Source organism: Malania oleifera, chromosome 9 (assembly GCF_029873635.1).
Source record: "Malania oleifera isolate guangnan ecotype guangnan chromosome 9, ASM2987363v1, whole genome shotgun sequence".
NCBI classification, from domain to species: Eukaryota; Viridiplantae; Streptophyta; class Magnoliopsida; order Santalales; family Ximeniaceae; genus Malania; species Malania oleifera.
Genome location: NC_080425.1, coordinates 19,734,620 through 19,806,708, shown reverse-complemented (window position 1 = coordinate 19,806,708; position 72,089 = coordinate 19,734,620). Strand labels below are relative to the sequence as shown.

General features: G+C 34.9%; 1 protein-coding gene across 1 annotated transcript; it reads left to right on the top strand.

Annotated features, from left to right (window-relative positions):
• The first annotated feature begins 55,122 nt into the window (after positions 1 to 55,122).
• LOC131163997 (dicarboxylate transporter 2.1, chloroplastic) lies at positions 55,123 to 67,906 on the top strand. Its single transcript, XM_058120872.1, has 4 exons — positions 55,123 to 56,241; positions 62,244 to 62,557; positions 66,508 to 66,956; positions 67,576 to 67,906. The coding sequence occupies exons 1-4, from the start codon at positions 55,387 to 55,389 to the stop codon at positions 67,689 to 67,691; spliced, it is 1,734 nt and encodes a 577-aa protein (XP_057976855.1). The 5' UTR covers positions 55,123 to 55,386; the 3' UTR covers positions 67,692 to 67,906.
• Positions 67,907 to 72,089: the final 4,183 nt, after the last annotated feature.

The following is a 72,089-nucleotide window of genomic DNA, read 5'->3' as shown; positions in this document are numbered from 1 at the left end:
TTTTCAAAAATCAATCTTTTATTAAAAATTATCAAACCAACCAATAATTTATAGTATGCTGATTTTAAATGTTGATAAAAAATAAGATTCCAAAAATCCCCAAAATTCAGCAAGATATAAAGATCATACACACATATAATAGTCTTGCGGAAAATTAAAGAGAGTAAGGAGAAGAGCTAAGAACCAAATTTTTTATAAGGCTCGGTCTACAACCTACGTCCTTGCCCCAAGCAACCACTATGAGGATTCCAACTTTCTTACTTAGGCAAAGTTACAACCTCTCTCCTTCTCAGTTTGAGATCCCTCTCTAACAAGAATACCCCTTATTGTTAGGCAACAATCCAACAACCCTGAATCGTCAAAAAGAACAATACAAAGAAGCAAACTTTGTGTCGTACAATAAACACTCTCAGTTAGAGCAGATTTGTATAAGTTAAAGATCAAAATACTTCAGCAAAATAATAATATAATGAATGAAGCTCAAGAAGATATCACCGGGTTTCTATCTTAGATTTGAGAATCTCAATGAAAGAGTAAGAGCTGTGAGCTTTTAATCGGCATGAACTCAACAAAAACTTTTAGCAAAAGTATTCAGCAAGATAGCTTAGAATATATGCGAATTTGATTGATTGATTCTTGTTGGTATGTTTAATCCTTAGGTTTAATATGTATTTATAGATTGAAAAAGTAAATTTTCGTATTCCCTTAGTTACTTGCAGTGTTTCCCAAATTTTCTCAAAGATTGGGGGACCAAGTAATCAAATTTGAAAACTTTCCCTCACTATTTTAAATTTGAAAATACGAAGGTCAATTGACTGAGATATTGGGATCAACCGCCTATGCCTTTTAATTCGGCCCTTTCTTGAAACATAATATGGGGTCAGTCGCCTGAGCCTATGAGATTTATCGCCTGTCTCTATTCTGTCTGTTCAGATTTTAACAGTGTACTTTGTTAGTTGCCTGATAGTGTTTCATCAGTCACTTGATCTTGTTTTGTGTGTTCACTTTATTTAGCATAAATATGTCAGTTGCTTGATGGTGTCAAGTCAGTCGCCTGATCTTACATTTTTCCAAAAACTTTGATTTTTGTCACTTTAATCTTTAATCTAAGAAAACTTAAATGAGACTTTAAAATATTTTCCAGGGTTTTCAAAAACGGGTCTCTAAGTCAATAATGATTCCTAAGAGTTTCAAATATTTATATCAAAATTTGTGAAGTACTTACGTAAGACTTCTTAATGACTATAACTTTTCTAATCACTAAGTCTTCATGCATTGCTTTCATTCTTCATGTTTATCTTAACTTTAAGCTTCAATAGTCTTTAGCTTCTCTATGTCTTCTATCTTTGAGTTTAAGTTTTCAAAAGACTTGTCAAGCACTTGATCTTGATCTAAAACAATTGAGTCACTTGATCTTGATCTAAAATACTTGAATCACTTGATCTTGATCTAAAACACTTGAATTCTAAATCTTCACTTAACCAAATATGTTAAGTTCCTTTGATTTGTTATCATCAAAATAAGATTTTAAGTCTTATGAGACCAACAATAATCATTTTGTATCTTATTTTTGAAATAAAGCATATTGGTTATCTAGTGAAAAATTTAAGCAAATTGATATATATATTGATTTTTTTGCTATAATAAATGAGCATATTAAGTAAGTTTGACGTGGAAACATGAGAATGCCTAAATTGAATATTTTATGTTGTGGAAGATGATACAAAAATTGAACCTGATTAAATATCTTGTAGTTGATAAAATTTGAGCAAATTGAAGTATCAGAATGGACTTATGGATTTGACTTGTGAGACATATTTCCTTTCTAATTTTTTTTTTTTTTTATATTGATAAAAGGAAGCATGTGTAAGTGAAAATATTTTTAAAAACCTGAGGATGATTATGAATAGTTTTGAAAATAATTATGAATAAATATTTTAAAATCTTGAATGATATAACCATTCTGAACATTGAAACTTTTAACGATCATGGTCCTTGGAAGGAGTGGATTTTTCGATAAATCATTCGTATAGAGAAGGGAACAAAGTAGCAGATGCCTTGATTCGACAAGGTGCTATGGGGAGGAATAGTTTGTTTACAAATAGTAGTCAACTCCCTAAAGTTAGCAATGGTTTGTATAAATTTGAGAAGATGGGTATGGCTTATATGAGGTATGTTTAGCCGATATTCTTTTGGTTTTTGCTCATGCTTTTTGCTATTTTTCTTTTGTTTGTTATGTTGTGTGAATTTCGTTTTGTAGGTCCTAATTTGGTTTGTTTTGTTTGGACTTGTAACCCGGTTTTGGCTGGATGTAACCACGGTATTCCTCCGCCAAAAGTGAGGGGTTATCAATAAATAAATGGAGGTACCGACCTTCTTTTAAAAAAAAAAATGGTCCTTGCTGAATTATTGAAAATCTTTGTTGGCTTGGAAATATTGAAGTTCTTTAATTTTTTCATTGGGTTTCAAACTTGAAAATTGTGTTTCATTGAAGTTTAATTGAGAATCTCTTTTTGTAAAATTCATAGCCCCACCGTTTTCTCTTTGACAATGACAAAGGGGGAAAATTTTTCATGTATAGAAAACTTTTAAGTCAATTGGTATTAATTTTTAAAATAACTTATGGCTGGCAACATTTGGTATATCATCTTCTTGTCGTAATTTTTTATCATATAAATTTTTTGAACTAATATTTAATGTGTGGAGCATTTTGGCTTAATTATATTGAAGATTTATTTGACCTTCTCTAAAAATCTTTTTTTTTTTTTCAAATAAAAAAGGGGTGCAATTTAGAAAATCCTTACTATTGATATCTTCAACCCTCACATATTGGTTTTAATGATGTCAAAAAGGGAGAAAAATGAAAAATAGGAACTAAGTATATAAAATAGGAAATTGTACGTGTGCAAATTGAAAGATATATATTACTTAGTTGAGTTTCACTGAATATCTCATTTTACTTTACAAGTTTATGACAATTTTTAAAAAAAAAAAAAAATAGTTTGTAATCATCCAAATGGAGGAAATTGTAAATTTCAAGGTTTGATTAACCAGGTTTTGATCATAACAAACTATTTTGGGGTAAATTCGACAAGTCCTTTTATCTCCTTTTGAGAATTTACAAAATGCAAATGTACATGAATGAATCAATCAGATCCTCCCATTTCCAGGAATACAAGTTCAACTTTTTAGTACCAAGGATATTTTCAGAACGGTCTGGTTAAAATTAAGGTATCTACGTTTAACATCAAGCTATTATTTTTTATAAAACCCGAATCAACCCCCCTCTTGGGTTGCCAATTGGGCCAATAGATTGGATTTTCAAGGGTTGTCAAATTATTATTTTTGTTTTGAGAAGGGATTATTTTAATTGTAGCACCATTGATGAGCTTAACTCAGAAGAATGTGAAATTTAAGTAGATTGATAGATTTGAGCAAAATTTTCATAAGCTTAATTTGCATATATGATTACCCTTACCTATGGTAGTAGATTCGTGGTTCATAATGATGCTTCTCAAGGATTAAATTGTATATTGATGTCGCATATTTGTGTTTTAATTACATCTTCAATTGAAAAAATGTGAGTTGAATTACGCAGCCAACACATGATTTGGAGTTAATGGCAAGTTTTTGCCTTAAACTTTTGGAGACATTGATTTGCATGGAGACTTGTTATGTCTTCACTAACCATAAGAGAACTTAATCAGCCCGACGGTGGCTGAAGTTTGGCTAGGTTTATGACTACTTCAAAATTATCACATAAATAAGGTTAATGCAGTTGTTAATGCTTCCACAATTGAGTTTTGTTTTCTCCCATCAATAAATCATATTATGACGGAAAAAAATTTCCCCGCTGCCATGGCGGTGTAAGTCCGACATCAACATCATCAGGTTCACGAGGAAGAACCCTAATGCCCCTCCCCTCATGGACAAAATTGACGTCGTATTGGAGTGGGTCGCGAAGCTAAATAACACTGCAGGTGAGATTAACACTGGCCGGCGCGTCGGCGATGTGACGGGATGGGCGCGACCGAAAAACAAGGGAAGGGTGGGTCGTCGTTTCTCGTTTCTACCAAAATTGACCGTCCATTAGTGTGGGTTTATTTTCAATTTCTTAGGAAAGAGTTAGCGCTCGGTTGGTTCTTTCCCAATTCCCACGCCTACGTTTCGGACCTTTGCACGACTTTTGACGGGCAACGTTGGGTTAGTAGTATATTTCTTAATTAATAATTTTCTAGTTAGTATAGTCTTAGAAATATTTCGCAAAACTGCAGGCTAGGCAGGGTGATCATGTAAAAATTTAAATTATCTGAATCTGGTTGGGATAATTGTAAAGAAATATAATACCTAAAAGATGAAGAGTACACTGAGTTTAAAATGATTTTATATACCGTAAAATAGTAATATATGAGTATGAACATTTAACTACAATCTTTATTATCATTTTCATAAGTTTTTATAAGTTTTGAGTTAAAATGTTACAATAGATGAAATGTTTCTATAAGTTTGCTAAGTGTACCGGCTCCATTTAATGAAGCTGGAACTAATGACATTATAAGCATCTCCATGTTTTCGCCCTCCGTAAATGCGAGACCTTCTTTACTAAGTGAATTTCTCTGAGTCCGGAGAAGTTTTTCAAAATTATTTTGACCCTCTGTAAATTTGTAGATAATTTTTTAGCTATTCTCCAATTTTCTTTCAAGTTCAATCATTTTCAAATTATTTTCTTTTTGCCAAGTAGAGTGAATAGATTTTCCCATTTCAAAAAGTTTTGACCAATTTTCACATTTCTTTTTCAAAATATCATTTTCTTTGGTCATTTTATTTAGCAATTTTGACATACGAATGTGTTCATACTGTAATTCTTTATATGTTGGCATGCTATTAGAATCACAATCATTATCATCAAAATAATAAGAGAATAAGGAGTAAGATGATAATACCTCATCATCGTGTGCCATCAAGCACAGGTTAGCAACCTTAGAGTCACTACCGTCAGTGTCTGAATTACTGCTATTTTGTTTGTCCCACGATGTGCTAGCTTTCATTACTTTCTTCTTTTTCTTTGATTCCTTTTTCAGCAACGGGTAGTCTAGTTTGATATGCCCGACTTTGTTGTAGTTGTAGCATGTGGGAGCATTAGATTTTTCTTTTCTTTTGCTTGATTCTCCATTTTCAAATCTGAATCTCTGAACATTCTATATGGTCTGCTATTCTTTTTGAAAAAACCTACTGAAAGCATAGCCATGTCATATCCTGATTCTGGTTCACTGCAATCACTAGACATGTTAGTTGATGTTTTCAAAGTAATCACCTTCTTTATTATATTTTTCTCATTTACTCTCTCATTAATGGCCAACTCGTATGTGATGAGTGACCCTATTAGTCCATTTAGGGACATTGTTTTTAAGCTTCTACTCTCAGTTATAGTAGTATTCTTTGCTTTCCAAACAGGAGGCAATCCCCTAGAATTTTCCTAATCATCTCATATGTGGGATAAGTCTTGCCTAATGCATGTAATGAGTTAATGATATGAGTGAAACGAGTGTACATGCTCTGAATAAATTCACTAGTGTTCATCTTAAATGCTTCATATTCATTAGTCAACATATCAGTTCTACTATCCTTCACATCTCCAGTGTTTTCATAAGTAACCTCTAACTTATCCCAAATTTCCTTGGCAGTAGAGCATGTCATAACCCTATTAAATTCATTCACATCAAATCCACAGTATAAAATATTCATTGCAGTTGCATTTATACTTATTGCTTTCATATCATCATCAGTGTATTCTTCCTCAATCTTAGGTACTCTGACCTCATCTTGAGTTTTCATGGGAACAAAATTTCTTTTAAAGACAACTCTCCACATCTTCCAATCAACATTTTGAAGGTATTTACGCATCCTTTGTTTCCAAAACGTGTAATTCACACCGCTGAAAACAAGAGGACGTGTGGATGAGGGTCCCCCAGGAAAAAGGGTTACAGTATTATAAGTCATTTTGATCTTTTTGCAGAAAAACGATTAAGTCTAAGAAACTAGGCTCTGATACCAATTGTTGACTTTACTGTAATCCCAAGAGGGAGGATGCTATGATAATATCTTTGAAACAATATATATAAATATATCAACCACAAATAGGGTTTCGAAGATTTCAAAAGTAAAATCAAATATCTCAAAAAAAATTCCAGAAAATCAAGCACAAGAGATATTTAGAACACAAGCTTGTTAAAAAATATTTTCTTTAAAAAAAAACACAAAACAAACTCAAAAGTCTTGCAATAAAAATGCAAAGACTCCCAAGTTAATAAAAGTTTCCCCACAAAATGGATTTATGAATTAAATCTATTGTGAAAAACTTTTGTGCTTAACTCTCAATAAAATCGACAAGCAATCACAACAATGAGAGTATAAGCTTGTATAGGAAGTGTACGATATCTCACAATACTCTCACTAAATATGATTTTTCAAGGGAATGAGTAAAGGAAGAGTATTTGAGCTTGTATGTAAAGGAAAAAGCACTAGAAATTTCAGAGAGAAATTTTCTTAATCAAAGCTTTAATTGATTGTTAATCTTTGCAAATGGGAGCATATATATAGCCTTCACCCAAAAAGTAGCCGTTTGGAAACATAGGGGATAATTAAAAAAAATTTAAAATATTTTAAACTTAATTAAACCAAGTTACAGAAGTTAAAAATATGACAACTTGAGAGTTTCGGTCGCCCGGACCTCAAGGTCGGTCGCCCAAACACTCAAAACTGGAAAAGTTGAATTTTCAACTTCGGGTGCCTAAGGATAGGTTTGGGTGGCTGAATTAAAGCGATTTTCCAAACACTCGAGGTTCGGTCGCTTGGTTTATAGTTCGGTTTGCCAAAATTCTCATTTCAGTTGCCCGAGATATATTTGAACGTAAGGTTCGAGTGCCCGAGGAAGGTGAAAAGTTAGTATTTACGGTTCAATCGATCGTGAAAGTTTAGTTCAATTTCGGGTCGGTCGCCCGAGCCAAGTCAACTATTTTGACTTTTCACCCATTCGGTCGACCAAGGCGTTTTCAACACACAAGGTTCGGTCGCCCGAAGTCCTTTCAAACTTAACAACTAGGTCCTGTTTTTGAGAAAAGTTTCCCTTGTTTGCATGATTATGATCTGTAGAATAGACAGAATATTTCCAAGTGATTGTGTAGGGACCTAGGGTCAATCTAAGGTCTTTGAGCTTCTAGTTCTTACCATGCATGTCATGCATTAATTATTACAGACCTTTGATTATAATTACAGACCCGAATGATTAAAAATATAAAATTCAGATGTAAACAATTTTGTCTCATTTTTCTTGAGTCACCATGCGCCACCATATGATATAAGACTTTGTCCAATCATGTAAGACTAATCCTGCACACAAACTCAGGGCATAGATTAGATATACAGATATTTGTCATTATCAAAACGGGATATGACCTATAAGGTCAACATTATTTCTTACCACAATTCCATTTTCATCCTTTTTATTTCTAAATACTCACTTAGTTCCAATGATTGAATGGTTATCTGGTTTGGGAACTAATTTCCATACTTTATTTCTTTCAAATTGATTTAATTCTTCTTGCATTATCCATGAGTCATCACTTAGAGCTTCTTCAACATTCTTAGGTTCATCTTGAGATAAGAAAGCATAATGATTACATAGATTTTTCAAGGAAGATCTTGTAGTTACACCTCGTGATGGTTCTCCTATGATTTGATCTTTCAGATGATTTCTTACATATTTCCATTCTTTGGGTAATTCAGAATTTTCTATAGCATCATCATTTGAATTTAATTCATTTTCTTCTTCTTTTGCTTCTACAATTTCTAAGTCTTCTGGTTTTTGAGTATTTTGAACTTCTGCAACATTTATTGTTTTATTAAATGGATTTTCTTCATCAAATGTTACATGAATTGATTCCACAATTGTAAGAGTTCTTTTTGTTATAGATTCTAAAAGTTTTGTTCTTTAATGCATACCCTAAGAATATACCTTCATCAACTTTTGCGTCAAATTTTCTTAAATCATCTTTATCATTTAATACAAAACATTTACATCCAAAAACATGAGAGTAAGACATGTTAGGTCTTCTACCTTTCCAAAGTTCATAGGGAGTTTTATTTAAATTTGATCTTATTGATACTCTATTTATCACATAGCATGCGGTATTTACTACTTCAGTTCAAAAATATTTTTGTAGCTTACGTTCATTTAGCATTATTTTTGTCATTTCTTGAAGAGTTCTATTTTATTTATTTTTTCCAACAACTCCATTTTGTTGTGGAGTCCTAGGTGTTGAAAAATTATGATTAATTTCATATTCATTACAAAATTTTTCAACTTCTTTGTTGTTGAATTCTCTTCCTTGATCACCCCTTATATTTGAAAAACTATATCCTTCTTCATTTTGAAGTTTCTTGCACAAATGTATTAACATGTTACAAGCTTCATCTTTGGAGACTAAAATATTTTCCCATAGTCATCAACTATGACAAAAGCATATTGCTTACCTCCTATGCTTTGAGTTCTAATAGGACCAAACAAATCTAAATGAATAAGTTCTAAGGGTTTACTAGTAGAAATATGTTTCTTCTTTTTTAAACTTGTTTTAATTTACTTTCCAAGTTAGCAAGCATCACAAATTTTAACTTTTATGAATTTTGTATTTAGTAAACCTTTGACTAACTTCTTTCTAGATAAGTTTGATAATAGATCCATGCTTGCATGTCCTAGTCTTCTATGTCAAAGCCAAATGACTTCATTTATGGCAGCTAACATGTTACATCATGAGAGATTAAGTTTTCAAGGTTTATACAATATACATTATTGACTCTATAAGCTGTAAATAGCACTTCATGATTTCTTGGGTTTTGAACTATGCACTTATCTTGCTTAAAAACTATATCAAACCCTTTTATCACTAAGTTGACTTATGCTTAAAAGGTTATGCTTTAATCCATCCACTAACAAAACATCATCATTTGTAAGGGGGGGTTCTTTACCTATTTTACCAATTCTGATGATTTTACCTTTAGCGTTGTCACCGAAGGTCACATACCCTCCATTTTTTGAACTAGGGTGGTGAACTTTGTTTTATCTTCGGTCATATGTCTTGAACACCCGCTGTCCAAGTACCATTTTTTCTTTGATGGAGTGGTCCTAAAGCATACTTACAAGGAACGATTTACGGTGTTAGTTTTGGAACCCAAATTTTCTTAATTCTTTTTAAGTCATATCTATTTTTAGTGTTCACTTTCCATTCATTTTTTATTTTGACATACTTCTTTTTAAGTGGACAATTAAAATTTATGTGTCCCTTATTCCTACACAAGAAGCAAGTAGTGAGTTCATGAATATTTGTAGAAGATGTACTAGCATAGTATTTTGTTTCTTTTACAAAATATTCCATAAATAAGTTGTTCTTCTTTTTATTTTCAATTCCATTGTAACCAATTCCTTCTTTGTCACTAATCATCCTTTGTTGTCCAACCTTCTTTTCAAAATTCTCTTTTCCGCTAGTAAAATTATAAATAATTTTGTCTTTATCTTCAATTTTACTTTTAAGATTACTTATTTCTAAGTCTTTCTTGCTTTCACCGTTTACTCGTAGTTTCACCAACTCTTAAGGCATGTTGTTTATTTTCTTCATTAGGTCATCAATATGATATTCCTTTCCTTTTTCATCTGATTTAGAGGATTCTAGTTGATTCTTAAGATTTTCATTTTGTTCTTTCAAAGCTATGTTCATTTTAGATACTTTAATGAACTTATTGTGTAGGGCGAATAATTCAGTTTGGATTTCCTTGTATGAAGGCATACTATCACAAAAATCATTACAAAGCTCTCCACTAGATTTTTCCGATGAACTATAGTAAGAGTTTACCTCAGCATTGTGCGCGATAAAGCACATGTTGGCAACTTCTTGTTCACTTGATTCATTCTCCGATTGTTTTGAGCTTGTATCAGCCCATGTAGCTTGCATTGCCTTCTTTTTTTTCTTCTTGTCTTTTTTCAGCTGTGGACAATCAGATTTAATGTGTCTGACCTTTTGCAGTTATAACATGTAGGTAGTTCATTCTTAGTTTCCTTTGTATTTGTTTCTCTTTTTTTAGTTTTTGATCCTTTAAACTTCCGAGTGAATTTCCTATTCTTTCTAAAAAAAAATTTCCGAGTCTTTTAGTAATGAAGGCTAGTTTTTCATCATCTAATTTATTATCTTCATCTTCATTACTAGAACTTTCTTTGACAGCCTTAAGGGCTATTGATTTCTTATATTAATTATTTTTCTTTAAACTTCTTTCGTTTATCGTCATCTCATATGTGAGAAAGGATCCTATTAACTCATTAAGGGAGGTATTTTTCAGGTTTCTTCCTTCCGTGATTGTTATGGCCTTAGGTTCCCATATCAGAGAAAGTTCTATAAGGATTTTTCGGATCATTTCATATGTTGAATAATTTTTCCCTAATGAATTTAAGGAATTTATTATATGAGTAAATCCGGTACACATGCTAGTAATAGTTTCATCTAGATTCATCTTAAATGCCTCATACTTGCTAGTGAGCATGTCGATTCTACTATATTCAACATCTATCGTTCCTTCATAGGTTACCTTTAACTTATCACATATTTTTTTAGTTGACTTACATGTCATGACCCTATTGAATTCATTAACATCCAAAGCACAATATAGTGCATTCATGGCACTTGAATTTACTTGCATCATTTTATAGTCATTATCAATCAAATCTCGTTCTTCTTTAGGCACTTATTTACCATCTACTAATTTAGTAGGAATGTAGTCACCATGTGTGAGAACTTTCCATACTTTCTAATCCATAGTTTGAATATAGATTCTCATTCTTTGTTTCCAAAAGGAGTAGTTTACACTGCCGAAAATAAGGGGTCTAGTTAAGAATTGTCCTTCAGCAAAAGGGGATACGCCTAGGTGTGCCATTTAGATCTTTATATAGCTTCTAATTAAGATTTTCTATAACCCCCCTCTAATACCAATTAAAAAGAAAGGTGTATTCCTAAGAGGGGGAGTGAATTAGGATTTTAAAATTTCTTTGATTGATTCTTTAACTTAATTTAATACAAGCAAAGAAGGTTTTCAATTTTGAGTTCAGAAGAAAATTAACTTTGTTAAAACCTTTATAAATGAATATACTAAGTTTGTAACGACCTACCTAATTTATCATATAGATTTTTTTTTCAACATAATATTAATATCCTTATAAACCATAATCCACCAGGACCCAAGGGTACTAGGGGTAACCTGAAATTCATCACCATTACCTAAGCAGTAAGAAACGTGCAATCATATACAATCAAAATACCATAAAACCCAATACCAGAGTTTACTACAACTATCATATAAATATACACATCTCAAAAACATCCAAAATAGTCCTAGGGTCGCCACCCAAAATTTTGTCCAACCCTAGCAAGTACTTACCCTTTAGGTAAGGTAGGACTATTGAACACTAATGATGCGAAACTTTATCCGCTCTTCTATCTAGGGCTCCTGAAATGTTCATATAATTTGGGGTGAGACATCTCTCAGTAAAGGAAAATAAACTAATACCAGTGTGTGGCAATATGAGTATTTCTGTGTTATATATATAATCGTACATAAACATATTTGGTACAATTATCTATGTCATATCTGGGAAAAACACGTATATAATCATATCATGGTGGAACATACTGAATTTCCATAAACATATTTCATCTTATATAATAATAGAAAACATTCTGGAAGGTTAGCTGGCTAGTATCATGTCTTACCCCCACATGACTGGGTTATGAGCCCGAAGGTGGGATTCGACAATGGCTGGCCGACCACTACCGAATCAAAAGTAAAAGTCTGTAAGTACGATGGGTCTGCCTCTAATGGTCCGTACACTAGGAGCGCCAACACTACAATAAACCACATCGACTGTCATTCTCCTGCTGCCCTGTACGACTAGTGGTAGCACTAACATATCATGATCATTATCATGATCATATAGCTACGATACCGTACTCGTGCAAGCCTAAACCAAACCAACCAGGTTCTGATAATATATAACATATTTTCAAATTGTGATACATGACTATTTCATAATAATAATTGTCGAGTTAATATCATCATATCATTTCATCACATAACATGAAAATCTTCGGCCCTTATGCCGGCATTTCATATTTTATCAATCACGGCCCGTACACCGTATTACATATCATATAAAATTCTCGGCCCGTACGCCATCATAACATATAGAAGCCTTGGCCCGTATACTGGCATATCATATAAGAAAACCCTCGGCTCGTACACCGGTATATCATAGTAAAATATTTTCTCCGAAAATGATAAATCATAATAAATTCTACTCATACCACACAAAAATGGGTATTACACATATTTAAAACATAGCATCATTTAAAGTAGTATTTTCCCAAACATAATGCTAATATATATTTATTTTCCTGAAATTAAATGTTGTAAAATTATACATATATTTTCATGAAAACAACTAACTTAGTTTATCCCCTTACCTGATTCCTGAGGAACCCCTAAAATATACCAATCCTACACTCGCAGGGTTCCCCGTTCAACAACCTGAAATCAACATCTCCCAGAACAAAACTTCAGTATTTTCTTGACTACTACAATTTATACAACTACAGGAAAGTCAAATGCTGAATAAAAAGTCTTATCCTAAACTTGGGATGGAGTCCAAGCTAGCCCCACCGACGATCCACTCTAGTAGACATGTAGAGAACTTGCCCAGGAGTTTTGTGGCGGCTTCGGATTGTCGATCTGGTGAAGAACGGACCCACAAACTTAGAGAGAAGGGTGTGGAACTGAAGAGGAGAGAGAGAGGAATTTTTGTGTGTGAATTTTTAGCCAAAAAATGAAGTTTAGGCTATTTATACACTGGCCTTCGTCGACGAGCCACATCACTTCGTCAACGAGGTCAAGAAGGAAATTCATCAATGAATACTTACCCTCATCAAAAAAATTCAGAATTGAGTTATATCCTCTCGGTATCTTCTCGTCGACAAGACACGTCCCCGTCGACGAGCCCCTCTTGTGTGCTCGTCGACGAATCCCCTGTGTTCATCAACAAGACCCTATTTAAATATTAAACTTATAATTTCCTTTTCCCCTTTCTTTCATTATTTAAATAACATAATTTCTCCGGGTTACTACATTCTCCCCTCCTTATAAAATTTCGCCCTCGAAATTTGCTATTCATATGATTCATCATCCCTTAAAGGCAAAATGGTCTACTTATTTTATTACTTCCCCTCACTTATGGCGGAGGAATACCGTGGTTACATTCCAAGTCCTAGGAGATTACATATATAAAATAAAAATTCCCTCAAAACTAAGAAATTATCGACTAACTAGACTATTACATGTACCTGCAAAAGAAACATTACCCAACTACCTACATTTTACTCGGTTATAACTAAACCTCTTGGAACAATTGTGGGTATTTCTTCCTTATCTGTTCCTCGAGCTCCTAAGAAGCTTTATCTATTGCGTCATTTCTCCACAAAACCTTTACTAGAGGAATCTTCTTATTACGCAATTCCTGCTCCTTCCTGTCCAAAATATGTACTGGTACCTCCTCATAAACTAGTGAATCACTGAGTTCTAATTCGTCATAGCTGATTACATGAGAAGGATCTGGAACGTATTTTCTCAACATAGAAACGTGAAATACGTCGTGTATCCTGGACAATATAGGTGGTAAAGCTAACATGTAGGCAACTAAACCCACTTTCTCTAGAACCTCAAATGGGCCAATGAACCTAGGGCTAAGTTTACCTTTCCTCCCAAATCTCATAACCCTTTTTAACGGAGCTATCTTCAAAAACACATGGTCACCGATATCAAACTCTAACTTCCTGCGACCGTTATTAGCGTAACTCTTCTATTGGCTTTGAGCTGCCCTCATTCTATCTTTGATGAGTCAAACCTTATCACACGCTTGTTATACTAACTTTGGCCCCATAACTCGCCGCTCACCCATTTCATTCCAAAATAAAGGAGAACGACATCTCCTACCATAGAGCGCCTCAAACGGTGTCATGCTAATGCTGGTCTGATAACTATTTATACACAAACTCCACCAGCGGCATAAACTAGGTCCAACTACCCCCAAAATCTAGCACACATACTCGAAGCATATCTTTTAATATATGTATCGTCCTCTCAGTTTGCTCGTCTAACTAAGGATGGAATGTCGTGCTAAAACATAACTGAAACCCTAGGACTTCCTACAAGCTCCTCCAAAATCGTGACGTGAAACGTGAGTCTCGATATGACACTATAGACACTGGCACCCCAAGAGAACGGACTATCTCCTGAATATAAATCTCTGCCAAATGGTTAAGGGAGTGGTTGATCTTAATAGGAAGAAAATGGGTGGTCTTAGTCAAACGATCTACAATCACCCAAATAGCATTCTGGCCATGCGATGCTGACGGCAGCCCTAATACAAAATCCATGGATATATGATCCCATTTCCACTCTGAGATAAAAAGTAACTGCAACTGGCCCGCCGGCCTCTGGTGCTCATATTTTATCTACTGGCACATCAACATTGTGCTACACACTCAACAATTTCTTTCTTCATAACACTCCACCAATAATACTCTCGTAGATCTCCATACATCTTCGTACTGCCAGGATGAACTGTGTACAAAGATCTATGAGCCTCCTTTAAGATGGTATTCCTAATATCAGCATCGGGAGGAACACATAATCTGGAATGGAACCACAAAACTCTGTCAACTGTAATATAGAATTCCTTTCCCTGACCATTCTGCACTCTGACTAATACCTCTGCTAATTCTAGATCGTCTTTCTGAGCAGCTTTAATTCTTTCCTGCAAAGTAGACTACACCATTAAACTAACAATACATACTTGAGAATCACTCTCAACCAACTCTATGCGGAGTCTCTCCAGATCCATCATGATCAGATACTAGATCTCCATAGCTGCCAACGCTGGTCCCACAGACTTCCTGCTCAACGCATCAGCTACCACGTTTGCTTTCCCTGGGTGGTAACTGATGATACAATCAAAATCTTTAATAAGCTCCAATCACCTTCTCTGCCTCATGTTCAGTTCCTTCTGGGTGAAAAAGTACTTTAGACTCTTAATCTACCCATCCCTATCCTTATTGCAACTCAATCCTATACTCTGGTATAAATCATCCCTAACCTAATACTCTAATATTTTCATAACCAGGCGATGTGAATCTAATCACACTTTTGGCTTGACATTGCTCTGATACCATCTGTAATGCCCCAATCCTCTACGTGGGCCCGGAGTGCTACTAATTCATTCATTTACCTGATAATCTACATTCTAATATCATGTACGCAGCGGAAAATATAAATATAATCTCCACAAATATAATACCAAAGTTTAGTAATTATACCCATATTCCATAATAGCCATCCATCACCTGTACTCCCATATATACACATATCTCCAAAAATATTCAGTATTCACAACACTAGTATGTTTCACAACCATTCATAAAATCCAAAAGACATAAAACATAAAACATAAAATATAACTTATATACATACCAAAATATTATCAAAATGTTTATACCCTTTTCTCTTTTTATAAACCCAAAAATGCTATCAACGTCGAGCTTCTCTAAGCTTGTTTACGTGGTGGTCCTGAAAAGGATAAATTTGTAATCGGGTCAGACATATCTCAGTAAGGGAAGAAACAATATATATTAAAACAGTGTGTGATCAACATGAGATTTATAAATAATATATTAACATCATTTGCAAACTATTAACATGAATTCTAAAATCATTTTCTCAACCTAATCATACATATGTAAAATATTTACCCACGAGACTACCCAATGATAGGGGTGATTACCAGTCCATACAAGTAGCACCCCTCTGCTCTGGTACATTAGGCAACCCAAAGGTCACAGTTGAAGCATATCAAGGCACTCATCTTACTCAGTAAGCCCTCAAGTGATAAATTAATCTCGTACTCACACAGTTCATACAAAAGTTTACCAGCGAAGGCTCCCGAGAATATGGAAATCTACCCTCCCATACAAATAGTTTCCCTCTGCCCTAACACGTTATGCAGCCTAGTACCACATCTAATAAAACCAGGGCACTCGCCTTTCTCAGCAAACTCTCAAGCAAAGATTTTGTTCCACCCAAATGTAACATGTTCTACTAGCATAAATACCAATAATACCATTGTACATTATTTTGTCTATTATTTCAGTAATTCACATCCGTTCATGTTCTCAACTTTAACATTGCATAGCATTTCACTTTACGTAATCTTTCACATTTTACATCGTTCAAATTTTACATTTCATATCCATTTCATTCACATTTCCATTTCATTTCATTCATTCGTACTACAGCTCCTTTTACCTATACATCGGTTAATCCACATAGAAATACACTAAAATCTACTAACATAGCTCCTTTTAGCTGTCATCAATTAGTCTACAACTCCTTTTAGCTATCATTGTATACATGGTTTCATTAACAAACACAAGCAGCATAATTCATATTGCATTTTTATCCTTAGTGCATTCCTTACATAACCTGCATCTCATATGTAGAACATATATTTGCATAGAATTTATATTTACTCATGCCACACAATTTAGCAGTAAAATTCATACATTCCCTGTAAAATAAGCCAATCAACTTTTAATGTTTATATACTGAAAATATACATTTCATTTCTTATATAATTATCCTAAAAATAGTATTCACTTTCATTGGTTCATTTTCACATATACATAGCTAAATAAGCAACCATAAGCTCAGAAAACATAATTTACATGATTGACATTTTATACCAACATGAAAACTCATATACATATATAACATAGTCCATGTTTATTTAATTTATAAAAACCTGATTTAATATATATATATATATATATATATATATAATTTCCCCCTTACCAGAATCCTTGAACTACACCTACAGGAATCCCACACAGATGCCCGCGGCGCTCACCCGGACCCTGGTTCAAAAATCCTAGTTCAATTAAATCAACCCTAAATAAAATACTATTTTAATATTTCCTAAACCCTTAAATTCCAAATAAATAATTATATCCTCAAATATAACCAATTTACTTAATTCCTCAAATCTCACTCTCGATTTGGAGTGGTGCCTAGGAAACCCAAATTGAAAATTTACTCATGCCAAAATGATAACGATCGCGACTAGGACCCCGTGGTGGTGCCCGATCATCGATTTAGCAGCAGATTTAAGGAGAAATTAAGAAAATAGGGAAAGGAAGCCTTACCCTAGGAACGGTGTCTACACCACTCCCACAACAAATCCACTCTAGTAAAAATATCGGTGGCGGAGTTAAAAATTCAACAGTACCTTCCGTTTTACGATCAGCCAAATATTCGCGGAAAAATTTTTAGAGAGAGAGAGAGATGGTCGTGAAGAGAGAAAACCACTAGAGAGGCGCAGGGGGTGGGAGGATTTGAGAAGCAGGGAGAAAGGAATTGGTGAAATTGAATTTCAGAAATAAACATTAGATTACATTTGAATTTCACTAAATTTGAAATCAACATTGGATTGCATTTAATGCAATCCATTATGTTATATTAATAATATAATAACATCACACACACACACACACACACATATATATATATATATATATAACTTATATTATATCAATCTTATATATATATATATGTGTGTGTGTGTGTGTGTGTGTGTGTGTGTGTATATATATATATATCTTTATTTTAATTATTATTATTTTTTGTTTTTTTTTCATACTATATATTTATTTAATTAATTAATTGGTTAATAATATCTATTTTTCTTTTCAGGTCTTTACAACTTAGGTGCTTGCCAAAAGAGTGGGAAACTAAGAAAATCGTCATCCAAGAATCAAAAGATATAGAAGCACTTTCATTGGAAGAATTACTTAAGTTTCTTCTAACACATGAGCTGGAGACCAAGAGGATGACAAATACAAAAGAAGAAGACGCCAACACTCACCTCAAAAAAAAAAAAAAAAGGAGAAAAGGAAGATATTCATAAAGAAAATGTGCTCATTATCAAAAAGTTCAAAAGATTTCTCAAGATGAAAAATGATGAAAAGAGTGAAAAGAAAATTATATACTATGAGTGTAACATGCTAGGGCACGTTTGATCCGAATGCCCATATTTCAAGAAAGAAATATTAACAATATGTTATTGTTAATGGGCAAGTTAGAGAGAGAAGCTCTCGCCTCTCTCTAGGGAGAGGTGCTTGTTCGGGTGTGATTGTGGTGTTTTCTTCCTTGATTTGTAACAACCGTGGTGATCTGGGAGGATTTGTAGTATTCTTGCGGTTTGATCTTGCTGTTCTAACTTGATTTGTTGGCTTTAAGGTTGAATCTCAAGCCTCGGGAGTTTTCCCGCCCATGCGGATTTGAAAATGGGGTTGGCAGAATGTTCGAAGAAGAACGATATTGAGAAATGCGATTCTGGCCCTGTTCGAATCCAAATGAATGAAAATAGAAAGATTGATGATGCCCTTGATTTTATCGAAAGAAGGGGTGGTGATATGGCGGTCTAGAGGTCAAGAAAGGAACAGGAAATTTTTGAAGAATATTCGAGACTGCAGAAGGAGGTAAAGATGAAAATGGTTCAAACTGAAGTGAATCAATCCCCTGAAGACTTCATGGATTTGATACAAAGACATCTTGGTCTCACTACATGTGGCTCGAATGGCTCAGATGGGGTGGAATCCAAAGCGGATCTGGGGCTTTCTACCCCGATGGTCCTTAGTGAAAAAATTATGGAAGCGTTGGGACTGAATTCCAGCAGGGATAGGGCTAAGACTTCTAAGGACAAAAGACGTCTCTGTGGAGATGAGGATCGTACTGGATTCGGAAGCTTGAGTCCAGTTAATGCTCAATCGGAGGTTGCAGAGAAGGTAAACCATGGAGAGGGTATGGTAATCAGAAACAATAAAAGGAGGTTGTGGTTTGAACTCTTTGAAAGCAATAGTAAAAAGGATCTTCCAGACCCTGAGGGCTTGAGTCCAGTCAAAGCTTAAGCTGAGGCTACAGAAAAGGAAAATCAAGGGGCGAAAATGGTTACCAGGAACAATAAAAGGGTACCATGGTCTGAACTTTTCGCTAACAATAGAAGGCCAGAATCATGTACCCCTATCCCATCTTTCCCCTCAAATGGTCAAGGGGCTAAGCTGAAATTATCCGATTTATCTAGACCTGAGGATTCATATTTGAAATGTCTAGTGGGATACTTTGTTGATAAGTTCCCTGGTGCAAGTGTATTGAATGCTATTATCAAATCGTGGAATGCTCAGGTTACATATATCAGACATGTTGACGATTGGATTGTCTTCAAGTTTCATAATGAGGAGGATATGGAGAGGGTAATACAGAAAGCTCCATATATTATCAAGGGTAGGTCCCTGTTCATCAAGAAAATGCCAAAGAACTTTCAGTATGGGCTTGAACATCGAACGGTGTTGCCAGTCTGGATTCAATTGAGGAACCTTCCTATAGAGATGTGGACTCCCCTTGCCTTGGGAAAAATTTGCTCTGAAATTGGGAAACCAATGTGTGCAGACAAAATGACAATGTTGAAGGCAAGAGTATCATTTTCCAGGGTGCTTGTGGAATTGGATGTTGCAAAAGAGATTAAACACTCAGTAAAAATCATCCTTCCTGATGATGTGGATTTAAATCAAGAAATAGTGTATGAGAATCCCCTTAAATATTGCACATTCTGTAAATATGTGGGTCACACTGTGAATGTATGTGGGATTAGAAAGGCATTTGGGAGGCAAACGCACCAGAAAGTTTATGTGGCTAAGGCTAGTGTAGCTGTGTGTCCTCCAAAGGAAGCGAAAGATGTGGAGACTCATGAGATGGCTGGGAATGAAAGTGCTCCTCCTAGCTCCTCACGCGGTGAGGATTTCCATACTTCAATGCCAACGGAAATGAATCCTAAAAGGGATGGGATGGAGGTTGTCACTGCTACTACCTGTGGTGGTGACAGCATCCCTTTGAATGTGCCCCAGATGGAAAAACCATCGATTCGTGATCAACAACAAGAAATGGAGTATGAAGGTCAGGATGATACACAGGTTCTTGGAGCCCCTTTACTGGCCTGCAATACAGAGGGGACTATTTGTCCTTATGAACCTGTAACAGAAAATTGCTCAGTTATACCAATAAATCCGGTTATTGAGGAACAAAGAGTGAGGGTGGAAACAACTTGCGGGGAAAACCTTGTGGAGCCAGTACAGAATGGAACCAATACAAAGGAAGTGGTGCGTGTTCTACAGGCTCAGGAAGGTCAAATGAGGAGAGTGGATTCAAAAAAAGGAAAGGAACCAAATGATGTATATAAAACGGTGGGGAACAGGAAAAGCTCAAGGAAGGGGGGAAGCACAGCACAAGCTAAAAGGAAAGGAGGGCCAGGCCCTCATCCTTCATTATGAAGATAGCATCATGGAATATTAAGGGCCTAAATCAACCCCTAAAGCATAATGGGATTTCAAATCTCATTAAGAATAATAAGATAGATGTAATGGGGATATTAGAAACAAAGCTCACGGTTGAGAGGCTGGAAATTATAAGGGAAGGAAAACTCCCTTCCTGGAAGCAGATAAACAATTTTGAGACTCACAGGGCTGGTAGGATTGCTGTTCTTTGGAATCCTCATAAGTCAAATTTACGGGTGCTTAAAAAGACCCCACAGGCCATCCACTGTAATGTTAAATGTAAAGTTTCTTCGAATGAATTCATGGTGAGCTTCATATATGGCTTCAACTCTCTGGTTGGCAGGAGAGAGCTATGGAGCGATATCAGACAGATTGGAGTTTCCCTTTCACCCCCTTGGCTATTGTGTGGGGATTTTAACTGTGTGCTTGATTCAGAGGAAAAGAGGAATGGTATTCCCCCCTCTCATTATGAGATGAAAGACTTCAAGGAGTGTTGCAATGAAATTGGACTGGTTGACCTTAACTCTACTGGATGTAAGCTCACTTGGTCAAATGGTAATGTTTGGTGCAAGCTAGATCGTGTTATGGTTAACTAAGATTGGGTTTTGAAAGGCTGGATTACTCAGGTCCATTTCCAATTCCCTGGCATCCTCTCAGATCACTCTGTGGGTATAACTTCTTTATTTATAGAACAAGATCTGGGCACGTCACACTTTAAATTTTTCAATATGTGGACCATCCATGAAGACTTCCTGAGGATTGTGGAGGATAACTGGAATATCCAGGTTCCTGGTTATGCTCAATTCTGTCTAGAAAAAAAGCTCCATACTCTTAAAAATTCGTTGAAGCTCCTCAATAAACAACACTATTCTCATATATCTTCTAGAGCAGAAAAAGCTAGTTCTGAGCTTGTGGATTTGCAAGAAAAGCTTCAAGACTGTCCTACATGTCCAGATTTGAAAAAGAGATTGATGGATAATAGGATTGAAGTCGAAAGACTTGAGAAGGCAAATTGGCTCTTTTTAGATCAAGTAATTAAAAACAAATATCTAATGTGCAGTGATAGGAGCTCTGCATATTTCCATGCTATTCTAAACAAGAACAAGATAAGAAGGCATATTGCTGCTATTACAAAAGAAAATGGTGAAGTAACCACTTCTTATTCCCAAGTTGCAGAGGAATTTGTAAAATTTTATGAAATGCTGCTGGGGAAAAAGCAGACTTGCTCTTCACTCGATCCTCTTGTAGTCGATACGGGGCCAGTCCTCAGTGAGGCTAGGAGAATCTCCATGAATGTCCCAATTTCAGATCAAGAAATCAGAGATGTAGTATCGAGGATGGCAAATCCCCAGGACCGGATGATTACTCTACTTGTTTTTTCAAATAGGCCTAGTCTGTTGTTGGCTTGGATGTCATAAGTGTAGTCAAAGAATTTTTCAACAATGGAAGGCTATTAAAATAGTTCAATCACACTATCATTGCCCTGGTGCCTAAAGTCAGCAATGCCAGCCATGTTGGTGATTTTAGACCTATATCTTGCTGTAATGTCTTCTATAAGATTATCTCTAAAGTCATTGCAGCTAGAATTAAACCCTGCCTGGAAGAGATAATTGACCCTGCACAAGCGGCTTTTGTACAAAAAAGGAGCATGGTGGAGAATATATACATGTTGCAGGAGCTAATTAGAGGGTATGCAAGGAAAAGGGTCTCTCCAAGATGCCTCCTGAAGGTGGATCTTAGAAAGGCCTATGATACAATTGATTGGTCCTTCATCTCTGACCTGCTGAAGCATTTGAAGTTCCCTCCTATGATGATTAGGTGGATCATGGAATGTATTTCAACTACTGCCTTCTCTGTTAGCCTTAATGGTCGGCTCTTTGGATTCTTTCCTAGAAATCAAGGCTTGAGACAGGGGGATCCTCTTTCCCCTCTACTTTTTGTCTTATGTATGGACTATCTATCAAGACTCCTGAAATCTCTCTCTGGAAATTTATGGTTTAAATTCCACCCGAAATGTGGAGATTTGAGATTAACCCACTTAATATTTGCAGATGATCTAATGTTTTTCTTGAGGGGTGATGTTATCTCTGTAAGAAGCCTAATGGAATGTCTTGATAATTTTTCCAAATGCTCAGGCCTTGCTGTAAACTACAAGAAGTCTAATTTGTTCTATGCAGGAATCAAAGATCAGGAACTGGAGCAGATTCTGAATATTACTGGTATGAGGATAGGGGACTATCCATTTCGTTATTTTGGGGTTCCATTGTTGGCTTCAAGATTAACTTCGGCTCACTATAGTCCCTTAATTAATCGAATCTTAGACCAGCTAAAGGTATGGCCAGGTAACACATTATCATATGCAAGGAAATTGGAAATTCTGAATTCTATCATTCAAGGGGTGGAATGTTTTTGGCTTGCCATTTTTCCTATCCCCTTAAATGTGCTTAGACAGATTATTAAGGTGTGTAGGGTTTTCTTATGGGGTGGCAAGAAGAAACCCCTGGTGGCTTGGCACGACATTTGCCTTCCAAAAGATGAGGGAGGGCTCGGCATTTTTTATCTGGACTCTTGGAACAAAGCTTTACTGTCTAGAACTCTTTGGAATATACATTCCAAGAAGGACTCCCTATGGACTAAATGGATCCACCATAATTACTTAAAGAACAACAATATTTGGGGGATTACAGCAAAGAAGGAGGATTCCCAGCTCTTCAAGAAAATTCTAGAGATTAGAGATCAGCTTCTTGTCAAATTTGGGAGTGTTGGATGTGCCATTGAGCTGATGGAAGGGTGGGATCTATGCTCACACAAATGCTACGAATTCTGGAGAGAAAAAATGCCTAGAGTTCCATGGAGTAAGGAAGTTTGGTTCAACGGATCCCAACCTAAACATGCTTTTTGTTTATGGTTGACTCTGAAAGGAAAACTGCATACTTGTGATAAGCTGGTAGGAGTGGAGACAGAACAGAGATGCACCTACTGCAATACAGAAATAGAATCCATTGACCACCTCTTCTTTAAATGCAAATTTACTGGTGAGGTTTGGAGGATCATTAGGGAATGGTTAGGCTTAAAAAGGAGTATGACCACCATCAAGGCTGCAGTCAAATGGATGCACAAGGAGGCAAAGGGCAGAAACATTCAAGCTGCTAGACGGAAAATTGCCTTGGCTACAACAGTTTATTATATTTGGAACTTTAGGAACAAATTCAGATTTGAGGGACATTCAATCTCTCTTTTGGAGCTAGTCAAAGTAATTCAAAGGCACACCTTCACGGTAGTTTTTAACAAATATGATATGTTTCTAATCAATATGTAATTCAATTGTTAAAAGTTGTCTTGTTTCGGTTATGTAAGGAAGAAATAGTATGATTTCTTCTAGGGATACCTAGACTTGAATGTATTGAGATTGGCTGATTCTCTTTGGATCCTGGGTATGCCCAGGTTTTTGGATGTATTTTCAATTTGGTGTAATACCTTGTTTGATTGGCCTGGGTATGCCCAGAGTATTTGTACATACGTACTTTGATCAATATACACTTTTACCATTTGATCAAAAAAAAGAAAGACAAAAGGGGGCTTTCAAGGCAATATGGGAGGATAGTGACTTCAATTTGGACTCTTGACAAGGAAATAGAAAATCTTTGCTTCATGACCATTGAGGGCAAAGATGAGGTAATTGGATCCTCCTTCTTGAATTAAAATTTTATAAATGATTTATACACCACTTTATGACTGGACCTTAACATCATTTAGCACATTCCTTACAAAAATATTAGATGGTAAAATCAGGATGCCCAATGAAGAAGCCTGGCCCAATTACAAGGGACCTTAGGCCAATCACTGGCAGCGGCCCACCAGGCCCATCACCACCCATTATTTTGTGTTTCAACACCACCAACAGCACATGCAGCAACCAGTGCTGGCCCATCACTGCCAGCGGCCCACCAGGCCCATCCCCACCCATTATTTTGTTCTTCATCACCACCAACAGCCCATGCAGCAACCAGTGCTGCTTCTGCCACTGTCACTGGCACCATCTCTAACCATTATTTATTACAGCTTTTATCATATCATTTTTTCTAACCTTAAGTTCATTCATACTTTAGATATATTGCAATTATTTGTTTAATATCATTTATTTTTCTCAGATATAGTCTTATGTATTTAAGCAATAAATTGCCTATTATGCAAATTTAGGATAGAGTTTATTTAAAGAATTGTTACGATCTTATAAAAATAATTTGGAAACGATTAAAAATAACCTAATAATAATGCATCTTATTTTTGAAATAATTTTTTTCTCGTGCAAATTTACAATAGATTTTTGTCATTGGTAATTATTTTGTAACTTATTTTTGAAATAAAGCATATTTGGTTATCTAGTGAAAAATTTGAGCATATCAATACATATATATATATATATATATATATATATTGTTGAGAATATTTAATATATTAAATTTTTTGCAATAATAATTGAGCATTTTAAGTAAGTTTGATGTGGAAACATGAGGATGCCTCTATTGAATATTTTATGTTGTGGAAGACGATGCAAAAATTGAACTTGATTAAATATTTAATCTTGTAGTTGAGAAAAATTGAGCAAATAAGTATCATTGCAAATGAATTTATGGATTTGACTTGTGAGACATATTTCCTTTTTTTTTTTATATTGATAAAAGGAAGCATGTGTAAATGAAAATATTTTTAAAAACCTGAGTATGATTGTGAATAGTTTTAAAAATAATTATGAATAAATATTTTAAAATCTTAAATGATATAACCGAAGATTGAAACTTTTAACACTCATGGTCCTTGTGAATTATTGAAAATCTTTGATTTTTCATTAAATTTCAAACTTGAAATTTGTGTTTCATTGATGTTTAATTGAGAATGTCTTTTTGTGAGATTCATAGCGCCCCCCCCCCCCCCCCCCAATCCTTTTCTCTTTGTCAATGACAAAGGGGGAAATATTTTCATGTATGGAAATTTTTTAAGTCAATTGATATTAATTTTTAAAATAACTTATGACCGGCAACATTTGGTATATCATCTTCTTGTCGTAATTTTTTATCATATAAATTCTTTGAACTAATTTTTAATGTGTTGAGCATTTTGGCTTAATTATATTGAAGGTTTATTTAACCTTTCCTTACTATTGATAAGTAATGTATATCTTTCAATTTGCACACATGTATATGAAAAATACAAAATTGTACATGTGTGCAAATTGAAAGATATACATTACTTAATTTTCACTGAATGTCTCATTTTACTTTACAAGTTTATTACTATTTCAAAAAAAAATTATTTGTCATCATAAAAAATGAGAAGATTATTAACTTCAAGGTTGATTAACTTGGTTTTGATAATAACAAACTATTTTGGATTATGGTTTCATGTTTAAGTTGTTTTTTTAATAGTATTTCAAGCCATTAAAGTAAAATTTTTCAGAGAAGATTTGAAGACTTTATTTGATTTATTTGTATTCATTTTTTTCAAATTGTAATATGTCTATAAGAATATGAAGGTCTTGGCACTAAGGTACTCAAGTAGGAAAAAATAGAAACAAAATTGGATTGATCCAGGATGAGCTGCTAGGGTCGTAAATTGCTCTGGTGGCAAGTCAACCAGCATAGGTAGAAAGCTTGAGCGATAGAATGGCCTAAGAAATAGGTTGACAAGTCTTGCTTTTTAAGCACTTCAACGGTCAGTCAGTTTTTCTCTCTAATGGCAAGTGGCTGGTTGACTAACCTATGACCTAGGTTGATTGGTTTGAATAGAGAACTGACTCTAATGAGTAAAATATAGCTACTTTGATTATAAATATATTCTTTAAAGCCCAAAGGAACGTTAGAGAAACTATTGATATAAAATTTCTAAGTGCCTAAACTACTTCTTTCTTAAATCATTCTTGTACTTAAAGCTTGCTCATTTTTTAGAGAAACGCTAAAAACTTAAAAGGGAATAGTGGAATCTCAAGGTAGTTGACCTTAATAGAGTAGACGTAGGCAGGGATAACCAAACCACTATAAAGTGTTTGCCTCTCTCTTCCATAACATTTGTACTTTAATTGTTGTATATTTGTAGTGTTACTTGATTTGTTTAATTGCTTTAAAATTAACATCAAGCTATTATTTTTTAACAAACCCAAATCAACCCCACTCTTAGGTTTCCAATTGGGCCAATAGTTTGGATTTTCAAGGGTTGCCAAATTATTATTGTCATTTTGTCAAGGGATTGTTTTAATTGTAGCACCATTGATGAGGTTAGAATGTGAAATTTAAGTGGATTGATAGATTTGGGCAAAATTTTCATTAGCATAATTTGCATTTATGATTACCCTTACCTATGGTGGTAGATTCATGATTTATAGTGATGCTTCTTATCAAGGATTAGGTTGTATGTTGATGCCGCATAATTGTGTTTTACTTACATCTTCAATTGAGGAAATTTGAGTTGAATTACCCAGCCAACGCATGATTTGGAGTTAATTGCAAGTTTTTGCCTTAAAATTTTGGAGACATTGATTTGTATGGAGACTTGTTAGATTTTCACTAACCATAAGAGAGCTTAATCAATCAGAGATGGTGGCTCAAGTTGGTTAGAATTATGACTACACTTCAAATTTATCACTTAAATAGGGTCAATGTTGTGGTTGATGCTTGCACTAGGAAGTCCACGGTGCACTAGAATTTATTCGAGTTCTTTTGTGTCCTTATGGTTGGATTGAGGTCATTAGAGTTCATTTAAATGTAGTTGACTTAGCCATATTTCATAGTACACTAATACTTCTGGACCATATATGTGAGGCAAAACGTCATAATCCTATGTTATAGGAGGTTAAAAGTTATCAATGCACAAACTTTATCCTGAGTAATGATAGATGATGCTTTGGTGTTGACTTTTTGAGTATGATCCCTATTTTAATGCTGACAAAGCATTTGTACCTGTTAACTTTACCGTGATCCTAAGAAGGGGGGTGAATTGGTATTTTTAAACTTTAAACCCTAGGTCAATCTCCTAACACCAGTATATTCACAACTCTATGGTCAATTTAGTACAAGTAAAGTAAATGTATACCAGAATGTAAATAAAGCAATTAAATCAACCACACAAGCACTAGAAAGCAGTAAAGAAAGAATGACACGCGGAGATGTTATCAAGGTTCGGCCAATTGCATATGTCCTCGCCTTGGCTAACAAGCATAAGGATTACCACAATAATTTGCTCACTTAAACGGGTGGAGCGGCACCTCTACAAGTCAGGTCAATTAGCACAGGGTTGACTTCAACCTTTACAACAATTCTTACCGGGCTGGATTACTGCCCTCTCAGGTCATGCCTGGAATCACTCAGATTTTACAATCAAATGGTACACTAAAGTAGTGCTTTCACGTAAAGCAGATTTGTACCCAAATAATACACTCAATCACATACGCATCAAAAACTAAGGATATAGTGTAAGCTCAGTGATGCAAGATGTATTCTACCAACACTCAACTTAGTATAGTCAATATGAAGCTCAAGATTGTTTAACACAATACAATCAGTATGATGCTCAAGAATAATCAACACAAGCAAAGACTTGGAATCTAAATTGAATATCTCAATCAACACAAAAATATTCCAAGTATACTAGATAGATAATCAAACTAATTTCAAAATGATTTTCTTCATGAAAATAAGAGCAGAGCTAGTTTGAAAGGATTATTTTCTTACTTGAAAAATTATTTGCACACCAAAAACGAAGCTCTTGGACACTTGCACTGAAATGCAAATATCCTAAGCTTTCTTGGTTTGATCCCACACAAGATTTATAATGAGCAAATCTGCGGGACAAACCTAAGCTATGCTCCAAAAAATTAAATATCAAGTAAACACAGCAAAGGGAGTATTAGCTCTAAGCAACAATCAAACAAACACGAATGAAACTCTCACAATCTCGGATTTTATCAAGAGGATGCAAGTTTGAGAGTATTAGGGCAAAAAGTGGATTTTCAAAAGAGAGAGAATTTTTACTAATCACTTGTCTAATCATTTCCTAATCTTGCAAATGAAAGTATATTTATAGCCAGGTGAAAAATTATAACCATTTGGGATATAATGGGTATTATTAAAAAGGTCCCAAAGGATCAAAATCCAATTAGCCCAAAATAACCCTGTTCTACCGTGGTTAATTTATTTTAACCAGCTGGAGTTCGGGTGGCTGAACCTAGGTTTGGTCGCCCGAGAAGACACAACAATAAAAGTATTCTAGGTTGATTCATTCACCTGTGTCTTGGTTCAGCAACCCGAATCAAAGTCAGTAGCAAAGCTACGTGATTTTAGGTGCCTGGTCCTATGTTTGGGTGCCCAAACTCAGGTGTTCGGTCGCCCGGGGCTGATTTGAATTAAAATATTCGGTCGCCCGAGGGCTTGGTCAACTTTTTGACTTTCAAAGTTCGGGAGCCTGAGGAGTTTTGTACTCCACAAGTTCGGCCGCCCGACCCCTCCTAGTTTGCTTAGATATATTCAATTTTAGCACAATTATTTCACACTTTAATTTTATGCAATGTGTGTGTGATTGTTGGAGCCTAGGGTCTTGCTATGGTCAAGTTGAGCTTACACTATATCTTATGTGCATGATGTGCAAGTGATAAGCATACATTCACATGCCTAAGTTACTATTACAGACCCTCATTATTACAGACCGATATGAATTACAATACAAATTACAAAACTTCATGCTCTTCTTATTTCTTTAAGTGTCCTTCTTTGGGATATTAATTTAAACCTACACAAGCACTTGACAAACATCAAATATCAATATTTTTCATTATCAAAACCGGGTGCGACCATAAGGTCAACATTCTCCCCCTTTTTGATGATGACAAATATGCAAAAAATAATTGGGTATAGTCTAAAGAGGCTCCCCCTAACAATATACATCATTTATTACACCCTTACCCAATTATTTTTGCCTCTCCATCTCCCCTTTTTGGCAACAGCATAAAGGGCTTTAAAAGTGAAAAGTCCAGGCAATGGGTAGATGTTACATTTATATATAAGAGATTTTGGAATGTTTTTAGAAAAATTTCAGCAAAGTGCCTTTTGTAAATCGGACTTTAAAAAAAATCCTATATAAGTGTAACCTATTTGAGTTTTATATATCCTAACAATTTATCTACAATTATTCAAACAGTTCAGTATGATCCAACAATCAAGTGTAAATTTTAATATCATCATGAAATAGACAAGAAAGTTGTACATGGCAAATGATAATCATTATACATTACATTAATATTATCATGCTATAGAAATAATGCATGTGCACACTGTCAATAATTAACTTTTACAAAGTCTAAAGCAAGAAGATAAGTCAACAGTAATATTAGTTGCTAAGACTTGGAAAGTTCCCATGAGAGAGCTACCCCTAAATTTATGCAAGTTATGAAACATTTAAGTTTAGGAAGCTTCTCTACTATGCATCAAGCCTAACTCACGTCTAATTTGTATAAACCTATCCTTAGTTAGTGGTTTAGTGAATATGTCGGTCCATTGTTCATTGGTGTATACAAACTCAAGTACAACATCTCCTTTTTGCACATGATCATGAAGAAAATGATGTCTAATTTCAATGTGTTTAGTTCATGAATGTGAGATAGGATTTTTAAAGATGTTGATTGCACTAGTATTGTCACATTTAATCGGTATCGTATCATAGTGCAATCCATAATCCATAAGTTTGTTGTTTCATATAGAGAGTTTAGGCACAACAACTTCCAACCACAATATATTATGCTTCGGCTGTGGATAAGGCGACTGAGTTTTGTTTCTTGGAGAACCAAAAAACAAGAGATTGTCCTAAGTAATGACAAGTGCCGCTAGTGCTTTTTCTATCAACCTTACTACCGGCAAAGTCAACATCAATGTAACTAACAATCTCAAAGGTAGTATGCTTAGGATACCACAAGCCTAATTCTATAGTCCCAACTAGATACCTAAGAATTCGTTTAACAGCTTTTAAGTGAGATTCCTTAGGGGCAGCCTGAAATCTAGCACACATACATACACTAAACATAATATCAAACCTACTAGCAGTGAGATATAGGAGACTCCCAATCATGCCACGATACAATTTTACATCAACAGGGATTCCTTGCTCATCCCTATCAAGCTTGATGGAAGAGTTCATAGATGTACCAAGAATTTTGCAATCTTCCATGTTAAATTTCTTTAGCAAGTTCCTAATATATTTAGATTGGCATATGAAAGTTCCATGATTAGCTTGCTTAATTTGTAGCCCTAAGAAGAAACTAAGTTCACCCATCATGCTCATTTCAAATTCACTTTGCATGCATTTGGTAAATTCATTACACAACTCATCATTAGTTGCCCCAAAAATGATATCATCCACATAAATTTGAACAAGGAGCATATCATCATTTTTGAATTTGATGAAAAGTGTAGTGTCAATTTTGCCACGGGTAAACCCATTTTCTAGTAGAAAACCACTAAGCCTCTCATACCAAGCTCTAGGAGCTTGTTTCAATCCATACAAGGCTTTAGACAACCGGTAAACATGATTGGGATGTTTATGATTTTCAAAACCGGGTGGTTGTTCTACGTATACCTCTTCACTAATGTAGCCATTTAGAAAAGCGCTTCCATTTGAAACAATTTAAAATTTTTAAAAGCGGCAAAGGCAAGTAGCATGTGAATGGCTTCTAACCTAACAACAGGAGCATATGTTTCATCAAAGTCGATCCCTTCCTATTGGTTATATCCTTGGGCAACCAGTCTAACTTTATTCCTAGTTACTACCCCATTCTCATCTTTCTTATTTCTATATACCCATTTAATTCCAATGATGGTGTGCTCATTAGGCCTAGGAACCAGAGTCCACACTTTGCTTCTTTCAAATTGATTAAGTTCTTCTTGCATGGACATCACCCAAGAATCATCCTCTATGGCTTCTTTAATATTTTTAGGTTCTTCTTGGGATCAGAAGGCGGAGTGATTTATTATATTTCTCAATGAGGATCGTGTGGCTACTCCACGGGATAGTTCGCCTATGATTTGATCTATAGGATAACTTCTAATGAATTTCCAATCTCTAGGCAACTCCTAATGTTCATTATCTTCAAATGATTTTTTATTTTCTTCTAGGTTTTCACTTGCATTATTTTCGATAAAGAGTTTGTCTAAGCATTTTCCAATATCAATATCATCTTCATCATCTTTCTTAGAAAATGGATTAGCTTCATCAAACACAACATGAATAGATTCAATCACAATCAATGTTCTTTTGTTGAAAACCCTATATGCTTTGCTATTTAATGCATATTCTAGGAAAATACCTTCATCAGATTTAAAGTCAAATTTTCCTAGATGCTCATTATCTCTAAGAACAAAGCATTTACAACCAAACACGTGAGAATAGGAAATATTAGGCTTATGGTTGTTCCACAATTCATAGGGGGTTTTATTAATCGAAGGTCTAATCAATATTCTATTCATAACATAGCATGCAGTATTTATGGCCTTGGCCCAAAAATATTTAGGTAAGTTATGCTCATTCAACATAGTTCTACCCATTTCTTGCAGTGACCTATTCTTTCTTTCTACTACACCATTTTGTTGAGATGTCTTAGGTGCAAAGAAGTTATGTGATATGTCCTCTAAGTCACAATATCTTTCTATGCCTTCATTTTTGAATTTCGTGCCTCTATCACTTCTTATGTGAGTTATTTTATATCCTTTTTCATTCTGAATTCTCCTACAAAGTTTGGTGAACTATTCATATGATTCATTTTTATGTGCAAAAAACAACACCCATGTGAATCTAGAAAAGTCATCCACAATTACAAAGGCATAAAATTTACCATCAAGACTTTGCATAGAATTAGGTCCAAACAAATATAGGTGAAGCATCTCTAAAGGTCTAGTAGTATATATGAATTTCTTTTTCTTAAAACTAGATTTTGTTTGCTTACTCATTTGACATGCATCACAAATTTTATCCTTTACAAAAGACATCTTAGGCAAGCTCTTAACTAATTCTTTTCTAACAAGTTTAAACAATAAATCCATGCTAGCATGTCCTAAGCGTCTATGTCATAACCAACTAGCTTCGTTTATAGCAGAAAAACATGTTACTTGTTGTGAAGCTAAATTATCAAGAGAGGTAGTATAAACATTTTCATGTCTATCGGCAGTAAAAAGTACTTTGTGATCAATTTTATTTTCTACTATGTATTTGTCATTTTCAAAAGATACTTTATATCTTATGTCATACAACTGACTTATGTTAAGTAAATTATGTTTCAGTCCATCAACCAAAAAAACATTATCAATAGTAAGAGAGGAATCCTTACCAGCCTTATCTATCCCGATGATGCGTCCTTTGGCATTGTCACCAAATGTCACATAACCTCCATCCTTGTGAACAATTGATGTGAATTTGCCCTTGTCGCCGGTCATGTGCCGTGAGCACCCACTATCCAAGTACCATCTGTCCTTAGAGGAGGACGATCTTAGGCATACCTGCAAAATAAGCTAAGTGACTAATGCTAGTCCCCAAATTTTGTTGGCTCCATGGGGGTTAGTGGTAGGATCTCCCTTAACTACCTATACCTTCCTAATTTTAGCATGCTTATTCCTAAGTGGACAATCAAATTGAATGTGACCAATCTGTTTACATTTAAAATATCTTAATCTACACTTAGGCTCTTTAGGAGGAATATGAGATTTTGACTCACGTGTAAAGTGTCCTAAGTAAAGATTAGGTCGTCTAACATTTTCAATATCGTTAAAACCAAAACCCTCTTTACTTAAGGAGTTTCTTTGGGCACCAAGTAATTTTTCAAAATTCTCTTTACTCTTAGTGAATTTAAAAATGATTTTAGAACTATCCTCCAATTTCCTCTCGAGCTCAACAATAGTAGCATCCTTTTCTTTTAAAATGGAGGCATGAGAGGTTTTTGCCATATTAAATAATTTTGACCAATTTTCACATTTCTTTTTCAAATCATTATTTTCTTTGGTCATTTTACCTAACAATTTTGAAACACAAATATATTCAAACTGTAATTCTCTAAATGTAGGCATGCAGTCAGAATCACAATCATCAGATGAAGAATAAGAAGATAATGAACTAGAAGACAATACCTCATCCTCGTGTGCCATCAAGCACAGATTAGCGACCTCCGTGTCACTGTGATCTGAATCGGAGTCGCTACTACTGAATTTGTCCTATGAAGTCTCAGCCTTCATGGCTTTCTTCTTTTTCTTAACCTCCTTTTTCAGCAGTGGGCAGTCGAGTTTGATGTGCCCCACCTTATTGCAGTTATAGCACGTAGGAGCATTTGATTTTTCTTTTCTTTTGTTGGACTCTCCTTTCTCATTTGTGGATTCTCTATATTTTTTATGCGGCCTCCTGTTCTTTCTGAAGAACCTATTGAATTTTGTGGTTAGCATAGCCATTTCATCATCAATGTCAAACTCACTGCTAGATGTGTCAATAGATGCTTTCAATGCAGTCACTTTCTTGGTCATATTATGCTCATTAAGTCTCTTATTTATGGACAATTCATAAGTAATCAAGGAACCTATCAATTCATCTAAGGTCATGGCCTTAAAGTCTCTACCCTTAGCAATGGTCGTAGCCTTGGCTTTCCAAATAGGAGGTAAGCCTCTAAGGATCTTCCTAATCATCTCATATGTGGGATAGGTCTTTCCTAATGCATAAAGTGAGTTTATGATGTATGTGAATCTAGTGTACATGCTCTGAATGGACTCACCTACATTCATCCTAAATGCCTCATACTCACTCGTCAATATATCTATCCTACTGTCCTTTACATCCCTAGTACCTTCATATGTGACCTCTAACTTATCCCATATTTCTTTTGCAGTAGAACATGCCATAATCCTATTAAATTCATTTACATCAATACTATAGTATAAAAAATTCATAGCAGTGGCATTATGACTAATAGCTTTCATATCATCATCATCATCATATTCATTCTCAGTCTTAGGAATCCTAGTTGCACCCTTAGTTTTCATAGGGATATAGATTCCCTTAGAGACAATCCTCCACACCTTCCAATTAGTATTCTGAAGATAGATGCGCATCCTCTATTTCCAGAAGGTGTAGTTGACACCACTGAAAACAGGAGGTCGTGTGGAAGATGGTCCCTCAAGGAAAGCGGTCACGGAGCTATGAGTCATAAGTAATCTTTTTAAAAAATAACAGTTAGTCTATGTAACTTAGGCTCTGATACCAATTGTTAGTTTTACCATGATCCCAAGAGAGGGGTGAATTGGTATTTTTAAACTTTGAACCCTAGGTCAATCTCCTAACACTAGTATATTCACAACCCTATGGTCAATCTAGTACAAGTAAAGTAAATGTATACCAGAATGTAAATAAAGCAATTTAATCAATCACACAAGCACCAAAAAGTAGTAAATAAAGAATGACACGCGGAGATATTATCAAGGTTCGTCCAATTGCCTACGTCCCTGCCTTGGCTAACAAGCACAAGGATTACCACAATAACTTGCTCACTTAAACGGGTGGAGCAGAACCTATACAAGTCAAGTCAATTAGCATAGGGCTGACCTCAACCTTTACAACAATCCTTACCAAGCTGGATTACCGCCCCCTCAGGCCACTCCTCAAATCACTCAAATTTTACAATCAAATGGTACACTGAAGTAGTGCTTTCACGTAAAGCATATTTGTACCCAAATAATACGCTCAATCACATATGCAACAAAAACCAAGGATATAGTGTAAGCTCAGTGATGCAAGATGTATTCTACCAACACTCAACTTAGTATAGTCAATATGAAGCTCAAGAGTGTTTAACGCAATACAATCAATATGATGCTCAAGAATAATCCACACAAGCAATGACTTGGAATCTAAACAGAATATCTTAATCAACACAAAAATAGTTCAAGTATACTAGATAGATAATCAAACTAGTTTCAAAATGATTTTCTTCAATGAAATAAGAGCAGAGCTAGTTTGAAAGGATTATTTGCCTGTTTGAAAAATTCTTTGCACACCAAAAATGAAGCTCTTTGACACTTGTAATGAAATGTAAATATCCTAAACTTTCTTGGTTTGATCCCACACAAGATTTATAATGAGCAAATCTACGGGACAAACCTAAGTTATGCTCCTAAAAATTAAATATCAAGAAAACACAGCAAAGAGAGTATTAGCTCTAAGCAACAATCAAACAAACACGAATGAAACTCTCACAATCTCGGATTTTATCAAGAAGATGCATGCAATACCCCAACCCCGAAGGGTCTGGGATATTTACTTTTTACCATTGATTTACAGCGGAAGCAAAATAAACTCAATTATTATTAAATCAGAGCGCTAATTATCCATATTACAATTATTTGTTTCAAAAGAAGAAAAATTACACAAGCATAAATATTTGGCATCATATTAATATTTCTAATCACTATTTATTTTTCTATCCCCACCCGCATGCTTGCTAAGCTTGATTTCCAACATGCTTTTCGGAGTTATCTGAAATAAAAATATGATTGGAGTGAGACGACGCTCAGTAAGTAAATAAGATTATTATTAGTGTGTGGCCAAAATGAGCTTTTAAAAATTTCGTAAAACAATATTTAATACTATAACTTCAAAATTGCTTCTAGAATAAATATAAATTTAAGAATTTCTACATAAAACTTTTACCATCAATTACAACAGTAAAATTTTATAATCATATATTATAACTGTTAAATTAAACTTTTAACTTTAAAACTGTAAAAATATTTAATGATAAACATGCATATACTTTTCCTTATACGTTTTCCTTAGATCATCACGTAAGCACCAGAATGATCATTTTCATGTAAACTTACATTTTTCCTTCAAATCAATAGTAACTTTGTACACGTAATTAAATATGTATAAACATATATTGTAAAAACCACCCTTAAGCCCATTTGTCGTAAGTCATGTTTACCCCTATGACTGGGTTGTGCGGTCCGAAGACTGGACTTAGCTGGCTAGCTGACCAAACTAAATCAACGTACGTAAACATTAAGTGAAATTTTCCTTATTAAGTCCTGGTCCGGAACCAGGTGTGCACTCAAGAGAAATCCACTAACATAAATAACTACTCTGTAAACAGCGTGGGTGCACTCTGATCCGTTTAAACGTTAAGCTGTGGTACCGAGCATCTGTAACTTTGAACTTTCGTTGCTATAAGGGGTTTTAAAATCATCTTATTACAATTTATGCAATTTAAAATAATATCGTAAATTTCTTATCTTTACTCATATTTTCATGACACATGTAACGTGGAAATAAACTTATGCCACACAATTTTTGTGTTAAAAATATTTATTTTTTTTTTAATAGAAAGAAATGTTGAAAAATTACCCGAGGGGATTAGAACATTTCTTAACCCAAAAATATATGCAAGTATATTAAAGATAGAACTGGTATAATTAAATATACGTAAAAATAAACTCCTGAAAATTTTATGGAATTAACTAACATAATTGAAATTTACTTACAAAATAAACTCGGGTGTGAATTTTAAATAAAAAAAAAAAACTAACATAATCAAATTTACTTATCTTCTTCTTTTACCTTGTGCCACGAATACAATAACTATCTCTAAGAAATAAAATCGGAAAGAGTGGGTGAGTGAGAATTTACTCAAAAATTCTCTCTCTACCACAAATTCTTTCACTCACTAATCCTTCTCTTCCATGAAAAAATTGTTGTGAAAAATGAAGGTTGAGAGCTTCCTATTTATAGGAAAATTTTGGGGAAGAAATGAAATTTATAAAAGTGTGGGGAGATAGGTGAAATTATAATTTTAAAAAATTAAAGAATGGGCAAGGGATAAACAAGGTATGGGTTGAGTATGTGATGAAGATGGAAGTCATGTGGGAGTGCTTGCCACCATTCCCATTAAATAAATTTTTAATTAATCACTTACCTAATTAATTAATTAATTATTTTATTATTTTATTATTTTTCTTAATCATTATTATCATTATTATTATCATTGTTATTACTTTTAAACTATTTTTAGTATTTATTTATTTTATTATTTATTTTTGAACAAGAATTAAATTTAAATTTTGAAAACTCATGTGGGCCCCACATGGTCTTGTGGGCCCCACACAACTTTGAGACCCAAATGGATCTTATGTAATTCTAATAATCCTCATACGATTTTATGAGCTCTACATAGCTTCGAGATTCGTGTAAACCTTCACATGGCTTTGGGACTCATATGGGCCCCACACAGTCTTGTGGGCCCCGCATAGGATACCTATATTATCATATATTTCTATAAATTATGTCATTCAAAACATTATTTTATGTACTTATTTACGTATATAAACAGTGTCTATCCTGTTTTATCTTATGAAATTCCATTTTGACCAGGCCGACCTTTAGGGAGCGACTAAGCCGCAATGGTCTCTGAGCACTCGCTTAGACAAGGTCTTTCTTAGGCATCAAATATTTAATCAAGGATCCTAACAGAGAAATACTTTTGTTTTGATACTAACTAAATGACCATTATTATTATTATTATTATTTTTTTTTTTTTTTTTTTTTTGGGGTTATTACAATGCAGTTTTAGAGTATTAGGGCAAAAAGTAGATTTTCAGAAGAGAGAGAATTTTTATTAATCACTTGTCTAATCATTTTCTAATCTTGCAAATGAAAGTATATGTATAGCCAGGTGAAAAATTATAACTGTTTGGGATATAATGGGTATTATTAAAAAGGTCCCAAAGGATTAAAATCTAATTAGCCCAAAATAACCCTGTTTTACCGCGGTTAATTTATTTTAACCGGTTGGAGTTTAGGTGGCTAAACCTAGGTTCGGTCGCCCGAGAAGACACAATAATAAAAGTGTTCTAGGTTGATTCGGTCACCCATGTCTTGGTTCGGCAGTTCGAATCAAAGTCATTAGCAAAGCTATATGATTTCGGGTCCTTGGTCGTGGGTTCGGATGCCCGAACTCAGGTGTTTTGTCGCCTAAGGCTGATTTGAACTGAAATATTTGGTCGCCCGAGTTGATGAGTGGTTCCTTTCAAGGCATTCAGGCGCCTGAAGAAGATGTGTATATTTATAGTTCGGTTGCCCAAGGGCTTGGTCAACTTTTTGACTTTCAAAGTTCAAGCGCCCGAGGAGTTTTTTACTCCACAGGTTTGGTCACCCGACCCCTCTTAGTTTGCTTAGATATATTCAATTTTAGCACAATTATTTCACATTTTTATTTTATGCAATGTGTGTGTGATTGTTGGAGCCTAGGGTCTTGCTATGGTCAAGTTGAGCTTACACTATATCTTATGTGCATGATGTGCAAGTGATAAGCATACATCCACATGCCTAAGTTACTATTACAGACCCCCATTATTACAGATCGATATGAATTACAATACAAATTACAAAACTTCACGCTCTTCTTGTTTCTTCAAGTGTCCTTCTTTGGGACATTAATTTAAACCTGCACAAGCACTTGACAAACATCAAATATCAATATTTGTCATTATCAAAATCGAGTGCGACCTATAAGGTCAACAGTATCTCACATGTGTATTTAGTGTTTGAATAGGTCTATTTCTTAACATACACATGTGATAAAGGGAATGGAAGCCAGAAGGAACGTAAAGAGTACATACTCCTGGCGTATTCCATGGGGATTGTGAAGAGCAAAGAAGAAGATGTGTTCATCTTTATTTGTATTGCATTTAATCTTTGGGTCTGTAATAATTTAAATGGTCTGTAATAATGCTCTACATGCATGATATGGATGAATCCTCAATGAACATAGATTAACCCATAGGAACTAATACCCTTAAGATAAAATGTCACAGCTTATTCACACAAGGTTGAAAAAGTTCAAGGGCCAAAATAGATTTAACAAAGACTTCGGTCGATCGACGCCAGATTTTTTGGACTTAATTTAAAAGTTTAGGTCGTAGACTAACCTTAGGTCCCCAAGCACTTCATGAAAAATCCCCTATAAACTCAAAAGTAATACCTACGTGAACAAGGGTGTCTTTCTAATCAAAATCAAAACCTAACTTAACTTTTAAAGAGCTTCGGACGACCAACTAGAGGGTGTTATAATTACCTCGATCGACCAAACTGGTAAAAGTCAATTCTTTGACTTGGCTTGTGCGACCGACTCATATTTTGAACTAAATGTCCATGATCGAAAAAACCTTAGAGTTGTCTCTTTTTACTAGCCCCGGCCGATCGAACCTCTAGGTCAAAATCACCCTAGACGACCAAATAGCAAGAACCGGCATACCGAATCCTAGACTGGGCGATCGAACTTATGAAGGTTTGGCTTTTCACCTTGGCTTGGCCAACCGATCCTATTCTCAGCCAACCGAACCTAATATGAGTTTTGTGTCTGTTCAGGCGACCAACACTATGAACCGAGCGACTGAACCTTTCGGGTTCATGATAATTAACTGCGGATTGGGGTTAAAATTTTAATTAAACTTTTTCAAAATACCTAATGTAACGACCCAGAGAATTTTAACTATTTAAAATAATAAAAAATAATAAAAAGAAAAAAGGGAAATAGAAGAAAGGAAAAAAATTGTGAAAGGGTAAATAAGCAGGTGCTCGTCGACGAGAGATCTTGTGAGCCTCGTCGCCGAGCATGCATGTCTCATCAACGAGGACTAACCGAGAGGGTTTGTGATGCTCTATAACTCGTTGACGAGTTCACAGCCTTGTTAACGAGTGTTCTTTAGTGGGTCGTTGACGAGTCCACGTGGCAAAGACGATTATAAGAAGGTTTGGGGAAGCTTCCACGTGAAGGAAATCATTTTTCCTTTAGCTTTCTCTCTTTAAAGCGTCTTCTCTCCCTTTTCTCTAACTTTTCGGCCCAAATTCAGCCTGAATCAATGACTGGAGGTTGCTACGGTGTTCTAGGGAAGATTCTCTACACATCCAACGGATCAGTTTTCTAAACTGGGCTTTTCGGAAAACGCTCCTAAGTTGAGGTAAGGGCTAGGATTCCTAGTTTTTGGGTTTTAAAAGGTTTAATTGAAGTTTATAAGTTGAGAAAATGTAAAAATAGTAGTTTATTTGGGATTATTTAATTAAACTAAGGTTTTTGAACCAAGGTTCGGGTGAGCATAACAGGCATTAGTTTGGGATACCTGTTGGTGTAGTTCAAGAATTCAGGTAAGGGGAAATTATATATTAAATCAGGTTTTCATGAATTAATTAAAAATGGACTATGTTATATATATATATATATATATATATATATATATATATATATATGTGTGTGTGTGTGTGTGTGTGTGTGTTTTCATGTGGGTACAAAATGTCAACCATGTAAATTATGTTTTTTGAGCTTAGGGCTGCTTATCTAGTTATGTATATGTGAAAATGAACTGATGAAAGTGAAAAATATTTTCAGGATAATTATGTAAGAAATGAAGGTATATTTTTAGTATATAAATGTTAAATGTTAGTTGACTTATTTTACAGGCAATGTATGAATTTTACTGTAAAATTGTGTGGCATAAGTGGATGGTAATGCAGTATAAACATAAGTTATATATATGAGATGCAAGTTAAGTAAGAAATGCATTGTTAATGAAATGTTATAAGGACTATGTTGCTTGTGTTTGATATTGCAACCATGTATGTAATGATAGCTAAAAGGAACTGTAGACTAATTGATGACAGCTAAAAGGAGCTGTGTTAGCAGATTTTAGCGCATATCTATGTGGACTAACTGATGTACAGCTAAAAGGAGCTGTAGTACGAATAAATGAAATGAAAATGAAATGTAATGGAAATGAGAATGAAATGGATATGAAATGTGAAATGTGAACAATGTAAAAGGTGAAAGGCTACATAAAGTGAAATACTATAAAATGCTAATGTTATGAACATGAACAATTATAGATGGTTGAATAACAACAGACAGAATAATGTATCATGGAATTATCATGTTAGTAGAACATATTACGTTAGGGCGGGGCAAACTCTTCATCCGAGGGCTTGTTGAGAAAGGCGAGTGCACTAGTAGTATCAGATGTAGCAGTAGGTTGCATAATGCGCTAGGGCAGAGGGAAACTATTTGTATGGGCGGGTATATTTCCTATTCTTGGAGGCCTTCACTGGTAAACCTTTGTATGAACTAGGTGAGTACGAGATTAAACTACCACTTGAGGGCTTACTGAGTAAGGTGAGTGACCTAGTATACTTCATTTGTGACCCTTGGGTTGCCTAATGTATCAGAGCAGAGGGATGCCACTTGTATGGGTGGGTAATCACCCCTATCCTTGGGTAGTCTCGTGGGTAAATATTTTGCATGTGTATGATCAGGTTGAGAAAATAATTTCAGAATTATATTAATGGTTTGCAAATGATATTAATTTGTTATCTATGAATCTCATGCTGGCCACACGTTGGTTTAATATATATTATTTCTTCCCTTACTGAGATGTGTCTCACTCGAATAAAAATTTATCTTTCCAGGACCACCATGAGATCGAGCTTAGAGAGCTCGAGTTGGATATAGCAATTTTGGGGTTATAGAAAGAGAAAGGGTCTAAACATTTTGATGATATTTTGGGATGTATATAAGTTATATTTTATGTTTTTATGTTTTAAGTCTTCTATGATATGGGTGGTTGTGGAACATACTGGTGTTGGTGAATACTGAATATTTTGGAGATATGTATATATGAGAATACTAGTGATGAATGATTATTAAGGATTATGGATAGAATAGTAAACTCTGGTATTTATTTTAATGATTGAGAATCATAGTTATGTTTTCCGCTGCGTACATGGTATTTATTTATGGATTTTTAGGACTTAATAAAGTATAACGCACCAGACTGGGTTTAAGGGTTCAGGGTGTTACACCTAATGTGTCCCCAACGACTATTTTTGAAGGTATTCTACATATACCCCTCATTTATTTTGCTTAGCATGGGATTAGCAAATTGATTAACAAAAATTCTCTCAAATTTTTTATACTCTCATTTGCCCATACTCCATTTTTTTTCAAGCCTAATTTTTCATACTCTCTTTCATATTCTTTGCTAAACCATTTTGAAATAGAGAGTGTAGACACCCTATTTTTGCCCTAACCAAACAGAACAAAGGAGTCCCTTATCATTATATTATTTATTATTGTTCATTACTAGTATTATAATTAGTGTTACCTTACTATTATTTTGGGTATATTTTTTAATTTTATTATTATTATTATTATTATTATTATTATTATTTACCTATATTATTAATACTTTACTATTATTTTGCTAGTATTTTTATCATTATTATTATTATTTTTTTTTTTCATTTTTATTATTATTACTAGTACTTTTATTATCTTTATTTTATTTTTACTTTACTATAATTATTTTTCTTTCCATTTATTTTATTGTTATTATTTTTGATATATTATTATTATTATTATTATTATTATTACTACTTTTTGTATTATTACTCTATTATTATTATTATTATTATTATTATTATTATTATTATTATTATTTTACTGATAATATCTTTATTATTTTTATTTTTACCATAATTATTTGTTATTATTTACTATTAATAGTAGTATTATTATTATTATTATTATCTTATGGATACTTATATTATTATGATAATTATTATTATTATTATTTCCTTTTTCATTATTACCATAAGAATAAAAGAATAAAAAAAAAAGAAAAAGAAAAAGAAAAAGAAAATAAAAAAAGGGAAGTTGTTTTAGGGTTTTTGAGATTTTTTTTATATAATGGCAAAGAAGGGACAGCCAAAGGGGGGCACTGCACTGCACAACATAGCCGGGGCAGCGTAGTAGAAAAAAAAAAAACTCTCTTTCTCTCTAAAATCCTTCTCACTCTGCTTCTCTCTAGTTCACACGCACAGCCTCACGCATCATCCTCACCATCCTCCATCTTCCCCTGCCTCCATCTTCACCCTCACAGCCTTAGCAGCACATAGCCTCCCTCCACCGGACCTCCATAAAGCAGCCCCCAAACCTCCATCCGAGCAATCCTCTGAACAACCAGCAGATCTCTCGGCATCCTCCACACAAGCAGGTCACACAGCCACCCGAAGACCTCTCAGCATCCTCCACACCAGCAAGCCACACAGCCACCCGAAGACCCGAGCACCGCTGCAGCAGTTGCCACACGCAGAGCACAGCCACGTCAAAGCCAAACAGAGAGGCCACTCCTCTCTGTTCCAACAAGTCGTCAATCTTCTCTTCCCACGCCGGACACCCATAGCAATCCCAAGTCGTTTCTCCTGCAGAGACGATATCCGGCCACCACACTGTTATCAAACCAGCCCACTGCTTCGACTTTGCTGGAGTCATCAATCGCCCCCAACGTCCACTGCTCCGGTCCTCTTCAATCTCACGGCCACCACGACTCCGGCGGTGAGTCCTCCGTTCGTCGTCGCCGTGCCCAGCTCTAGTCGTCTTCTCCGGCTGACAGCCTCTACAGATCTCCCCGGCGAGTCCCTCTGTAAGTACCCGCTGCAATCTCCTGTACACACACACGCACACACTCACACCCATACACTGTGCACCCACAGTGCACACACACGTATTGATTTTTTTTATTTTATTTTAGGGACGTTTATATCTTTGTTGTATTTATTATGTATATTAAATAATTAATATTATTATTGTAGGATTTTAATGTTGTAATATTAGTATTTATTATCCATGTTTAGATTTTTGTCATATTTATTATAAATATTAATTGGTTTATTTTGTTTTTGTAGGATTCCTTTTTGTTTGATCGGGTCTCAAGTGTCAATATTTGAATTTTCTTGCCATCTTTTTTTTAAAATATGTAATATTATGGTTTACTATCTAATATTGTATTATCAGCATGTATATATATATTTTTTTCTTATGATATGCTTTTATTATTACATTTGTTTTGTATTATCATGTAATATTAAGGCTCATTGTTTCATATTGTTTTATTATCATATATACATATTCATATCTATTATGGTTTGTCATTGTACATATTTATATAATATTATGATTTATTATTTTGTGTTGTATATACTATGGTTCATTATCATGTAGTAGTATCGTTAGGGTTTTGATTATTCAACGTTTATATTTAATAGGATTTTAAGTATTTCACATTATCAGGGTTTAAGTATTTTTTTTTTAGAGTTTGGATTATGTCATGTTCATATTTATTAGGGTTTTGATCACTTCATAGTATCTTTGTGTACTTTTAGGGTTGAAATTGCTTCCATATAAATTATGTACTTAGGGTTTTTGGTCATTATTGTACTCACTTTATATTTAATATTTGTATAGTTAAGGTTGTGTATTAATTTTGGCAACCATTTTGTATTGGTTTATATTATTTTCAGCAGTGCCTTGTTTCTATAATTTCATTATTTCTTTACTTGTGCATAGGTTTCCATGTTTTAATTTGAAATTTGGTTTATCTTTTTTATCAATTATTTCCATATGGGTGTAAAGGTATTTATAGGATATTAGGGGTGTATATCATTAGGAAGATTATTATTATTACCTTTTATTTATAGTGTATTATTATTATTATTATTATCATGTGTGAGATTATTATGTTACCATTATGATATTTAGAATATGTATTTATTGTTAATATGTGCGTATTAATATTATTTATTATTGTCATTATGGGATTACTACTATTAATATTAATATTATTATTATTATTATTATTATTATTATTATCATTAGTACTAGTATTATTATTTTTACTATTGTTATTTATTATTATTATTATTATTATTATTGTTATTATTATGTTCATTATTATAATGATTATTATTATTTTATTTTATTATATATATATTTTTTATTTTATTAAATATTTTTTGATTTTTATAATCCCTATGATTTTATTGCGGGGGTATGAGCCTTCGGGCATCACATACCTTAAGCTCTGAGGGAATATATGTATATATTTATTTATTTATTTATTTTTCATGAGTATTTATAAATTCATAAAAAGGAGTAATTTAAAGATTTATTAGATTAATTTAGGGATAATTTCAAATTAATTAGGTATCGTTCGTAAGAACGGGCGTGTAGGGGGTGCTTGTACCTTCCCCTCGCGTAACCAAACTCCCGAGCCTAACTCTGGTAACATAGACCCATTCGACCCCTAACGGGGTAGTAATCATGTGTTCTAACCACACTAAAAGGTTAGTGGCGACTCCAACATTCCAATATTTTTCTTGAAAATAAAATTGATTTTTATTTCGCGGCCCGGGCACACGCGCTCCCGGTACGTTGCGACAGAGAGTATCATTTTATTAAACTCCTCACTTGCAAATTAATTGCAAGTTGTAGGGAAATTGATTATTGTAATTGTGTGTGTTATCTTACATCATTTCCCTTGGCATATACTCTCACACAAATACATATTTGATAAAATCATGTTTGAGAGTTTTGCTAGTGTGATTATTCCCATAGTATTTCTTATATAAATATTGATTGGGAAAATCATTTCTTTGCTTCTGAGTCTTGACATCCTAATTGCAAGACTTGAAAGCTTGCATATAATCTTAGATATTTTTCTTTGCAAGCTTTTAACCCAAGATATCTATTATGGTTGTCATTTAAAAATATCTTTGAGATATTTAATTTGGATTGTTTAGATTCTTTGATTGTGAATATTGTGAATATACCTTCTAGAATCAAAATCAAGGATCTCACTCACACACACACACACACACACACATACACACACACACACACACACACACACACACATATATATATATATATATATATATATATATTGTTGTGAGTTGATATACTATTTAACCAAATCTCACTTGGGCATTAATTCTCTATCATACTTGAGTGCATTGATTATACTGTGCTTAATTGTTGTACATTCTTCTTGTGTTAGAAGCATTTATTTGTACACAAATTATTATCTGTTGTATTCTCGACGTGTTGTTGGAAGAGGGAGACTTGCCCTGTGAAAAGTTATAAATTGCTCTGACTCGGTTAGGAGAGCACCAGACTGGTTCAGATTCGATTAAGAGAACTAAGTGCACCATTCCGGTAAGGTGTTGTAAACGGTGTCGCTCCACTCGCAAGTGAGCAACTTAGTGGAATCCTCTTGCTTGTGAGCTTGAGGCGGGGATGTAGGTAGTATTGGCCAAACCCTGATAACATATCTGGTGTAGTTTTTATTTTTATGCAATTTATTTTCCTCACCTGCATGTTATTATTTATTGCTCTGATCGTTTTACATATATGCATTGAATAATTGAGAATATTGAGATTAGTTTATCAGGTTAAATTTTTGCTCAGTAGTTTATTTGTATTATTGGGGAATGCTTAGACAACCCTAGGTTGTGTTATAATGTTGCTGGTTAGTTGACCTAGACAGAAATTTTTTAAATGCCCAATTCACCCCCCTCTTGGGAATACACCAATTCTAACATTTGGTTTATAATAGTTGATTAGCATTTCATGTGATAAGACAATAAGGGGATATTTTTAGAGGAAGCTCACAATTCATTGTATATGATTCATCTAGGCAACACGAAGATGTGCATAACACTATGAGAACATTACTCAAGGTTTAGGTATAAAGAGGAATATAGTTGAATTTCTTGATATATATAAACTTTGTTGTTTGTACATCAATGTAAAGGACCATCAACCAATAAGGACTCTTCAACCTTCTTGTTCCAATTTTGAAGTAAGTAGAGGTTACTATGAATTCTATGATAGGATTATCTCATATTCAATGTGGTCATGATGCTATTTGGGAATTGATTGACAAGTTCATTTCTTTTAGGTTTTCACTTAATATGTTGCCGAGATTGTATGTAAATGAGATAGTGCAACCCTGTGTTATTACCATCTATATTGTGTAGAACATTTTACTTCCTAGTTTTAACCAAATTTGTAAGTACGAAGTTGAAATTAAGCACTTCTTGTTATCTCCAAGTAGATTCGAAGTTAGAAAGGACCATTCAAACTTTAAAAGACATGTTGCAAGCATGTGTTATGGATTACAATGATAGTTGAGATGTTCATTTTCCTTTGATGGAGTTTGTATATAATAAAAGTTATCAGCCGAATAAAGGAATGCCACTATATGAAGCCTATATAAACAAAAGTGTAGATTTCTTTTGTGTTAAGATGAGGTAGGGGAGAGGAGATTACTTAGACCAAAGATAGTTTAGATAACAACAAAGAAAGTCCAAGTTATTCAACAAAGATTCAAAGCTACTGAGAGTAGACAGAAAGCTTAGATCGACCATCAACGTCAAGAGATAGAATCCAATATTGGAGATGGAAATTTTATGTATATCACCTTGGAGGGGTGTGATATTACTTGGAAAGTTTGGAAAGTTGACCCTAGGGTATGCTAATCCTCATCAAATTATTTAAAGAGTTGGTCTTGTTGCTTGTAGACTAGCCTTATCGCCAGAATTTTCAAAGATGCATGATGTCTTTCACGTTAAATTCTTTGCTCTACAAGGTTTTAAAATTGTTGACCTCACTTATACTCGTTGTCACAATCAACATGCCTTCCACATAAAGCAATAGAAAAATAAATGAAAAATCATCCAGACTCTTAACATAAACACAATAATCATACTTACATATCCTGTAGCCAATTCGGATCATGAAGGAGTCAAACCATGTGTACCACAACCTTAGAGACTGCTTCAGCTCGTAAAGTTATTTCCTTAATTTATAGACCAAGTGTTCCTGTCCAAGCCGACTAAACCCTTATGGATATACTATGTAAATCAGCTTCTCTAAATCACCATGAAGAAATATTGTATTTGCATCCATTTGTTCCAAATACATATCAAAATGTGCCACTAATCCCAACACTGCCTTGATGGAAGTATGTCTGACCATAGGGGAGAAGATCTCATCATAATCAACCCCTTTCCTATGTGAGTAACCCTTTGCTACCAAATGAGCCTTGAATTTTTCTCCTGCTATTTCTGATACTGCTTCCTTCTTCCTATACACTCATTCGCATCCTATCGCTCTCTTCTCCTCTAGAAGCTCCACCAACTCCCATGTTTGGTTATTATACAAAGACTCCATCTCCTCCATCATAACACCCATCCATCTACTTTTCTCTTGGCTGTGCACCACCTCTTGAAAAGTAGTAGGATCCCCGCTACTAGTAATGAGTGCATAAGAAACCAGATCATCAAATCCATACCTGGGGGGGGGGGTGGCCTGATAGTGCATCTAGGTCTGTCTATAACTATATTGTGATGTTGTTAGTCTCCTGAGCTAGGACTCCCTACATTCTAGACATCATTATCTCCACCTTGAGTCTCTAGCTCCACCTACACCACATGCTCATTGCTGTTACAATTTTTTGGCACATGTTTCTCTTCTTCTTGAGTACGCTGCAACATGGTTTTCTCGTCAAAAATCACATATCTACTGATCATCACCTTGTTTGCCTTTGGATCCCATAACTTGAACTTTTTCACCCCTTTTTGATATCCCAGAAAGATACGCTGTCTAGACTTTGTAACAAGCTTTGATCTATCCTCACTAGGAATGTGCACATAGGTTGGACATCCAAACACTTTTAAACCCGAGTAGTACACCGCGCTGCCTGTCCACACCTCCTCTACCACTTTCCCATTTAGTGCTAACTTTGGTGATCTGTTAATCAAGAAACATGTCACATTCACTGCCTCTTCCCAAAAGTTCCTTGCAAGCTCTGCATTTAGCTTGAGACATTGAGCTCTTTTAGCTATAGCTTTGTTCATTCTTTCCACTACACCATTCAGTTGTGGTGTCCTACATATTGTGAAGTGTCTCCTAATGCCATGCTAATTACGTAACTCCATGAACCTTGAATCAATGTACTCGCTACCATTTTCGGACTTGAGGCATTTGATCTTCTTCTCAGTCTAGTTTTCCACTTCAGTTTTCCACAATTTAAACTTGGCAAACGTCTCTGACTTGTGCCTCATGAAGTACACCCATAATTTTCATGAGTAATCATCGATAAAACTTACAAAATACGTATGTCCTCCTTGTGACGCTACCCTTAGTGGTCCCCAAACATCTAAATGTATGTAGTCAAGAATTCTCTCTGTTTCGTGTGTGGCTATCTTGAAATGCAACCTATTTTGTTTCCCAAGCACACAATACCTGTAGAAATTCAGCTTGCATGTTTTGATACCCTTTAAAAGATTTCTCTTATGAATCTCCATCAACCCACGCTAACCCATATACCTTAATCGCATATGCCACGAGACAGTACTATTTGATTCAGACTTTGTAGGTGTAGCTCCACCTACAACTGCGGTACCTAGCAATGTATAGATATTCCCCGATAATTTCTAACCCTTCATTATGGTTAGGATACCTTTACTCACCTTCATTACCCTACTTCTAGACTTGTAACTAAACCCATTATAGTTGAAAGTGCTCAATGATATTAGATTCTTCCTTAACTCCGGTATATGCCCAGCATCACACAAAGTTCTCACAACACCATCAAACATTTTAATTCTGATATTCCCTATTCCAACAATTTTGCATGAAACATCATTTTCCATCAGAATATAACCATAATTTACCAACCTATAGGTGGTGAACGAATCTTTGTTTGGTGTCATGTGATAGGAGCATGTCGAGTCTAAGATCTAAGAATCCACGAGAGAATTTGAACTGGATGAAATCGAAAGCATATAACCATCACCGCTCTCTGAGTCTCCTTTTTCCACTACATTCATAGATTTTGATGAACCCTCTTTATTTTCTGCATTCCCCTTCTTGTTCTCTGGACAATTTGATTTTATGTCCCCCTTTTTCTTGCACTTAAAACACCATATGTCCTTCCTTTTCCAGGAACTTGACTGAGACTTATTATTACTCAGTCTTCTTTGGAATTTGCTTCTTCCACGTTCCTGGTTACCCTTCACCACAAGTCCATCGCCTTGTAGATTCTCATAGCTAACTTTATTCCTTTGATGAAAACCCAAAAGAGCACTTGTGATCTCCTCCAATTCTAGAGTTTCCTTTCCCCACATCAGAGTTGTAACTAAATTATCATACGTAGGAGACGTACGTAGGGATTCAGCAGCATCAACATCTTGTCTTCATCTTCGAACTCCATATCAACTCGCTTTAGATCACTGATGATCTGATTGAACACATTGATGTGTTGGTTCAGATATGAACCCTCTGACATCTTAAGCCCATAAAGTTTCTGCTTATGATACAACTTATTCGTCAACAACATGGACATATACCGACTTTCCAGTTTCAGCAAAATTGCTGCTGACGATTCCTCATCCATGATGTGATACATCACATCATCAACCAGACAAAGCGTGATAGTCACCATAGCCTTCGCTTCCACCAACTCATGTCGTCCATGCCTTCATGCTGCCTTCCATATAATGCCTTCACCATACCCCATTGCACTAACAAATCCTTAACCCTCCTTTACCATAGTTTGAAAATTTTCAATCCATTTAACTTGACAATGTCAAACTTCGTAGAAGAAATCCCAGTCATTGTAACCAATAGCTCTAATACCAATTTGTTGTTCAAATTAATGAGCAGCAGAACTGTGATCGTTACAATGCAATAACTAATGATGAACAATACGAAAACACAATCACACAGATAATAAGGAAAGCAAATAAACAATGACACAAAAATTACACATGGTTTAGTAGAATCCCTACATCCACGGGAGCAAGCGGCGGTTGAAATGCACTATCTGCCAAAACCAAAGTTACAACATTGTATTTATGCTAACCCTACACGTACAAAAGGATTATAAAGTTCCCTAAAAACCCTTGTATCAATCCCAAAAGGACTTGCCTCTGAATCCCCAACCTATTGATCTTACCAATTCATAATTCAAAACAACGCCAAACAAAACCATCTACGGTTTTAGAAAATCATCAAAGGTTTCTTACCGAGACTAAATCGATGATGTAACTTTCAACGGTTTATGCCAAACTATCAATTTTTTTTTTCTGAGCTTGAAACCATTGACTCCCTTATCCAAACAGTCAACAATTTTCTCCTACAGTCCAGTTTCCGTATTTTTCCTCAGCATGCTTTCTCTCTACATGTGTTTCACTCAATATGAGTCACATACTATAACAACTATATATTATATCCTATCCATATACTATATAATAAATGATAGATATACACTATATATTATGCCATATATTAGAGACATTATCTACTATATCCATATATATATATATATATATATAAATATATTATTTATATTATGGTATGTACGTATCATGCACTATATGTATATATGTATATATCTCTAGGTTTGCTAATGGCATATAAATAGACTTGATTTATGTATTTGGAATGTTTATGAGAAAAATACGTATGCTTTTCTTAACAAGATGCATGTGTGCAAGTACGTGTGCATGGTATATATGTGAATATGTGTATATACAATTTGGATCTTGGCATATGTATAGATATGTATGTAATGGTGCAAATGTGAGGATATATGCATATAAATGATGGTTTGTAAGGGCATTATCTGTAAATATGAAAGTATGTACATGGGTGTGTATGGGGATGTTGATAAATGTGGATATGCTCGTTTATATTACAGAAGTATGTTTTTAATATGTATCTTTATATTGTCTTTATCGAAAATCCCAAAAAAGTGAAAATGTTGAAAATTCCAAAAATATAAGTTTGGTCTAATGGTTCCCATAGTCCGTTTCTAACTGGTGATGGGATAAAGGGAAGAATTCTACTGTATATTGCTTTCTCCTCCTTATCCCTAGGCATGAAAGAAGTTCTAACCTTTGAGAATCATATAATTTGAGAAAGATTAGGGCTCTGATTGATAAAATTAGATTAAACGAACCATGTGTTGTTTATTTAGTGTCAAAGTATCCTACTTTTCAAAAAATATTTTCAAAAATCCCATAAATATGTGTTTTTTTATTTATTTTTTCTTGATTTTAGAAAGCTGATGATGAAACCCTAGATTTTAAAAAACTCACGCATCTCACCACATTTTTCAATGTCAAACTTCACTTTTCAAACTCACTTTTTTTCATTCACTCTTTTCAAATATCGGTAATACAAGCTCAGTCCCCCATTTTTTTTTTTTTGAAACTTTGGTTTTCTAGGTTAGTAATACAAGTCTAGCATTTTAAATCAATAATTTGTTTTTCTTCCATTACAATCATCATCCTCATGTTTTTATCAAAATCTTGGATTTTGAGACCAACCCCTTTTAAAGCAATACTTTGGACTCCGCAAAGTCATATTGGAGTACTCAGACAGTGATTCAATAATTGGAGGACCAAAAATTGTATTTTATTTTTCATTTTCTTTTTCTTTTCTTTTCGAAGGCAACACTTATGTAATTGTGGTAATTGCTTCTACATATGGGTGTCGTTAAGGGTGCTGAAAGGTTGATCATCAGTAAGATGATTGGCTAATCACCTGTCCTACACAAAATTGTACTTTTGAGCTCTAAATTTGGTTTTTGGAGACCTTTTTTTAGGGTTTTTCCTCTAGTTTTCTTGTATTTTTCAAAAATAAAAATAAGATGGTGACTCCTTTTTTTTTTTTCTTTTCTTAAAAACTACTTCTTTCTCATTTGGGGACCACCATTCCCTCTTTGTCGGCACCTTAGATAGAAACTGACGTCAACAATTGGTACATAGGTTTACAGGAACTAAAAATCAATATTTTACCTCTCAAATGTCTTTACTTGCATTTTTTAAACCGTTAGCAGTGGTTTTTTTTTTTGGCTGCTAAACATACTCAAATGAGGTTTTATTATGGATTTGTGGTGGCAGATTCAATAAGCTTTGCTAACAACTTCTATAATCATTATTAAAAAGTACATGCTACAATTGTTGTTCAAGCCATTGCTACAATGTTTTAGTTGCGGGTCTTTAGTAGCAGTTGGTGATTTTTACCAACGACTATGCAAAACACTACTAAAGGCTATAGCAGTGGTTTTTTGCCCTATACTAACAATTTTGACTACTAGACCTAATATTTTATCATGAGAACACGGTGTTGGAGTGGTGGTGGGAGACGAGGAGTTGCTTCCAAAGAAGGATGCATATGAGGTTGTTCCTTTTTTTATTTATTGTTTTTGGGAAGAAAGTTGCTGGAAGGGGTGAAACTAGTGGTGTTTTTGATAGAGTAGGGTTAGCAAAGCTCTAGAATTGGGAGTTCTCAAAAGATTGTAAAGGGGTAGAAATGGAAATGGGATGACTTAAAAGGGTAGGGAAATCTTGGTGAAGCATAAGCAATTCAAAAAAAGAGTAAAAATATTATTATTCTTCTTGAAAATTAAAAAAAAAATAACTATTCTTCTTGAAAATTGAAAAAAAGATGGTGCCAAAAAGTTGTATGAATAGTCCAAAAGCTGCTATGTAAGCATTTTTAACAAATGATGGTTCTCTCTAAACAATAAAATGGACATTTGTATACTTAATTATTTTTTTTTTTTTTTAAAAATTCAGTAATCTTATGAATTTAGTTAATGGTTCAACGACCACTAGTTAGGGGTGAGCAAACAGTCGGTTCGGCCAAATTTGGTTAATTAACTGAATTAACCAAAAATTTTAGTTAATAAATTCTGTTAACCAACCCAACCGAACAAGGAGAGCTACCCGAATCGAACTCGACCGAATTCCTTTTCGGGTAATTTGGTTGGCCGAATCTAACCGAAATAATTAAAATTAATTATTAAAAAAATAGAATATAAGTACTTGAGTCACTTTTTCAAAATCTCGTTGCTCTCACATCATAAATCTTGATGGCTCTTCCGCCATGGATGACGACTAGGATCTCCTATACCGCCGTGTTCGAAGGCTCCATCTCTCACAACTGCAGCTTGTAGGTTGTTTCCGTGCTAGGGTGGGTAGCCAAGGGTGTGGTGTTCCTGGTGCGAGACCTAGGGTGCGATACTACTACCGACGAGTTCTGCACTCTCAAGGTAATCTCCAAGGCTCTGATTGCGGGCGACGTCGATAGTGAGGGAAGTCGGTGCAAGCGAGTCCGAGAGGCTGCGACGCAAAGGAGAGGACACGTACAGTTGGGCACAAAGGAGAGGAGAGGATCCTAGCCCTAGCTGCAGCTAACCTTTGCCTATTCCTAACATATAATTCTTAATTCGGGTAATTCGGTTGACCTAATTAATTTTTTTTATAACTGACCTGATAACCGATTACTCAAAATTTAGTGAACCCTTAATTGAACCGACTAACTGACCACTGTTTCTTAACCGAATTGAACCGACCGAAATTGGTCTGTTAATTCGGTTAATTCGAGTTTTCTTGAATTATGCTCACCCCTGCCACTAGTAGGATTTACTTCCAAATTTTTATTCGGAATCAACCAAATGAGCCAAAAGGCGTGTACAAAGTAACGCGTATTAAATTTTTTTTAAATATTTTTAATTTTTTTAAAATTTAAGAATTAAAAAGACCAACATTCAGTTTTTTTCTTGGAGAGACCGGACAAATCTGCATCATTATAGATTCGTTCATGTAAGTAAGCAAATAGTAATTAATAGTAATAACAAACGCCTAGTTTATGTGCTTGTGCGCGGGTTGGTTGGAGAAATAATTTGGCTGGCATAGCTCGTTTAGTTCGCCCGAAATCCCACTGTAATTTGCTCTTTTATTCCTCCTGGGCCGAGGCCCCTCCCTTCTCCCTTCCTCGGAGGCTCCGCTCGTCTACTTCACTGGTGCAGCAGACCTCCTCCACTCCGTCTTCTTCCCCAATCTCTCAATCAATACCTACTTCTTCTTCTACTCTCTATCTCTCTGTCGCTCAGCAATGGAGAGCTTTGCCCTCCACTCCCATTCAATCGTCACCACATCTTTCTCTTATTCTTCTTCTTCTTCTTCTTCTTCTTCCCTCCGCCGCCGATCCTGTCCTCTCTTCAATTATCCACCTTCCATTTCCCCGAATCCCACCCCTCTCTCCATCTCGGCCCTTCGATCACCTCCCCCCTCCTCTTCCATTCCCCTCTTCCCCTTGAAGCACTTCCTCTTCTCCCCTCTCCCAAAACCCCGAAACACCCACAAGCCAATCCAAGCGTCCCCGTCACCGCCGCCGGCCACCACTAACTCCGACGTCTCTGGTTCCAGTAAAGGTGCCAAACTTATCCCTTTATTAATCTCTGTATCTATCGGCTTGGCCGTTCGATTCTTCGTTCCAAAACCGCCCCAAGTCTCGGCCCAAGCCTGGCAATTGCTCGCAATCTTCCTCTCGACGATCGCCGGGCTGATTCTCAGTCCTTTGCCGGTTGGAGCGTGGGCATTTCTAGGCCTCACAACCACAATTCTCACTAATACGCTGACATTTTCGACGGCGTTTGGCGCATTTACAAATGAGGTGATTTGGTTGATTGTGATTTCGTTCTTCTTCGCTCGCGGGTTTGTGAAGACGGGCTTGGGGGATCGGATTGCGACTTATTTTGTGAAGTGGTTGGGTAAGAGTACTTTGGGGTTGTCCTATGGGTTGACAATCAGCGAGACCCTCATTGCCCCGGCTATGCCGAGCACCACCGCAAGGGCTGGTGGCGTGTTTTTGCCGATAATTAAGTCATTGTCGCTTTCGGCGGGTAGTCGGCCTGGTGATACTTCCTCCAGGAAGCTTGGGTCTTATCTCATCCAGTCGCAGTTCCAGGTTTGCTGCATTGTCATTCTTGTTCATGGATCATTTTTAGCTATGAAAAATATATTTTATCTTTCGTTTTCAAATTTCAAAGAATTACACAAATTTTGTCTTGTTTTCTGATTTTTGCTTTGTATGGGAAACTTGGAAATCATCTTCTTATTGTTTTCCAACTTCTCCATATAATTGTTGGAAAACTGAAAAGTATTGTATCATTTATTTTTTTAAGTTCTTTGAGATCATTTTTTTTTTTTTAATTCTTTGAGTAGTTTTAAAATAAAAGTAGAAACTGTTTTCCAACCACACATGCACTAAATAATTTGATTATTAGTTTGAAATGAGTTGCAACCTGAGAAAAGGAAAACATCCTCTCCACTAGACCTAATACAGTAACTGTTGGGTGTGAGATTGTTATTCCTAGGATCTAATGAACAGAGCATAGTAGTCAAAGGCCCAAGGCGCACTGAGACACAGAGGGTACTTGGAGCTGAAGCACAAGGCATGAGGCGCACAATTATTAAAATTGTGTAAATGCCTATTTGGTGGGTAATTGATATGAAGACACATCAATAGTTATGTTAGAATTTAAAATGCCAAAATATTCAATAGTAATTATGACAACCAAGTACCGAGTTCCAAGTGAAACAAACATAGTTCAACATAAGTAATTACGCAAGCAAGATTTCAAGCTTCAAATTCGAAATGAAATAAAATTGCCAGGCTGAAGGTACAAAAGCATCTTCAATATCAAAAGAAAATGGTACAATAAAACAGCAGCTAAATTCAGTAAAAATGTTATATATTAATATATTTTTTAAAAAGATGTATAGTTTGTATGCCGCATTTCCAAAAAAATTAAAAAACAGCAGCAAAATTCAGTAAAAAAATGTTATATATTAATTATAAACTTGCATTAAACTACATAATTAATTACACATTATATACTATTAACTTAGAGGCTTAAAGCAAGTTAATATTATAAGAAGAAGTAGCCAGCAGGAGGCAGCAGAATTGAAGAAGAAGAAGAAGAAGAAAGTTGTACGATGAAAGTTGTAAGCTGTGTTCAAAGGGGAGGGGGAGGGGGAGGGGGAGGGGGAGGGGGGGTGGGGGAGTTATTGTCTATCGTTGGCCTCTATGGTAGAATCAGTTAGGGACCGTAGAGGCAGTAGTTTACACTGTGTCGGGTGTCAGCGGTTCAAGTCCACTTATCTCCAACTCGTGAACTTAGCTGATACAAAGCTATATGATATAATATGATAGCACCCAATTTTTACGATTGGGCGGTTCAATCTATGATTTATCATTCATGGCCATATTGAATATTTGATGATACATTTCTTACCTTGCTAAAAAACCGATCCTTGTTTACCAACCACACATTGTCTAACCAAATCCAATTCTCTCTTGATACGTTCCTCAAAAAAATCCGATTCACGCAGATTCTTCCCCCAACTAACGAAGAGATCTTGGCAGAATTGCCACATATGAAATTGAACACAATTTTGCAAAGAAATAGCGGCTTATTTCTCGAGAAGAGATGGGAAACATGCTCAATATTAGTTGATTGAATGGTTGACCCAACTTCTTGTTGTTTGAAGAAACCCTCCACTTCAATTGGTATTTTGAAAATCGAAGCAGCCTGATGACTCATGAAGACTTGAACCTTGAAGACGAAGGGCTCCTTTTGGTTCAAAGGCTCGAAGACGAAGAGCTCTTGCTGGTTTGAAGGGTTGAAGACGAAAGCCTCGTGTTGGTTCGAACTTCAAAGGGTCGAAGACGGAGGGCTCATGCTGGTTTCGTACTGCTTCAAAGGATCGATTGGTTGAAGACAAACTTCTCCTGCTGGTTTCGTGCTGCTTTGAAGGGTTGAAGATGAAGGGCTAGGGCTGGTGTGAGTTGAACTGTCAAAGGTTGGATTGTTGGAAGTGGGCTAGGGCTGGTTCTGGCTACGTTTGATTTCTTAACATCTTCAAAAACTTCAAGGCACCACTCACGTTGCTTGGAGAATCAGTGCGCTTCAGTGCGCCTACCTGTTCCTCTTGAAGATCGCCTCGTCTGAAGAAAAATGAGGCATTAGCCTGGCCGCCTCGTTGCACCGCTTTTAACTACTATAAAACAGAGGGTTTAAAAAGTATTTTATTGTCGTTTCTGCATTTTTCTTGGCAACCAAATGGGGGATACTAGTTATATTCATTGATTGGAAGTTACTTTGTGCTATTTGCATGTGAATAATATATGAGCGCAAATTAGACATCGTTGCACTGATATTTATGTAAATGCTTATTGGCTGGATGGTCTGGCCTCTGAATGCTGGGAGCCAAGATTTCATATTTTAAGATGCATTCCAATGGATCAAATTTTTGATTAGTATTCAAAATTAAGGATGCGGGCGACCCTTAATCTAATGGTAAGGATGTTACATCCAAACTCCAATGGTAAGGATGTTACATCCAAACTTGAAGGTCTTAGATTTAAGTTACAGAAACAACTTTTGCTTATTTTTCGCAACATGATTTTGTTTCATATGAAATTTTGAACTAACATGGACAATATATCATCATGGTTATCAAAATCCCTATCTTGATCCTGCGATCCTATGATACGATCTAGATTTTCCTAATTGATCTAAATCTTAATAAGAATTTTAATCAAGTAAGATACCTGTAGGATACCATGTGGATCATTAGGATCTTAGGATTGCAATCCTACTTGGGATCCTATTGATCCTACTTGTGCAATGGAATATGGATTTTTCCTATATAAGATTTTAAAGAAAAAGACCCAATCTATATTTTTATTGACCCAAAGACTTTACTTTTGCAAGAGATACAAAATTTGGTTTAACTGGCCCAAATGCATCAAAATTAGGACAAAATAATGAGCATGTCCTGGGATTTGTTCATTCCAAGTCAAGAGGGCAGCTGAGCATCTCTTGAAAACTCTCTTCCTTCGAAATCAAAAGCTTTGAGAGAGCTCAGAGTTGGATAGACAAATCCCGAATTGCCTATTGGGCAAGGACTGCCAGCTGATAGCTTTGAGATCAACAAAGAACTTTGAAGAATTTCCTGTGTAGGATTTTAAAGAAAAAGGTCCAATCTATAATTTTTTTTGGCCCAAAGACTTTACTTTTGCAATAGACACAAAATTTGGTTTAACTGGCCCAAATGCATCAAAATTAGGACAAAATAATGAGCATGCCCTGGGATTTGTTTGTTCCAAGTCAAGAGGGCAGCTTAGCATCTCTTGAAAGCTCTTCCTTTGAAATCAAAAGCTTTGAGAGAGCTTAGAGTTCTTGATAGACAAATCCTGAGTTGCGTATTGGGCATGGACTGCCAGTTGATAGTTTTGAGATCAACAAAGAACTTCAACAAGTAAGGTATTGTATGATTTGGCTGAGGGCTTAAAGTTGGTGGCTTGTAGCAGTTATGCATTATCTTTGCAGTTTTTTACTTTCTTCCTTTTCTTTTCTCTTATCATCAAGAAGCCAGAGACCTACCTTTTTTTCCAAAGCAGAGAGAATATAACTTTCATTTTTCATCTTTTCTTTTCGACTAATAGAAAGTTCTTCCTTCAATTGAAAGCTTTTCTTTTCTTCTTTTCTTCTACTTCCTCCTCTCTTTCCTTCTTCTCCTTCTTGTTCTTCTTATGGTTGGATGAAAAAACCACAGAAGTTGAGAAGTGTACATTAGTTTATTGACTTAAGGGTGAGTTTTGCCCCCTTTTTCTGCCTCTACTTCTCCTTTTTAAAAACAAAAGCTGGGTCTAACGTGTTTGGTAATTAGCTTTTCGAGCTTTTAAAAGCCAGCTTTTAGCTTTTTTTTTTGCATAGATTTCAAAAGTTATAGATTTGAAGCTTTAAAAGATAAAAGCTATATTTTTTCTTCAACAAATTATTTTATTCCGTTGTTGTCCTTAATTTTTTTTTTTTTTTTTCAAATTTTACAAAACTATCAATGCATTAATTATATTTCTTAAATTCACTTATCCATTTTAGTCATTTTAAGTAGTTTTAGGCACCGTACAACTTTTTTACCAAACACTCAAAGCTACCATTTTCTTTCTAATAGTTCCTTTTTCACAAGAGGCCAAACATTTTTAAAACAATATTAATAAGCTCCTTTTCATCAGCTCCTTTTAAAGGCCATTTAAAAAAGCCTTTTTTTTTTTGGGGGGGGGGGACTAAGCCTAAGATTAGCAATTTATTCATCCTTTTTCTCTTCATTCTTTTTATTTTTTTATTTTTTTATTTTTTAAATTACAACTAATGATAAACAAGCTAACAAGAGTGCCCTTTGCAGAGCGTTTTGCTATTCATACTATTGGGATTTTTTTTAGGTCAAAATTGTTAAAGGAAACCTACTAGGTGCTAGTTAGCGAGCTAGCTACATTCCTGAATTTTTTTTTTTTCTTTAATTTGTTAAACTTACTACCATGTTTTTAGGCTTTTTTTATAGAGTTGTCACAAAATGCCAAATACATAAAATTTTAATTTACCTTACATTGTAAGTGGAGTCTTACAATCCAAGATCCCATCTTGCGGACCCCCCCTAACGATCTTATATAGAATCCCGATTGTAAGAACCTTGTATGTCAACAATTTTTTTTCATTTTTAATTTTTTAATTTCAAAATCTAATAGAAACATTTTTGATTGTGCAAAAGAGTTGTGTTCGTGCCTTCCATCATCTTGGGCATGACACTCGTTTAGAATGGTTGGTCTAGTAGTGGAGACAAACTTGAAGTCAAGTCGCGGAAACACACTGCTTAATTTTAGCGATAGATTTTTTATTTTCAGATGAAACTATTTAACTAGTGTGGGCAACATGGCAGGAAATGCATTTTTTGATTTTTATGAGAATTTCTTTTTTTGGTCCAAAGAAGTTGTGTTTGTGTCATACCTCATCTTGGACATGACACTCCTTTAAAATGGTTTGAGACATTCTTCCACTAGCAGATACTATTGGCACTCTTGCTTTTCGATATTTGTATGTCATATATTCTAGTACAGAATCACCAATTTGACGCTTCCCTAAAACAAGAACCAACATGAAAATCAAACAAAAAATAAAAGAAAAAAGCGCATGTAGGCCCTCTGCCTGGTACATTTGTGCATGCCGCAAAAGTCCTGAATTGAATCTTCTTCGCATTTTGAATGCCCATTTTAGAAAACAAGAACTGTAAACATGGGAATAAGACGTTCCCTTGGGAGTCCTTGAAGGTGTGTTTTGCATATCTATTCTCTCTTGATCTCTTATACCAAATTTGTTGTAAGCAATTGTTCTCGCATTCTTTTTGGGAAGATATTTGGGTGGGTGATTCTGCATTTTTCATTTCTTTTGCTTGTTCATATCAACTCTCCTCATTGCACAGTGGAGTTATTTATTCGTTTTTTTTTTCAATCTCTAATGGAAATAAGTTCTTTTAGGATTTCCATTTTCATAGGTCTCCTAATGATAGGTAGGTGGAGGAGCTCTCTTTGTTGTGTTAGCTGGAGGATTGTCCATCCAACTTTTTATCGTGGGTTCTAGATTCATTGGAGGATTATTCTTGTAAACCTTTCTTTGAGAATTTTATTCATGAAAAACATGTCCTCGCTTCATCATTGTATCTGGAAGATGATTAGCATTAATTGTTTTTATAACAATTATTAAAATGTTGGTCCATTTCATTTTCTCAAAAGTGTGATAAGATGAGTGCTTAGGTCTGAGGAAAGTATTATGTCTAACATAGACATGCTCACACATGCCCATCTCCATTTATGTGCTTTTGCTAATAATGCAATGTGTTTGTCTATTTCAAATGTGTGTTTGTATCTCTTATATCCAAGTTCATCTACACAGATTTTCGTCAAGCGATTAATCAACTAGGTTATATGAATATATATTATATTTATCATTTTCTTACTCATTTCTAGATGTCATATTTAATTTGTGAACCATGTATTTTTCATTCCAAGTAACCTATTAGCTGATATTTTTTTCTACTCATGCATTGCTTTTGTGTGATGCATGACAGTCTGCTGGTAACTCTAGTGCTCTTTTCCTAACTGCAGCAGCTCAAAACCTGTTGTGCCTCAAATTGGCTGAGGAACTTGGGGTGATAGTTGCAAGCCCATGGGTTACTTGGTTCAAGGCTGCTAGTTTGCCTGCTATTCTTTCTCTTCTAGCAACACCATTTATCTTGTATAAGCTTTATCCTCCTGAAACCAAAGACACACCTGATGCCCCTGCAATGGCTGCAAAGAAATTGGAGTACATGGGTCCTATCTCAAGGAATGAATGGGTGATGGTTGGTACAATGCTGCTTGCAGTTTCATTGTGGGTTTTTGGGTAAGATCTTCTGTAACTTTACCATGATTCCTATACAAATATCTTAAGAGTAGAACTGGAGCAAAGGATCAAGAAAATTAAAAGTTTTATGAGCAGAGACCTTTTTCTAGCAGTAATTGAATAACCTAATCAATTAGGAAAACATGAAATGAGAATATCAACACCCAGGCCTGGTGCCTATACTGCAGTATTATGTGACATGGAACAATTTACTGGTTTATTTTCTTAGGGTATGTAATGCATTCTATGCCACTCTACACAGTTCTTTTAAAGATCACTGATGTGTTCTGTAGAATACTTTTATGACTTGATGTGATGGATTGTGATGAAATTTCCTTACATTTAATATCATGCTTCACTTTACAAATTTTTATTGTTAGCTTACCTTATAGCCCAACTAGTACTGAATGCTGAGCTTAGGGGAGAAACAGCTTTTTTAGTCTTTTTTGCACTTATGTTTGTTATATCACTTTTGGCAATATTTATGGTTGTTTCGTTGGTGAGTGTCATGGAATGGAGTTTGAAGTATTCTTTGGCTTTTGTTCTGGTTCAAAAGTGCCAAAGAGGAAGCATAGGTAAAAGGAGAGAAAATTTGTTTGAAGTGCATTTTATGTCCTCCAATTTTTTTGGATAAAAAGTGGATGGATTTGAGGTGCTTATGTGGCAGGATAAAAAAGTGGATGGTTTTGGAGGGTTGCAGGTTGTCAACAACCCTTGCAGTTGAAGATAAAAATGCTTTTTAAGGTTATGGTCTTTTGTTCTTTTAATTTCTTTTATTTTCCTTGTATAAATGAACAAACAAAAATGAAAAGATGTTCACATTCCTTTTCTTTGCTTCCTTTAACATTTTTGTTTCTCTTTCTTGAATATTCACTGACTTAAAAGAATATATGGCAACCTTATATAAACTACTTGTTATGGGAGCATGTGTTAAGTCGTGCTTCATCTACCCTTGTAACCATCATGGGCCACCACAATCACGACAGTTGGCTGCCGCTGTTGATCACTACTGTTTGTGGCCATCGCCAACAACCATCACCAACTAGGCTACCGCTGTCACTGGAGATCATCACCAGGTTCACCACCAACCATTATTTTCACAAAAACATCATTTGCTACCATCACTGGCCACCTCTGTGAGCCGCCACTATTATTGGTTGCTGGCCTCAGTCACTAGTGCTCATGAGCACCAACTATTGTTGCCTATGGCCACCACCGAAGACTTTGTAGCAGCCATGGTCTTAAATTTCCACGAAATTGTAGAAAATTTTGTTGAAATTTCTGCTTTCCATTACTGTTGTAACTGAAATGGTAGTCAATTTCTGTCTAACATAATTTCCAGACGGAATTTGAATGGATCATCTGAAATTTATTGAAATCTCAGAATTTTTACTTCAGAATGAAATTTCCTTAGAATTCAAATGTGAGATTTAGACGCAAAATGAAATTTGTCTCTTTATCTTATTTTCTATTGAAAAGAAAAGATTATTACAAGGGATTTTGAAATTATATGAAAAATTAAACTTGAAAAAACATTTTATTTAACCATTGAAATCTAAATTATTTTTATTTTATGATAAATAATATTTGATTGATTTATGAATTTCATTTATATTAACTGAACATGTTTAATGCATATATTACATTCCAAATACATTTAAAACACATTATATTACAATTATTGCGCCTCATACATAGGTGTATTTAATTTATATATATTAGTCCTAAAACTTACATAATTATGTCTATTATCCATTTCTAAATTTTCATAAATGAATTCAATGCTTAACTGCTAATTTCCATCATTTTCTCAAATGGAAATCAAAATTGACTTAGAAATCAAACTTCCCCTAGAGAAATTTCCATACTTTTGAAGCTTTGAAATTTTAGTAGAAGTCAAAATTTAGGACCCTGGTATCAACCAACATTAGCCAATTATCATTTTTCATGCCACCGACCTATACCATGTCCCAGCCACTATTAATGTTGGCTCACCTCTGCTGTCTTAGAAAAAGAAAATCTTGAATTACAATCAAGGTTTTGACTCTTTCTGCAAACCAAATGCTCAAATCACCATTCTGACACTATCCCATTTATGAGCAAGTTGGAACTGGAATTACAGTTTTGATCTCAATTCAATTCTGCAGTCCAAATGAATCCTGGTGTTTTTAAATTCTAAAATCAAAATATGGGTAAATGACACTTCAATTTTCGTTTTATTCAAATTCTTTTTAACTTAATATAGTTATAAGCAGGCATGACTCTGATTCCTAAGGTTTTGTGTGAGTCTGATTAGAAGTTGGTGCATGATGCATTATTGAGTTCTAGGGTTTCCATTTCCAAATTATTATATTTACTTCTGTGAACTTGTAAATTACATAAGTTTCTCTAGGCCTTTACTATTTGTTGATTCTATCTATAATTCATTGAATGCCAACCTAAATTAAAGCATACTAAGCAAGTCATTTATACTTGTAAAAAGGTTCCAGAAAAATTTATAAGTGGAAATCCAGAGTCAGAGCATGTGGTTGTAGCTTACTGGGATTTTAGTTTGTAAATTTATGGTCATACAATCCAAATTCCAATATGAGAGCTGCTGCATCCAATAAGGAGTCAGCCCCTCACAATGAGACTGATTTATAGAAATGTGCTGATGATTCTAGGAACTAGAATCACAAGATCTTGCAAATGGAGGATGAATTCCAATATGCAAGAGCTAATGCTTCTTTCGAGACTTGTTGAGAAATTTCTGAGCGTTCATTGTTTAGGACTAAAATTCCCAAATCCAAATTGTATAAGCTGAATTGCAATATGAATTTTGGATGCACCTGATTTATAGTGGTTGAAAGTTATGCCTTGTGAGACTGTTAAGAAATTTAGAATAACTATAGTGCTAACTATAGCATTTTTTGCTCATGAGATTTGTGTGGATTATGAGTAATATTTTTGGATTTTTTTAAGAACCCCATTGAATGGAAATAATTGTGGCTTTACATAAATTTTGAGGTACTTGATTTGAAGTTAATCAATGCTCACCCAGAAAATTGGAATGCATTGTCGTTTTGTCTTGTGTAGAGTCTTGAAGCGTGTGGTTTCATGTGCTCTCAAAGTTGAACTCTTTTTATATTTCCTATTTTTTTTTGTTCAATTTCCTTTATGTTTCTGCGTCAATCACTTATCACACTAAAATTGACCTGCTCATTTTTATTAAAAGGTTTCGTGAAAAACTTTGAGCATGGATCTTTGTGTTTCCAGCAAGAATCAAACGTGAGGTTTCAGGGCTTTTCGGCATTCTGTCATATGCATATTCAAAGAACCCCTTTCTTGATGAGAACAATTGAGGGGAAAATTTTTTTTGTTGTGGGGTTTATTTATTTTTTTGTTTTATCTTATAAAACCTGATAAACTCATCGAAATCAGCTAAATAGTTGTATTGGGCTTGTCTGAATCGAGTTTTATGTTTTCTTTGATGGTATGTAATATGAAGTTTATTATTCAAAATTTATTTTCTTTATTTTCCTGCATTTGTTGGCAATTGTGTTTGGAAGCTAATAAATGTATTTCAATTGTAGCTAGAATGATTTTCACAATTCTGATTTGGGTGTCTATTCCTAACCAATTCAGCCGAAAAAGAAAAATTGAATGTCATAATATCCCTTGCCATTTGACACAGTGAAGTTTGGAATTCTTTCATCTATTTTCCGGCAATTGTAAGCTTCTTATTGACTTTTGTCATGTCAGTATGAGTGGGATCCTTTGTTTGTTTAGTTTTTATTGCTTGATATTCTCTCAATACATTATATACAACTCAGCGTCCTTCAGATCTTTATCGGTACCATCAGATGACTGTAGATCACCTATAACTATGGCTTTGTTTGTTTACTTTGATGTTTGAATAACTTTATGTTGTTAAAACTTTATAGTACTGATGTATCTTGGTTTCTGCACAGAGAGGCTCTTGGTATAGCAAGTGTCGCTGCTGCCATGCTTGGCTTATCAATACTACTATTGTTGGGAGTGCTTGATTGGGATGATTGCTTGAGTGAAAAATCAGCATGGGATACCTTGGCTTGGTTTGCAGTTCTAGTTGGCATGGCAGGCCAATTGACAAACCTTGGTATTGTAACTTGGATGTCTGATTGTGTGGCTAAGTTGCTTCAGTCTCTCTCTTTAAGCTGGCCAGCTGCATTTTGTGTTCTTCAAGCAGCGTACTTCTTCATCCATTACTTATTTGCAAGCCAGACTGGCCATGTGGGGGCTTTATACTCTGCATTTCTTGCTATGCACTTGGCATCGGGGGTGCCCGGTGTGTTGGCAGCATTGGCTTTAGCTTACAATACAAATCTCTTTGGTGCTTTAACACATTATAGCAGTGGTCAGGCTGCTGTATACTATGGAGGTCTGGTTTTGTCTTATACTGTGCATAGCATATCTGTGCCATTTTTTTTTTTTCAGGCTTTTATATAATGCTTTTTCTAATCTGGTAACCAGAATCAATTTCATTTTTTTATACTGTTGGTTGCTGAGGGGGAGAAAGGAAGGAAAACTTGGAATATTCCATGACTTATTCCAACCCTAACTAGTCATTTGGTTTGTGAATCTTTGAGGATTCTTGGGAATGTGAGTTGGTATTCCTTGATGCCAACATTTGTTTCATCTGAGAATTTTTACATGGTGGGCATTAGGGATTACTGGGAATTTCATAATGCCATGAAAGATTTCCACTTATTTTTTTAGTAATCTACAGTCCCATGGGAATGACATCCTACTCCCAGGCATGTGATTCCTCGTACCAAATGCATAGCAAGTGTTCTTGGGTTTCCAAAGATTTTTTTTTTTTTTTCTACCCAAATTTTTTGGCAACCAATATGGCTATTTCTTTAAGATGCACTCATGCCTACACATACATGCACACATGTGCACAGAGTATAACTAATGATTTATATGTTGTTTTTGTTTCTTTGGTTAGCACTGTTGTGGCATGGACATTGACAAGTATTTTGTTGTGTTTTAAACAGCAAGTTATGTTGATCTTCCTGACGTATTCAAAATGGGATTTACAATGGCCCTTATTAATGCTTTAATTTGGGGAGTAGTTGGGACATTCTGGTGGAAGTTTTTGGGCCTCTACTGATTTTCAAAGTCAGTAAGTAAATGTTAATTGCTCAGTTGTTGTATGATGCCTTTGAATTTCAGGCATTAGTGGAGCACATCATTTTCTTTTAAAGAAAAAATTTTCAAAAACAAGCTTTCCTTTTATTTGAGCTCCTTGACAGTGTTGCGCTGGTGTAATAGCGCTGATTTAAACATTGAAGTTATTTTTAGTGAAAGATTAATTTAAGAAACAAACTGGTTGGTATAGCATTATATATAATTTTTCCTTTTATCTGTATATGTTCTTAGGTTGCATTTTTTATTTGATTATTTTGCTCCCGTTTATTCTCTATCTTCATCACTTCCCAAATTTGATCACTGATTGCCTATGAAACTCTCTCTCTCTCTCCCCTCTTCTTACGTGCTCAGTGAGGGTGTGTGTAACTGTGGATGTACGGTGTAATTAGAAGGTGGAGTAGAGAAATGATGAATAGTACTCTGCTCTGCATATAATAGTAGTAGCAGCAATAACAACAATAATTGTAATATGTAATGTTACTAGTACTATTACTTTATTATCATGCTTGTTATTGTTGTTGTTGTATCATAAATTATTATTGATATTGCTATTATTACTTCGTTATTGTGTTTATGTCTTATTATCATCTTGTTTTATCATCTTCTTCTTCTTCTTGTTGCTATTATTACTTCGTTATTGTGTTTATGTCTTATTATAATCTTGTTTACATTATTTATTTTTATGATTATTGTTTATTATCTTTGTTATGATAAATGAATAAAAAACTATGCAAAATTTTTTAAAGATCATAAAATTTGCCAAAAATGCTAAAAAAAAAAAAAAAAAAAAAAAAAAAAAAAATTTAAAAATGATAAAAATCCAAAAATATAATTTTTTTTGAAAATTTTGGGAAAATTAAAGCAACCCGTATACAACTCATTTTTGCTTTGACTTTTTCATGCTTTGGATAGTATTTTTCACATTTTGTCTCTATTTTTATCTTCTTTTACAGGCGAGCCTCCCATTAGGGCTGCAAACGAGTCAAGTGTTGGTTTGTTTAGGTTCGGCTTGGTTATCCACATGCTTTGCTCAAACACAAGCTCAAATAAGAACAAGCTAAAAAAAAATTGGGCTTGCTTGAGCTTGACTTGAAAATTAAACTACAAGCTTGAGCTTGAGCTCAAGGGTGGCTCATTTTTAACAAATTACAAAAAGTTTAATCTTCAATAACTAGAAGTGTAATTGATCCATGGATAAGAGAACAAAATGGACTCTGGGATCAGACCCTTTTATTACAATAGATGAATCCTTAGCCCATTGACATTGGACGTGGTTATTCGTATAACAAGTGGCTCTTAAATTCTTAGTGTAGCTGATGTGGGGCAATAGAATCAATTAGGGGAGTGCTATCTCCCTTGTACTGCCAGTTCTAAACTTTAGAGGACTTCATGGTGAGCATTTTGACGAGCTCCGCCCTGATCTCCTCCAAGTCACTAAGCCCAACTCCATTAAAATAAACTTCTTTGATCATTCCCTCAGTGTGGAGGAAACGGTTGTCGATCATTTATATCTAAGGTGCAATCGCACTTGGCTGAGCTTAACAAAGGATATCTTCTTGTTGCCGTTTGTGCCTATGAGCTTAAATCAATTGGTTACTCACTTCCATGGCCTCAAAGGAGGTTTTTGTCCATTTAGAACTAGAAAATGGTTTCTTGGGTTTCCTTCTCTTGTACCCCTAAATTTGTTCAAGCTTCTATGCAACTAGAGCAAAATTTGAAAGAATCAAGCATGGTTTAAAGAGAGAGAAACTACGATGGAGATGACAACGAAGAAGAAGATTGGTGGATATGGATACTTAAAGTGGTAGGTAGCGAAAGGGAACAAAATAACAAGATAATGAAGTTGGTTTGATGATTAGTGTGGTGTTTGGTTTTGTCCAAACACAAGCGAATGGGGTAGCTTTATGGGAGTGAGTGTGAAGTTGATGAGGGAGTGTGGGTATACCGCAAGCACATATGATAATGAGTGGGGGTTTTATTTTATTGGCTATCATGGCATTGGACTACTAATCATTCCCTAGGATTTCTTAAATATTTGTGCTTAGCTAGTTTTGACTTACAAAACATAATATACAACAATTAAAATGGATGTGTTGAAAATTCCACCCATGAACAATATGTTTTCTCAAGAATGGAGGCCTTGTAAACTTATCGTACCTTTAGGAGTATGAAATTCTTATTTTGGATTTAAATTTATTTAAATTTAAAATGGTTTAGTATAAAATTTAGTGGTCACCTCTAATACATCGCACAATCAAGCTTTTAACCAGGCCTAATATTCCAAGCTTATTATCAAGCTTAGCTAAGCCTTTAATCGAGTTGCTTACAAGTTGAAATTAATCAAGCTCTGTGTGTTCATGCTCAGCTCGCTTATTAAATTAGCTTGAAAATTGGACTTGAGAATCATTCATTTACATAATAAACGAGTCCGAACGAACTTGGTAGAGCGGCTAGGTTTGTTACCACCCATGATGGAAATGAGGGATATGGTATTTATGCCTCATCTATCTTATCTTAAGCGACATTTGTCTAATCTCTTTGAGTTAATTGATTGTGTTAGTCATTCAATTGTATTGGTTGCTTGTTTTTTGCATCTTTCTTTTTGGAAATTGTAAAATTTGAAATTAAATTGATGATAGAACTTGAAAAGGTGGTGATGGAATCCTTCTGGACTTCATGAGGTAAGAATATTCTCCACAATTACGAGGTTATTTGATATTTAAACGAGTAATTAGATAAACAGGGATAAGTGATGAGTCTTGTTTGATTGAATTCAAAGATAATCATTGCTAACTAGCTTTTGTTCATGGAATGTGCGTGTTAGGGAGATTAATACCTTCTACTTGCATAATCGTACTCTTGAATCCTAACTTGGTCGCATAGGCTAAGGCTTCAAGTTTACTGAATTTATATTTATATTAGAGACTAAGATGACGGTAATAATTAGGTGATATAACTGTACTTAGGAAAAAAGAGTTGGCGGTAACTCCTTTAAGTTTATTAACTCATTATCTATCTCATACTCTTCATCAGTCACATCTGAGTTGAGGTGGTCAAACCCCTAGGCTTAAATGATAGTTTGGCCATTCGGGGAACATTTATAAAGTTGAGACAATGATTACCTTGAATTCAATTGATTATGAATCTTATTTCTTTTATCATTATTGTATTTTAAAACATATGTTTGTTAAACAATCTAGAGTGTTTATATATATATAAACGCACACATGTGCATACATGCATCCATACATATATTGGGTTGGGGTGGGTTGGGGGGGGGGGGGGGTGCTGCTTTAGGCTGAGTATGAATATAATGGCTTCATGGGTGCAAGAATCATTTTGCTTTGCTTAGGTAATATTCTTTTTGCTCCTACTATGTGTCCCCATTAGTTAAGGGAAGATCTTCTATATAATCAGAACTTTGGGTTGGTGTCAAAGTCATTAATCATTGAGCAAGGAGGGCAGTACTCTATATGGGGTTGACTTGATGAAAATGCTATTCTAGGTGTCCTTATGATGCATCATTAGTGACTCTCACACTTGAATCATGGTTTTAAATAAAGGCTGCAACCGTTATGTAACACCGTTACGTAAAGGTCTTTTGGGTTACCGATACCGTTACACACCGCGAAATCGGTGAGAAAAAAAATTACGATTGTAGTGCCCGTTATGGACTACGAACATTATGTAAAGGCCACTATGGCCACGTAACCTCTACAGGATTGTTACACCAAAAAATTTATTTTATTTTATTTTTTACTTTTACGTCTCACTTTTTCTCTCTCTCTCTCTTTCATAAATCATTCTCAATATACCATGTGGTGAGAAGGGGAAAAGATTATAATGAGGATGACAATGATACAAAATTTACTATTTCTTTAAATAATCATAGTAGATGCATTAATTAACAATTTGAAAATACTAATTAGGAAAATATTTTATTTTGATAATATTAGTAATGTTATATTTATATTCTATATTTTTCAACTTCAACCATCTTTCTTTTCTAACTATTTTATATTTGTATTATTTGTATGTCTTAAGTGTCTAATAGATTAATGGAGTATATAATGTATTTTGTTCTATTAATTAATTTAGCACACATAAAAATTTATCACAGATAAGAACAATACGAAGTATATTACACACACACATACACACACACGTAATTTTTCTATTAATGGAGGTTTAAAACCATGACTTGAACATGTTGACAAATTTCTATGCTCTCATAATGTCCACGACCCTCCTCTAGGCACCTTCTTGAGCATCGTTGAATCTTGTGTTTGCTTAGTCATAAGTCATGGGTGAATTGATGGGATCCCATCTATCTTCTAAACATCATTGGTGCATAGGGTTT

Bases quoted from the DNA above. Each gene is read 5' to 3' on its own strand.
- LOC131163997 (XM_058120872.1), top strand. From the start codon at position 55,387: ATGGAGAGCTTTGCCCTCCACTCCCATTCAATCGTCACCACATCTTTC. The intron at 56,242-62,243 runs GTTTGCTGCATT...GATGCATGACAG, and splicing joins TCATCCAGTCGCAGTTCCAG to TCTGCTGGTAACTCTAGTGC. The intron at 66,957-67,575 runs GTCTGGTTTTGT...TGTTTTAAACAG, and splicing joins GGCTGCTGTATACTATGGAG to CAAGTTATGTTGATCTTCCT.